This window comes from Corylus avellana, chromosome 2, assembly GCF_965113065.1.
Source record: "Corylus avellana chromosome 2, dhCorAvel1.hap1.2, whole genome shotgun sequence".
In the NCBI taxonomy this organism is placed as follows: domain Eukaryota; kingdom Viridiplantae; phylum Streptophyta; class Magnoliopsida; order Fagales; family Betulaceae; genus Corylus; species Corylus avellana.
This window is the reverse complement of record NC_142491.1, coordinates 44,129,554-44,199,426: the sequence shown is the minus strand read 5'-3', so window position 1 is coordinate 44,199,426 and position 69,873 is coordinate 44,129,554. Positions and strand designations below refer to the sequence as shown.

Here is a 69,873-nt window from a genome sequence, read left to right as displayed (position 1 = left end):
TGTGTTGTTTGTTAAAATTTTTGTTTTGAAAACCCCGAAAAAAGAGTGAGAATGATTTAACGAAGCAAGCCAAGTTTTTCATTCCTTAAATAATGCACGGTGAAAATCTTAACCAAAGTTTGCTTCCATGCTCGCTTTTGCCTGTCTTACTTTAAAGCAAAAGGAGGTCTTCAACATGATATATATATATATAAAAAGAAAAAGAAAGTATGGTTTATTAACAAATGGACACAAATTTTCTCATATAGTTCAATCGACTGTGAATCACGCTTACGCCTAATGAAGGTATGAAGCAGAGGTCACTAATTCGAACTCTCCATCCTCTTTTCTTACGTGAACATGTAAAAAATAAAATAAAAATCGGTGTTTAAATCTGTTATCTATAAATATATAATTTTTGAATTGATACCGAGTACATAATATTTTAATTATGTTTTAACGAAAATTATTAAAAAAATTGTGTGTCCCCTGGAAGACAGTTTTGTGACCTATTTATTTATTTATAAAATGGATTTGGGTTTGGAGGAATTTTGTTCCAACCAATAGGAAGAGGGCTGGGAAGCAAGAACACGCCCACGCAAATTCGAAGGAGAATGGAGAAAAAGAGCGAGAACCAGCAGCAGAAGAAACTATGCAAGAGGTGCAATCAGACCTACACTCCTTCATCTAACACCCCTTCATCATGCCGCTTCCACCCTTCTTTCTTTGTCTGTCGCCGCCATGACGACCAAAAAAGGTAGTCTACCCCGAGTCCCCGATTACCCTCCCTTTTGGATACTCACATATTCATATCTGTTTGCATCTGTATGGGTTTTTTTATGGAAATTTTTCATTCCCATTTGTTGAATTTGAATGTTTGTTTCGATTTGTCGTTTGTGGACTGGGAAACTGAGGGTTGCTTATTTCGTTGTATAGCTTTTTGGCATTTGCTGAATTGGAATATCTGTTGGATATATGACTGAGAACTTGAGGTGTTTGGCCCTGCCCATTTGAACTTTGGGCGTTCGTATTTTAGATTTTGTTCTATTCAGTTCTTATAAATTGAAAACTTTTCTCTTCTTATAAATTTAAATTAAAATTGCAATTTTTCTAAATACTTAATTATGTTTTTTAAAATCGCGTTTTCATATTGCTATTTTTTAAATTGCGCATTTTAAAACACCAAATCCAAAAGGACCCAGTATTCAATTTTATTTCTTTGAGCTTTGCTAAAGACACTACAAAATCTACACCATACTCTTTACAAACTGACTTGGCGCTTGTTTGAATTTTGCCACATCAGCAACTTGAACAATTCAAATTTTTTAAGTTGTTGATGTAGCAGTTGCCATGTAGCATGGCACATCAGTTTGTAGAAGAATTGTAGTGAAATTGGTAGTATGTCTAGCATTTTCCGTTTTCTTTTGCTTGAAATATCTTCTCAGCAACCAAATGGGGTAATTTCAAGTATATAGCCTAATTTCAGTTCAAATTCTTAAGGGATTTTTTTTTCTATGTCCCGCAATATTGCTAATGATCAGATTTATAGAATGGTATTTGTTGTTGAAGGTACTTTATTTATAATTATTAAACTACAGTATACACAATTTACGTCATTTATCTATATACATGTAAAGTTTTATACTTTTCTCGCTTATGAATCCCTTAACGAACTTAGGAGGTAAAGTTGTTATAAGAAATGGGGCTAAGCTGGAGTTTTTCTTTCTGCATGTGGCACTTAATCTTGTACGAGTTTACAGGTGCTAGGCTATTTATTTGTTCCTTATATCTGTGTTTCCTATGTTAGGAGTTAATCAGATCAAATTTGGTTTCATAAATTAGTGGTTTTCTTTGGCGACAAAGAAAAAAAAGGAAAGTCTCTGTAACTCGAGAAAGCTTCAATCATTGGATGAGTTCCTAACTTTTATTCAGTTAAGAACTCGAGATCTTAACTTTGTCTCAAGCTAAGAACTCTTTTGATGAATGAGAGAGAAATCTTATATGTTTGCATAGATGCCTTGAGCAGTGCTGGGGTGGCTGCAAGTTTGGAATGATATGCGATATAAGGGATTGGAGAAGTGAACAAGTTGAAATTGTTTTTGTTTGCAGTCATCTTGATATCTTGAGTGACGTGAAATTGAACTACTACTTTGATGTGAAATTTATATAACAGAAGTAGAGTTGAATCCTGCTATAATCATGGATGTGAAAGAGCATTGGGTAGATTTTATCATGCCATGGTGGATTCCTAGTTCTAAAGACTGGCTACTGAGCAAGAGTGAAGGAGTGGTTTGTACTCCCTCTTATACGTAAATCCCTTTCGTCCATGACTTGAGTCTGGAATTTTTCTAAATGGCAACTGCTGTTTGGAGGAAGTTGGAAATATATAGAGAGAGCATCACCATAACTTTTGCGATGAATATAAATCAGTTGCTGTTTGTGTGCATGCACTTGTATTGATGCCTGTGTGTGAAGAATAAGTAGGAATATTTAGCAATGTTGTGAAACCCGGATGAATCATTTGAACTGAGATGTAGTAAATATATTATCTCATTAATGGAAGTAGTAGAGAAACACAAACTGTAACAAAGGATATAGCGATATATGTAGATTGCCGACAACATATGTAGTGTTTGTTTAGGCGTAAACACACATATGTATCTCTGTTTTTACTGGCAATAACTCTTATCATATTGCATGTATGATACTTGGTTTGAGTTGATGCTGTTTAGATAGCTTAAATTTATACTTGATGGTTCTATTAAATGACCATCTTTTAACAGCGATTGCCTGTTCTAACAAAGCATGACAGTCTATGGTTTCACAGTTGTACTGTTGGTCAAAGAGATCCATCCTCTTTTCCAACCAAAAACCGTTAAAGGGCTTATGTGGATTGGAATTTAGACTGGTTAATGTTCTGAGAGCTAAATTATTCATATTCACAAAGGTTTTGTGAGTACGCATTTCTTGTAATTTTCTCATTCGTATATAATTGATTGATTTTTTGGGTTTGGCTGCCTCCAAAGATTTTACCTTTGAAAAGTTCTTCAAAGAGTTTTACTTCATCAACAAAAATGGGTGTTGATTGTTTGATTGCCTTGATATATTTCCTGTGGTTTGACATTGTGTTAATTGTGTTGCATAAAATTTTTAATTGCTGCATATCACCTATTCACCCTCTCTAGGTGATTGTTTGGGGTCAAAACACGCATTTCAAGGGTCAAATGATTAGCTACCTTTTCTATCATCTGTATCTTTCTTTCTTTTTCCTGATAGGTAAGCTACACACACCCAGTATGTCATGAATTCACAACCTAACATTCCATCCCATGCTTTGCTGGGAGGAAGTGCAGCATGAGGTAGAGTTCATTAGTATCTGTCATCTTTTTATCTTTCCAAGGACAATAATTCTGCTTGATGCATTCTGTTTTTGCATGGATGAAGGTACTATGAATTGGGACCAAATGATCCGCCGTATGCTGCCAAGTTCTATGATTGTTGTGGGGCTGAGGACCCTGAGGCATCTGGCTGCACCACCAGTCTCCACGTTTCATATGATGATGATTGATGAAATCTCTCTTCTGTATCACCCCAATCTGCGACTGTTGAATAAATTTGTAGATATTCCTCCATCTCTTCCATCGACCCTGAGGCATCTGGCTGCACCACCAGTCTCCACGTTTCATATGATGATGATTGATGAAATCTCTCTCTTCTGTATCACCCCAATCTGCGACTGTTGAATAAATTTGTAGATATTCTTCCATCTCTTCCATCAACATATATCTCATTTTTAATTTCACTAAACGTCTTGATGTCTTTCCTTATTACCAATGTTTCATGGAGACATGTTTTGTAGACATCACAAGCTTTTCGACTTTCAAAACAATTAAGATTGACAACATCTTGGTCCATCTTGTTCATCGATGACATCTAGTTGTACTCAAGAAGCCGCGAGGAACACGGGGCACTTGCGAATGGGTTCTGCAAGTATCCCGTCTGGAGAAAAGAAGTTGTAAAAATAGTGAATTTTGGTTAAAGAAAGTCTCGTCTCTTGAACACGTGGCGTCTAGAAAAGACATGTGAGTGGTGTCTAAGGTGTGGTACTGGCACATGATCTACTTGCATAAGGCAAAAACTTGAGGGTGAAGGAAACTGCAAGGCTATTTAAAAGCTGTTCGTATTTAGGAAAAGCGTGAGAATGGTACACTTGAGGTTTGTTTGAGGAGTAACCAATCATCATTAAAGAAAATGAGAAGCAATGTAAATATGTTTCCCACATCGGAAGTTGTTTGTAAATTGCTGCCTTGCCTCCTCATCACCTTTTGTTCCTCTGCCGCATTTTCTGCCAACCTCATCTTTATCCGGTTCTCCCCATGTGGATGACAGTTGTTAGTTGTTACAACTTTCCAGCAAGATTTTGGACCTTCTTTTCTTTTTCCTTTTTTCCTATGATTTTTTTTTTCTTTTTTCTCATTACTAAAACATTTATAGATGTTGATAATATTAAAGGTATGTTCTTGAATGGGATAAATATTTTCAATAATTTGTTCTTCGAAATTTTATTAATTTGGGTAATACATGTAAGAAAGCTCATATGTGACTTATTCACTTGAATAAGTAGTCAGACAGTTCAAAATTTATTTGAACAGATAGATTTTATCTGGCCTTTCTCACGTTTTGTTGTCAAAATTACTAACAATTTAAACAATAAATTATTGGATATCTAAATCCTCAAATAATGTGTTTTGAAAAAAAAAACAAAAAAACAAACAAACAAACACAAAAAAACAAAACAAACAAACATACATGGTCTTTTGAACTTTGGTTATATATGAAATTTTTTTCTCAATTTTTTTTGGGGACTTATGAGCATAATAAGATTGTTTTGGGGGCTTGAGGCTCGTTCAAATGACAGTAATTGTAACAATAGTAATAAGAACATATAAATCAAAAAAAGAAATAATTATTAGGAGATAACTATTGCCTATGGTACGAAGCACGTCATGTGGGATAACATGTGGATTGTTTTTATTACTTATTGCCTTGCCACATCATCTACTTTTTCATGCTATTTAAAACCATGTGTGTATTATTAAATTTATTATTGCTCTTTTTTTAAATATATGGTTGCTGTTTGGAAAATGTTTAAGTGGGTTGGTCAGGGTTTTTTTTTTTTTTTTTTCCTTTTAAAGCAAAATTTAATTCAAGACTCCTGTTTTAAGACCATATTTTTTTAATTAAAGAAATATTTTTTTAAAAAAATAATAGATGAAAAAGAAAAAAAAAACTAACTAACTAACTATTAGGAGATAACTTATTGCCAACGGTACGAAGCATGTCATATGGTATAACATGTGGATTGTTTCTATTACTTATTGCCTTGCCAGATCATCTACTTTCATATTTGAAAAAAAAAAAAAAAATGTGAGTAGGATTTATTTTGTTATTTTATGCTGAAGTAATGCTATTTAAAACCGTGTCAGTATATTATTATTGCCCTTTTTTGTTTTTTTTTTTTTTTAATATATGGTTGCTGTTTTGAAAAATCTTTAAAGTGGGTTGGTCATAGTTTTTTTATTTAAAAGAAATTTTTAATTCAAGACTCCTGTATTTATTTATTTCATTTTGACTTTATCGTCATATTAAAAATAAAAGTCTCCAAGAGATAGTTTAATCGGCTGTAAACCACGTCTCATGAAGCGGAGATCACTAGCTCGAATCTTTCTTCCCCTTCTTTTGTGTGAACATGTCAAAAAATAAAAAATAAAATCAGTAGCTTACGGCTACCCTTTGTTAGGCAGCGGCTGCCATCCAGGCATCCACCATCTCTTTCAGGAATATGGGTGGCTGCGAGCCATCTACAACCGTAGTTGTGGTTGGGTTGGATAAGCCAGCTTAATCACTATTTATTTATTACACCACTTTGATTTTTTTTCTTTTCTTAAAAAAAAAAAAAAAAAAATGTTAGCTATTATTTTTGTAAAATTTTTGTCAAAATATTACTGAAAGAAGGTGTAAAAAGTTTTATAAAAAGTATTTGGTATTTTAAATTATTTATTAATGTAATTAAAAAAACATGTCTTTTTCAAACTGAAGTTAGAAAACAGTTAGAGGATAAGCTATTAAACCATAGGCAATATCCTCATACCAAAAAAAAAAAACAAAAAAAAAAAAAAAATGTGAAAGGAAATCAGTTTTTTAAAGCAACGCTCACAATCATTCACAAGTCATTACCATTATCACGTTGTCTTCTGTCATTTTTTGGTTTCTATTAATTACTTTTATTTTATTGGTCGAAACTCGAAAGGGACATACACTTTGATTTTTTTTTATTTTTTTTATTCTCATGAATTGGCATGACATAGAGGGACTGTAATCCTCTCCGGTCAGTTTGCACTAGTGCCCTGCAATAACAAGGATTGAATGCCGAGGATCCAAATGCAAGACTAAGGCTGATAGTGTGCAGAGGCTAGAGCTGTGGCCAATGCAGAGCCATATTTGTTTTAGTTAAAAGGTTTATTTTTTTAAAGCCTTTCGAAGCATTTATATTACACTGTCTATTTTCGTCTATTTTATTTAAACCTTTTTTTTTTTCTTTTTAAAGTACTTTGGGTAGTTTGATGGATTCACAAGAAAATTAAGTGTTATTTTGAAGGGTAAATGTAGTCTCGGCACAAGAAAGAAATGTGTAGCATACTTTTTTAAATGGTATGAACCTTTTAGGTATATCCAATAATAAAATTAAGCGGGTTTGGCTCAAAACCGACAATATCATATTACTTGAAGGCAGAGTGTTACATATGATATCAGAGCCGAACAGCCTAAGATGAGGGGAACACGCACAAGCCCATGAGAATCGTTAACAAAGACGCTGGATCCCAATAATGGGTGATTGTGATGTCTTATATTGCTTGGTGTAAGAAAATGAATGTGCTTATATAAAGCATACTTTCTCTAAATTGTATGAGGCTTTTTGGGGTAATAATAAAATCGTACGGACTTGGCTTAAAGCAGATAATATCATACTATTTGAAAGCGGGGTGTTACATATGGTATCAGAGCCAAATAACCTGAGATGAGGGGAACATGTACAAGCTCATGAGAGTCGTTAGCGAGGACGCTGGGTTCCCAGATGGAGTGATTGTGGTGTCTTACATTACCTAGTGTAAGAAATCAGATGTGCTTATATAGAACATACTCTCTCTAAATTGTATGAGACATTTTAAGATAAACCCAACAATAAAACTGTGCGGGCTTGACCCGAAACGGATAATATCATACCACTTGAAAATAGGACGTTACATATATGTAATTTTCCCATTAAAAAAAAAAAAAAAATAGTTGCTACCCAATCAACCACCTCACCTCAGTGTACTGAAATTGAATTACAGGTAAAGTGATAGAAGTACAGAAAAATAATGGGAAGTTTAAAAGTCTCTTAGAAGGATTGATGAACAAAATGTATCATAATAGGGTTCAATTCATATGTAAAACAATATGATCCCAAAATGGACATTTGTATTGGCAGATATTCCTCTCAATAGAACATCTCTCATCAAAATTCTCATGGTATATGGTATATGCTTTCAAGATATTATATATATGTTGGGTAATCTCTTTTACCTTCAATGATGAAATATCCAACATTTCTGGGACTCCCGCTAAGGATATTTAAATGTAACAGTAACCATCCAAAGAGAAATGCAATCAAATATTGAGAAATCATTTGAGAGTATTATAATTGTTACTCTAACTCATTTAAAATAAATTACTATTAAATTTTAATTAAATAATAATTTTAAAAATCACAATAAACTTTAAGGTAATAAAAGTCTTACTATAAAATGCATTGGTTTGGTTAGGGGGAGGAAGCCATGATCGAGCAACACGTGGACCACCCGAAAGCGTCGGACCGATTGCTTTCGGGGGGGTCCCAGCACGTGGCCCAATGGTGGTTTGATGATGCATAATGCAACATTACTCATGACACACAGGATTTATATCCTTTATTAAACAAATGTGTCCAAATGTTGTCCTACTCAGTACGCTATGGCTAGTCCTAGCCTAATTGAAGATGAACTTCATTTTTATTGAGCTTAAACTAAGCTAATGAAAAAACAGACTGTTATTATTTTTTGCCTACTCTTTTTTTGAGTACGAGTTTATGAGAGGGAGCTTTCTTGCCGGAATACAACAGACCTACTCAAGGGCCTGTCCGGCTGGGTGAGATAGCTCTCTCTCTCTCCCCTACAATTTTCTGTGCCAATCTTTTTAGGACAAGAAAGAAATTGTAAGAATATGCATCCACAGGAAAAACAAACATACGAAGCAAAGATGAAAGCTGAGAAGACAGTAACAAGACAAATGTAATGTATGCAATGTAGGCTGCAGTCCAATCATGAAATCTTTTGTGTACGTTTGTTGCAGGGACAACAGGTTTTTAGGTGGAGTGGTTACAAAAAGGTTAGGTCAAGTTATCAAAGATTGCTTTCCTACATCTAACAAACCATGCTTTTGCTTTCCATTGTGGGGGTCTCTTCCCTTCCAGCCACTTTGCCATTCAATGGATCATTGTTTCTGAGACATTCAATGGCTTTAAATGTTAAACACTTTTAATTCTCATTTTCATTTTGGTCCTTTGCACCAAACTTGACGGAGACTCAATTGTGGTGTTGCCTGTTGGCCCTGTTTTATGGGTACAATTACAATTGATTATCTTTTTATTTAGACAATTTGACTGAAAAAATCTATCTTTTGTTATTTTTAAATTACGAAATATATTAAACCATCGCTTATCTAAGAAGTTTAAACTTATTATAAATGATAAAGTTAATCATTTGATTAATATTTAGCACTCACATTCACTCAACTATGGAACCAAGGTTCCAACCAATACCTATACTCTAATACCATGTTAAACAAATCTGGATTTGAAGAAATTCTTCTAATCTCATATGCATTTTGGATATATTTTTATTTAATAGATGGATCGAAAGAATTTCTTTTAACCCAGTTCAAGAAAAAAATCAATCTATAACTTAAGTCGATAAAAAATGGTAAATTTAATATTTAATTAATATTCAAACAAAATACATACTTCGAGAATCCTGTTTTGAACAAAAACAGAGTAGGAGAACTTTAGTTGGATTATTTGATGTAATTAATGCACATTTACGAAAATTTAAGGTACCAATGCAATTAATTTGCATTACCCACCACAAGTTTTTAGGCCACACAAGACTTTTCTGTTTAAGTCCCTTCCCAATCCATGGAGTTGCAGCTAAATTTTTACACCTTTTTTGGGCAATTATGATCTTTGCTCCACTTTATAAATTGATGGTCCAAACTTAGAGTACTTGGAAATAATTAATTTAGATCACTGGTTTTGTCCTATAAATTGTGAAATTTTTTCATTTAAATAGATGTGACTGGGGTGAAGATTTAGGTTTGGTTTGTTATATATATATATATATATATATATATATATTAAAATAAAAATATTAAGGGTAAAGTGAACTTTACCCCCTCAAACTATCATTCCAATGACAATTTACTACTCAAACTATCAATTGCGACAATTTACCCTACAAACTACCAAAGCAATAATAATGTACTCATAATTTTAACAAAATGACGAAATTACTCTTACTAAAATAAAAACAACAATAATAAAATTTAATTTTTTTAAAATTTTAAAAGTATTTTTGTCTGATTGAAAATTCTATAGGGGTAATTCTGTCATTTTGCTAGCATTTGATGGTACATTGTCATTGTTTTGATAATTTGGAAGGTAAATTGTCGCAATTAATAATTTAGGAGATAAATTGTCATTGAGGTGGTAATTTGAGGGGGTTAAGTAGACTTTACTCAAATATTAACAAACAATTTAACCCAAAACACTAAAAAAATAATACTGTTTTACACCAAAAACTAAAATCACTCCCCCAAAAGTGATTAACAATCAGACTTTCCTCCAAATCGGATCTCACTCTATAAATTTCTCAGATGTCTTTTAACATATAAAAAATACATCATTTTTTAATTAATGTGTGACAGGCACATAACCTTTTAATAAAACTATTAAAAATATGTGTTTTTTCTTAACCCACATAGACTTAATTCCTGTCCAAACTTTATGCCAACATCTTGAAGACAACAGCTCTTTTTAGTTGAGTTTGATAGGCAACCCTGATAAAGATTCAAGGACATCCATAGTCAAAAGTTGTTATCTCTAGATTCATTTTCTTTGAATTATACTTTGTCGTAATCCGACTATTTTTTTAGTTTTTATTTTCTGTTATTATTCTTTGAGTTCCTTATGAATTATGATTGTTGAGGGTTTCTCTTCTTTTGTTGAGGGTTTCTATCAAAAGAAGAGGATAATTTATTCTCAAACGTCTTATTATAAGACACCATCATCAAGGACATGAGATTGGTACCAGTCAGTCTGTCGATCAGATCAAGGACATGACATTAATTCTTCATGTTTGATATTGGTTTTGAAAAATGTTTTTATAATTTTGGTCCCAAAAATTGTTTTGATATCATATAAAAATAAAAATAAAATTTATTGGGGTCCACATTTAAAAAAAGTTAGGTATTTTGAGAGAAGAAAAAAGAGTGTTTTTAGGTTTAAAAACATAAAAGTAATGCCATTCACTTATTTAATATGTTTTTGTTTTAAAAAAAAAAATTAATATCAATATTAGATTTATATTTTTAGCTAACTTCACCGTTAGAGCATTTCCAATGAAGGAACTAAATTGTACTTTTATCTAAAATGGCTAATCAGATTTGTAAAAAACTCACTACATTGGATTAGCCAAAAAAAAGAAGAAAAAAAAAGCAAAATAGATATTTTATTAGATTAGCCAAAAATATATGTTGCATGTAGCGGTACTTTTCTCATGAGTCGTTTCATTTTTTTATTGTTTCTCTCACCCGTTTTCTCTTTTCCCAAAATTTTCTCCTTCTATTTCTCTTCCACATCTCTCTTTTTACAAAATTTTCTCCTACTATTTCTTTCTCTACATCTCTTTTTTCCCAAAAGTTGAAAAATAGGATATTTAGGAAAAATACAATCCTTATAAATTTTTTTTTTAATGATATAGATAAAAATATAGCTAATCGAATGTAGAATGTATTTAAAAATTCATTAGCTAAACTAGATAAAATAAGTTTTGAATAGTCATTTTGCATAAAAATTTGACTCTTTCATTATGAATGCTCTTAAGGTTGATGCACACTATTTTCGTCTAGAGTCGTGAGGATTTTAGTTAGATCTTAGTTTTCTTTTTGATTTGGGTAGCTTTTAATTCTCTTGTTATATACATGCAAGAGCTAGCTTAATAGTAGTGGCTCGAAGGAATATTTTGTAGGATTCAATGGACCGAGATCCCTGCAATTGGTTGCTTGAATTGCTGTTAATTCGGGTAGCTAGCTAAGAAAGGGTTTCAATAGCGTTTACCTGTTCGTCTCAATCTATTCGAGCATGCGAGCCTTTAGAACGATCCAGGTAAAAACGCTAATCATATTTGCATTATCACTCTAAAATAACTAGTCAATTTAGAGTTTACATAAAATCACTTATAACGCTTAGTATCACTCATGAATATCTTTCTATATAGACAACTCTCCGTCCCAGTATGAGACCAATGTGTTATAGCCCTATAGTGGCCCTCTCTTGTTAGGGGTTTCGAAGAGTTCCAGTTCGGTCATGGTTTGGGTTTTTTTTTTTTTTTTTTTTTAATGAATAGTAGGATTATATAGTAAGTTGAAATTGGAAGAAAAGATAAAACTCTAATGGATGAATCTAATCTGACCAAAAAGGACGAACCATCTAAATTGATGATGAGCTAAATGAGAGTGGTGACCAAAACTTGCACAAGAAATGTCACCAAAAGAGCTTTCGAAGCTTAAATTTTGTGTTGCAAACTTCTCAAGAAAAAGTCCCACCTAATATCATCGCATTATTTCAATCATTTGCGACACCTTCAAGGCTACAAGGAAAGTGAAGGCTGGCTGGTTTCTAGTCAGCTTCACACCCTCCTAAAGCTCTTCTTTGTGCCATGTCTAATGAAACATTCCTTCTTATTACGCCATGTAAACCCACTAGAATTTAACAATTTATCATTTTGTTTATTGGTATAGAAAAGATATGCTTTAGAATATTAGTCAAATGATTAAATTATTATTATTATTATTATTATTTTTTTTGAATTTTTAACTTTTGGGATCAACGGTTACTTAACATGGTATTATGACAAAGGTTTTAAGATGAGAGCGGATATATATTTAACATGTTTCACGTGTTGGGTAAGTGGGAGTTTTAAAATATTAATTAAATGATTTTTTTTTCTTTCAGTTTTAGAATAAATTGCGATTTAAAACCTTGGCAAATTAATCAAAGGTTAATAAATAGATGAATTGAATGATTTAGATGTTTCATGTGTTGGGTAATGGTAGGAGTTAGAGCACTCTAATACCACGATTAGTCACAAATTATTCCAAAAGCTCAAACTAATTAAAAAATAATATGAAAAATGTGTTAGATATCTATCTCCCATGAAGATTTCTTCATGGCCAAGTATTTTGCTCATGATTTAACCTTTTTTATTCTTCTTCTGGTGGGCTACGTATGACTTCATATTTTAACATGTGAATCCCACAAACGCATTACTACGTGGACCAAGCTGTCATATTCAAACCCAACTATATCTTAAAGGAAAGGGAGATTATTTTAAACAACTTTAATTTCCTACTGAGAGGGGCCTAATTATATATTTTTATCTTAAAATTATTTATCTTGTTGTCTTTCCCTCAAATGGACTCTAGGGCATTGATTGGTAACCAGAATGATTATCCCAACAATTTATTAATGCAAAATCCAATGGACGACATATATTATATATGAGAATGCTGAGGATATTGTAAAATATACAGATAATTGGCTATAAAGTCATGCAATATTGAAGGCATAATACTTGTTAATTGATTACCAACTTCATGAATTATATGTCAACCCAATAATCATATTAGCAACTAAAACTGTTTTAAAGCTTGGTGGGTATGAGGGTATCCATGTTTGTTGGTTTAGGATCCTTTCAAATTTGAGATTATCTTATTATTAAATTTTAGCCATGCTTTACATCTAACAATCCACAACGTGTCAACTGTCACACAAAATAAACTAGTAACTAACCTCCGCTTTATTAGACGTAGTCCCAGTCGATTGAACTACCTCTTGTGAACAACATGATTAGGATTTAATAATAAAAGAATCTCAAATTTGAAAAAAAAAATTTGAAAGTATCCTAATCCATATTTGTTAATGTGTTTTGAAGATTATTTTTTTTATTACGATGTGATTGTTTGTTAATGCATTTAACTTGAAAACAGAAAATAAAAGTTTTTTTTTTTTGAAAATACAAGTTTTTTTTTTTTTGAAAATAAAAAGAAAACAAAAAATAAAAGTTGGGAACCAAAATCATTAACAATTATGGCTAAGGAAATTTGAAGTTGCTTTAATACTTTTTGAGCCCACGAAACTTTTTAGGAAAAAAAATCCAATAAATTTCAAAAGGAAATATACTATAAATATTCAAAATATCATTAAATAATTGAAGAAAGACAAAAATAAATAAATAAAAATAAAAATATATTTTAAAAGATATGTTATTTTGTAAAATGTGCTACAGGCATCCTAGAGAAATGAAATCCCCACGACTCTATTATCTCCTTCCCTGAAAAAGCAAAGGCTGGGTCAGCTTCGTAGACATCCATGGTCCCTTTTTTTTTTTTTTTTGCGCCTCTGAAAAAGCTTTACCAGTAGCTTTGACAGATTAAAGACACAGCCGGGGGCTACTTTTGTACATTCACATGCCCTTGAACCTGAAAATACGGAGAGAGAGAGAGCGAGAGAGAGAGGGGGGGAGAGGGAGAGAGAGGGTACAAGTGAGTCTGTCTGTCTGTGTGGCCACTTAAGAGACAGGAAAACTTACCCAAATAATTTGGGCTTCTGTTCTGTAAATTCCTTTATTCTTCTTCTTCTACTTGTTGCAGTTTCATTCACTTCTTCAGCCTGTTCACCTTCATCTACTTCTTCTCCACATGTTGTATCAGAAACAAGGAAACGGATTATATTAATATTGTGCTGATCTGAAACATCGCACGTTCTCTTACAATGTCAGCATTTTAGCAGCCATCATACTCTATCCAACGCAACCCACTTGTTTCTCACTTTCTCTTCTACAACAAACAATCTCACCACCACCACAATCATGTCATCCAAATCCAAGTAAGTTCACTTAACCCTTTATCTCTCATGAATTTTCTCACTCCAAAACTGCTCTTTTTATGCCATTTTTTAGAGATCTGAGTTGGTTTTTTTTTGTTTTTGTTTTTTCTTTATGTTCATTTATGCACTGCTTTATCTTATGTATTTAGAAGATTAATTAGTGGGTGTTATCAATTTCAGTTTTTTTTTTTTGCGGTTCTTGTTTGGAAGTTTAGTGGGTTGGATCTGTTCTTTATGATCTCTTTTGGGTTTTCTCTCTTGCTTCAATTTTGGGTGAATTTCTTTCTCTATCGTGCGTTTCTCTCCCTCATCCTTCACCTTTTCTGACTTGGTTTTGGGAATGGGTTTTGTTCATTTTCTCGGTTCTTAATTTTGATCTTGACTCATTGATGTTTTTTCTTGTATGCTATACTTATTTAGTTGGATCTGTTTTTGAACAATTTATGCCCTGACCATCACATGTAATTGACTTTTAATCTTACTCTCTGCGTGTTTTTGTGCTTATATGTTGTCGTTTGAGTTTTATTTGCTGTGTGTTTCTGTACAAAGTTCCTTTTTTTTTTTTTTGGCTTAGATCCATCTTTTTTTTTTTTTTTAATTTTTTTTTAATTTCCATTTGTGTTTCTTGGACATTTATGTCTATGTATGTTTTTTTTTTTTTTTTGAGAAATATGTCTATGTATGTTGCATTGCCTTTATCATTCAGTGGATTCTTGATGTGGCGTTATATTTATGAGGCTTTGCACTTGAACAGGTCTACCTTATCTGAAACTCCTCACAAAGCATCACCGGCAACTCCAAGGGTTGGTAGACCAACCAGCAGGGGAGTGGCTAAATCAGAATCTGATTCACCCTCTCCTTTGCAAAATTCTCGCCTTTCAGTTGATCGGTCCCCACGATCAGTTACTTCCAAGCCCACCATTGAGCGTAGATCACCAAAACTTGCTACCCCACCTGAAGTAAGCATTACAAACGTACTTCAAATGCTATTTGTCTTTCATTTATTTAGGGCATGTTTTGTTCGGTTTCAAAAGTTGGGATTTTGACCTTGCGAAAGCTTCGAAAATGAGAACAGAAAATTATTGCAGATGTCATCCGTGATTATTTCTGTAGATAGAACTGAAAAATTAAATCCTGGAAAGTTTCCTTGTGCTGTTCTTTAATGAACAGTTAAGGAAGCGGTTCTGTTAATGGACTTTCAAATGTGAAATTCATTGCATTGTCAGTTTGTTTATTCCTCGAAATGGAGATGCTCCCTGTTTTATGCATTTTGGGATGAGTGATGTGAATTTTGACATGCATTGTTAATTGATCTTGATTTTCAGAAACAACCTACACGAATTGCAAAGGGATCAGAATTACAGGTGCAGTTGAATCTTGTCCAGGAAGATCTAAAGAAAGCAAAGGAACAGATAGCTTTGGCTGAGAAAGAGAAGGTGAAAGCCATTGATGAATTAAAAGAAGCGCAAAAAGTTGCTGAAGAAGCGAATGAGAAGCTCAGGGAGGCTTTGGTGGCTCAAAAGCGAGCTGAGGATGATTCAGAGGTTGAGAAGTTCCGGGCTGTTGAGTTGGAACAGGCAGGAATTGAGGCAGCCCAGAAGAAGGAAGGGGAATGGCAGAAAGAGCTTGAAGATGTGAGGAAACAACATGCTTTAGATGTGGCTGCTCTTCTCTCTACCACTCAGGAGCTCCAAAGGCTGAAGCAGGAACTGACCATGACATCTGACGCAAAGAACCAGGCACTGAGCCATGCTGATGATGCAACTAAGATTGCTGAGATTCATGCTGAGAAAGTGGAAGTTCTCTCATCTGAGTTGACCCGATTGAAGGCCTTACTTGATTCAAAGCTTGAAACTGAGGCCAGTGAAAACAACAAGATGGTGTTGAAGCTTCAGTCTGAGATAGACTCTTTGAAACAAGAACTCGAGAAAGGGAAAGCTGTGGAGGAGAAGTTGGTAGAAAAAGAGGCGTCCATTGAACAGCTTAATGTTGAGCTAGAAGCCGCAAAGATGTCTGATTCTTATGCACGAAATCTAGTGGAGGAGTGGAAAAACAGGGTTGAGGAATTAGAGATGCAGGTTGAGGAAGCAAATAAGTTGGAGAGATCTGCATCAGAATCTTTAAATTCAGTCATGAAACAACTAGAGGGAAACAATGATTTATTGCATGATGCAGAATCTGAAGTTGTTTCTCTGAAAGAGAAGGTGGGGTTGTTGGAAATTACAATCGGAAGACAGAAAGGGGATCTTGAGGAATCAGAACGCCGTCTGGATATGGCCAGGGAAGAAAGTTCAGAAATAGCCAAAAAGGTTGAGTCTTTAGAGTCTGAGCTTGAAACTGTGAAGGAGGAGAAAGCCCAGGCTCTGAACAACGAAAAGCTTGCAGCTTCTAGTGTCCAGACCCTATTAGAAGAGAAAAATAATCTAATCAATGAATTGGAAAATTCAAGGGATGAAGAAGAGAAGAGCAAGAAAGCAATGGAAAGTTTAGCTTCAGCCTTGCATGAGGTCTCTGCAGAAGCAAGAGAAGCCAAAGAAAAGCTATTGTCCAGTCAAGGTGAGCATGAAAACTATGAGACCCAGATAGAAGATCTAAAATTAGTCTTGAAAGCAACGAATGAGAAGTATGAAAACATGCTTGATGATGCAAAACATGAGATTCATCTTCTTACAAATACAATTCAACAATCCAAGAATGAGTTTGAAAACTCCAAGGCTGAGTGGGAGCAAAAAGAACTTCATTTGGTGGATTGTGTAAAGCAATCAGAAGAAGATAACTCTTCTCAGGAAAAGGAAATAAATAGGCTGGTAAATTTGCTCAAGCAAACCCAGGAAGAAGCTTGCGCAGGCAAGGAGGAAGAAGCTCAGCTGAAGGAAAGCCTACAGGAAGTTGAAGCTGAGGTAATTCATTTGCAGGAAGCTCTAGGGAAAGAAAAGGCTGAGAGCATGAAATTGAAAGAAAGTTTGTTGGACAAAGAAAATGAGTTGCAGGGTATAATTCATGAAAATGAGGAGCTCCGAGCTAGGGAAGCTGTTTCTCTTACGAAAGTGGAAGAGTTATCTAAATTGCTTGAAGAAGCTATGGCCAAAAAGCAAACTGAAGAAAATGGTGATCTTTCAGACAGTGAAAAGGACTATGATTTGCTTCCAAAGGTGGTTGAGTTCTCTGAAGAGAATGGACATGCAAGAGAAGACAAACCTAAAATGGAGCTTCCACTACAGCAGTGTGAGGAACCCAGAAAAGAAAACTTACAGGTAGATAATAATTTGTTGACTGATGAGGCTGAAAAAATGGGTTCTGCCAAAATTGAGAATGTGAACGGAAAACTGAAGGACGAAAAAGAAGATGACTCGGTCGAAGTTGAATACAAGATGTGGGAAAGCTGCAAAATTGAAAAGAAAGAATTTTCGCCAGACAGGGAGGCAGAGCAGGAATCCTTTGAAGAGGAAGTGGACTCAAAGGTGGGGGGTGGTGAGAGCTTCGATCAGATAAATGGGGTATCTTCTACAGAAAACATTGATGATAGTGGAAGCCCACCATCAAAGCAGCAACAACAGAAGAAGAAGAAGAAACCTTTGCTTGGAAAGTTTGGAAGCCTGCTCAAGAAGAAGAGCGCCAGCAACCAGAAGTAGAGAAATAGACCAGTTTGGCCTAACATGTGCCCTACTAGCAGGCAGGTATATTTGGTATTATTTTGCAACTAAATGTGTTTGCTTCATTGTTTTTGCATCCAAAAAACAGAATAGGTTAAAGAAATGAAGAGGCTTGTATTATCTTTAGTCTTTCCTTTCTTTTTTCTTTTTTACAAATGCGATTCCCCATTTGTGACAGTATCTTTGTATGTGATGGGTATTCTATTTCATTTTCATTGTGTTCATTGCCGTTCATCTCTAGATCTTATTGAAAGGAGTGGTAATTTGAAATTGTATCTTGATGTGCTGCCATCCTTTGTCTATTCTAAATGGATGTATCATATATCATTGTTAATCGTTGCAAAGTTTAAACTTCATTACTGCATAGAAAATCCCTTCTTGTAAATGCAAAATTGTGTCTTTTGGGCAACATCCGCCTCCACCTCCCGTGTGATTAACATCATGACATGGTGAAGAACACAACATCCTTTTACTTTGCAAATGCAAAATCTCTTAAGCTCAAGATGCCAGAAATTGCACATATGGAAAGGATTTTGAGAAATATGAAAGAGTTCCTATTAGTTGTTATAGTGTGAAACAATCATGAGTGCCTCCAATATTCCTAACATGATTGAGATATTCCACCTACTTTGTTTTGTGTCGGCATTTCCATGAATTGGCTTAATGGCTGATTGGCTCTTATTGGTGCATGAGATTGCTTGTTCAGTAAGTAGTGGTGAATCCCAAGTGTTTGGAGCATCGGAAATGTTTACCACTGTTTTTGGTGGATTATGGTCAGCCATAGAAGTGTGTTACTGAAGCATGTGTTAGCTCCACCACACATGCATGACAGTGACCCCAATGCGTCTAAATAATGCATAGTAGCCGGTGGGTGAGACTTAGATTAGCACCCCCAATGAATTTGTTTGATAATATTATATTTTCTTTCTTTCTTTCTCCTTTTTATTTATCTTTTTTAAAACAAAAACATTAACAAATAACAAAAAAATACTAAACATTCAAAACTATTGTAGGAGATCTAGATTTACCGGGTAAAACATTAGGTGTGGAATAAGCTAAAAGAAAGTGCCCAAATATAGATTAAGATCTCCAAATTGATAGCAATTTGAGAACTACTTGGACTATTCAACTACTTATTCAAACGAGTGAATCCCATAAATACTTGGGCTATTCAACTGCTATTCAACTACTTATTCAAACGAGTGAATCCCATAAAAATTCTCTCGTATTTTTCACTCAAATTGTTAGCAATTTCAACGTATCAAATATGGCAACAAATTTCAAATGAACTTTCTACGTCAAACGTCTATTGGGGTCAAAAAGATAGGGACATGCTTCTCGGGATGAGTACACAAACTCTTGCTAGTGCTGTTTGAAGACAATAGCTGCCTAGAAAGTAGAAACTCCCACATGCCTCACTTATTTCAGAAAGTGAACAAAAGTGTTATTTTAGTAGAAGACCCCCGCAATCTGTTTTTAGTGGAAAAGTTAAACTTTTTAAAATATTTTATTAAATTTAAATTTAGATAAAAGCTATTTAAAAACAATAATAATTCCAATGTAATCTAATTCTTTTTCTTTTTTCTTTTTTTTTTCTATTCATTTTTTGGTGAATATTAGTGGTGTTGTGAGGACTGAAAATCTATATCAATAATACAAAGGACATAATCGTTGAACCCAATATATTGAACGGACATGTGTTCAAAATGTATGTATTTTTTTTTTTTATATATTTTTAAAATGCATATATTAATGGGCCATTTACTTTGTAATTTTAGTAGCAATTTTGTCTGTATGTTGGGCTTTGTCTTGTGTCGGGTAGGGTGTAACTTGTCCAATTGAATAGTGTTGTAAAAATATATTGAAACAAAAAAAAAAAAAAAAAATCAATGAAATAAGGTAGCAAACTAGCAAGTACTATCTTGGAATTCATCTTCTTCTCTCTATTTTCTTGGAGGTGGACTACTTCGAATTAAGTCAAGTCTATTTGTTACTCTAAATCACCTTCATCAAACCATTTTACTCTACTAATCCATCCATCATATTACATACACTCCAACAATTCTACAATTTCCATTATGAGTTTCTTTACGTTCAAACCAAAATTCCATCAAAAGCGTCAAATTCATTCATAAATTCAAAGAATAAACAAAATACAACACTTGAAATACAATCATAAAGACACCGTGTAACGCTTCACACTCATTTTATATCAACTGACTTTAAATATTTGAAATGACTTTTATTTTAATTTTATGGATAATTTCACTTAGGACTCTTGAACTACCATGCGTTTTGAGAAGCCTTCCTCAAATTTTAAAAACTTTCAATTTCACCCCATGAATTTTCAATTTGATGCAGTTGACCTCCCTTCGCCAATTTTTTCCGTTAAACCCTAACGGAAGCCACTAAAAAGACCAAATTACTCTTCAAAATTTTTTTTTTTTTAAATTTGAAATTAAGGGTAGATTTGAAATTTTATAAAATGTTGAGGGGGTATAAAGGTTATTTCATCACTTTTAACGTCCACAAACTGACGGAGAGAGGTAGATTGTATCAAATTGAAAGCTCAGATGGTAAAATTGAGAAGTTTTAAAATTTGGAGAGATCTTTTCAAATCATGTCGTAGTTCAGCGATCGTTTATGAAGTTTCTCCTTAATTTTATAAGTGACTAATATGAAATGTCACTTTAAAACGTCACATCAATCGGTTGCAATACAAAATCAATTTGCTCTCTATGCTAAGGTTCCATCATCTCTAGCAGAGAGTGCCGTTAAAGGGTGGGGAGCAGAGGTTCTCCCCCTCCCCCCTCCTCCCCCTCATCCTCTTCTTTCCCCCCACCCGCGCGCGCGGCCTCTTTTTTTCAAGAGCTAGCCTATTCATCTTATGTCCCTAGCTCTTTGGGCGATTTCTTTCTCTCATTTCCTTTCCGCCCCTTTTTTGAGTTAAGTTTTTGGATAGGCCGGTCTACGCCCGATCTTCCCTCCATTGCCGGTCCCACGTCGTCATGCGCCCCACCTTCGTTTCTCTCTGGCTTCGTCCAGGTCCATCGCCCCCTACCGCGGCTGTTTCCTCGCGTTTTAGCCAGTTTTCCCACAGCAACCTTCCTCTCCGACGTGGTAATTGTTTTGGGTTTCTTGTTTTATGCTTTTATTCTGTTTGTAATCTCTCTTTTCTTTTTATTTTGCCTTTGTTGTGTTTGTTTTCTTTCTGTTTTTGCTATGTGCTGTTGTTTTTGCTTGTGTTTGGTACTCTTTTGTGGTTGCTGCTCTTGGGGATTCACTCAAACCTCCCCTGCTCCTTTGAGTGCGCCGTCGATCTCCTTCGTGCCTATTTCGCTGCCCATCGTCAACTGATGGGCCTTTTCCCGTGTCCTCACCTCGATGAGCTTCCAATGCTCCCTTCCGTTTTCGGTTTCCGGCGAGTGCGTGATTGGCTTTTTTTTTTTTTTTTTTCCGGTTGTAGTCATCCGCGAAGCGTGTGCTTTTTCGGTTGTTTATTTCCCTGTATTGTTGGTTTCCTTTGGTTGTATTTCCGTTTTTTCCTTGTATTTGTTCTTTTCCTTCCTGTTTTATTTACGTGTATGTTTTACGAGTTTCGGTCAGGTCCCGGGCGGGTCCCAGTCAAGTCTCGGGCAGGTCCCCGGGTGGGTCCCGGTCAGATCCTGGGCGGGTCTCGGGCAGGTCCCGGTCAAGTTCCGGGAGGGTCTCGGTCAGGTCCCGGGCAAGTCCTGGTTAGGCCGGGCGGGTCCCGGTCAAGTCCCGGCGAGGTTCTGGGCGGGTCTTGGCAAAGTCTATCGATTTAAGAATTAGATGCTCATAGTCGGAAAATGGTTTATGGTTTTCAAAACCGTAAACCACTTTCCAAAAATTAAAGAAGAATTTTCGGTCAAAATGAAAATATTTTCTGTTGACCACTATTTTACGTCGAAGTAAACGGAGCTTAAGTCTTTATCCTCTCTCTTTTGATCTGCCACCTTTGGGTTGTAGATGTAAACGTTATCCTCGCTTTCGGATCGTGGAGGATGAGTTTTAGCATAGGGTTCTTTGCTTTTAGGGCCGAAGAATAAGTGCTACTTATGCATTGGAATGTGTCTGTTTTGGTGTAGATACGATTTTGAACCTGATGAATAGTCATAGGTTAACGGATGCTTTTGTAATAATTGATTGGTATGTTGTTGACGTATATAATTTAAGCTTCAGCTATGATTTGCTTTTGTAACTTTTTGCTCTGTATATTAGAGCTCTTACTCGTGACCTTTAATCAATGAATGAATATGGACTTTTCCCCTTAAAAAAAAAAAAAACAAAATCAATTTACTCTTGCTTAGCCCTTAAGCATGTGAGGTGTGAACTCTACAGAGCCCGGTCCAGCCCTCAGCTCACGCACCGTGTCAACCAAACTAGAAACGCGCGTTTCGTTCGCACGTACTCCTATCTACCAATCTACCAAGTTACCAACCAAAAGAAAAGAGGAAAGAGAAAATAAAAAAGCATTTTCCGATAAAGTTTTTCCCGAGAAAAAGAAAAGAAATGTTTGTAATCTCTCTTCTCAATATGCTCTCCTTTTGAGTTATAGCATTTTGTTTTGGATATCTCCTGGCGAAGCCAACATTCCGAGGAACCAAACAGTAGCGGCAACATCATGTGGGTAGAGATCATATGTGGCCTGATCGCTTACAGACTGTTCAGGTGCTTCTTTTACAGCGACGACGTTTTAGAGGTGGAAACCTCTGATGCTAATGCTCTCTTCTCAGTGGCAAATAGGTATTTAACTGAATGAAAAAGGACTTCTAATTTTCTCGATCTTTTGGTTTGTTTGGTTGCTGAGAAAGTGCGAGAGAAAGAAGAGAAAAGTAAAATGTGTGATGTTTATTTTTTTTTGATCTTTCATTCTTTCACTTTTTGTTTAGGTTAATTACTAGCTGAATCAACAGACAGGACAATGTTCGAAATTTTCTTTTTTCTTTTTTCCTCGTTCTTTCCTGCATTTTCTCGGCACACAAACATAGCGTACGCCTCCCTAATTTTTTTTTTTTTTTTTTTTTTGAAAATTTTCTAGGCTTGAAAAGCTTTTTGGCGGAAAGGTGTATGTGGGACTTCGAATTCCAGACGCCGACACCGGTACACGACAGAATATCGACATAGTTCTTGTTACCAAAGTGTAAGATCGTCCCCTTTTTGAACTTGAATTTGCTGAAGATTTTTCTATTCCATGTTTGTCTGATGAGAAAACGTGGGTAAGTACAAGTATATCAAAGGGGGAATTTAAAGGAGGGGTTTATATATTTAGGACTATTTTCATTCCGTCCTTCAATTTCTTTTCTTTTGATTACTGCAGGGAGGCGGTGGTGATATCTGTTAAGAATTTATCGGGTTTTCTATCAGTGAGTGCGGATGGCAGCTGGGTTTGTGAAGGTGGCAGCAAACACAAAACAGAGCGTCTTCCTGATCCTGTAAGTCACATTTTTTCAAGTGAATGAATCCAGCATTCTTATAGCATGTCTATCATTTTAACGGTGCCCAAAAATGTTGAGTCACAGCTACCCGATGCTATGGCATGTAGTTGTAACTTGTTTATTGATAACTTTGAGTGATTTGGATCGCTTGTGTTCTTTCTACTTGTAGTGATGCATTTAATATCTATTAATCGCTCTTCTTCTCATTGAATTGTACTATTGATTTATGGGAAAATGATATATCTCCCTTATGCCTATTTGCAATATCGCCACAATACAATGGTGTTTTGACCTTTACATAAAGTTGTCGTAAACTGATTTTGCTGATGATACAATCAGCCAGTAACTACATAGTTTTACACTATTGAAGGTGTGCCATAGTACGGATTAGGGAGTCTGTCTATGTGCTTCGTGGTTGGCTTAGGGCTTGAGAGTTGTAGGTTTAAGAGCTTGGGATTATGGTTTAGGCTCGCAGTTCATTTATTGTTTGTAAGATAGGCTTGAATAGAAAAAGAAGGGCTGAAATAGATAACTAGCAGGTCGCAGGAGTTTTTGGACAGTGGCTACAGTTGGGATTTAAACCTGATTTGATAAGTAATATTGTGGCTAAAAGGCTAGACAATACTATGGGAATTTAGGGTTTTATTAAGGTAAAGAAGGGATTTGATTAGGGGTTGCAAAGAGGTGAAAATAGACTGTAACTTACTTCGAACAGTTTGGATGTAGAGAAGAATAAAAAAACAAAAAAGAAAAAAAGATCATGATATGCAACACATGCATTCCATAAGTCACATTACTTAATTCTATCAAATCTCCAATTCTTTGAGTACAATGCTATATTTGTATAAACTCACTTTAGACTTTTTCTAATAGGTCCTAGACTCCAAAAACCAACTGCTAATTTAACTAGTAAAATAAACGAAAGGTTATGTACAGGGACCCAGTCACTAATAAGGTTCACATCCATAAGACCAATAGCTTGCTACTACAGTCAAACTTAGATAAAGCTGAATATAGACTAAAATAAGTTTCCAACACTTCAGAATTGCGGTCACTTCTTTCCAAACCAAAAGGCCTTAGATATTGTGGGAGCATAGCTTTAGTATTTGGCTTTCAGAGGTAGCTCCAGCAGTATGAGTTTTGCTATCCAATCTAACCCCTACGTATACATTCTCTATTTGCTTTATATTAGTCTGTATGGGAAGCCTTCGTTTTTGATAATTGTTTGAGAATCCAGTAGAAGGATGCAACTTTGGTTCCTGTTAGTCCAGCAGGTGCTTACAATTGGTTCAATAACTTTAATATTTCAGGTGGTAGAGACTAAAAAACAAGCTTCAATTCTTGAATCATATCTTGAACAGAGAGGAGTTGCACTTACAGAAGGATACTTTTCTTGCAAAGTTGTACTGCCTAATCCAAAGCTCCGGTATGGAATGAAATTCTCCCGAGGAAATGATTATAATGTACAGTCTATTTAATTGATTTTGATTTGCACTTGTATTTTTTAAGTCTCAATGTCCTGGAACTAGTGCTTTTATGATCTGGCTGCAGTATTCGGTCTGTGCTTTATTGCAATAAATTTTTTCCATTAATAATTTCATTGACCAAAGAACTTGTGTGAGAAAATTTGCTTTGCTGTTGGTTAACATGTGATTAATGCTCATTTCTTGAGCTTTTCTAGATGGATTTTCAGAGGCTTTGACTTTTGGGTGTGGTTCACAGACAGCAAGATTTTTATATTAATCTTTTTTTTGCTTTTTTCGGAAGGCCTTGCATTTTTGCTAGCATTTGCTGCTTACAAAGTCTTAGCAGAATTTCTAAATGAAGTTGTGTTTAGGTTGGAAGCTGATTGAAGGGTCCATAAAGAAGCTTACGTAATTTAGAATTTAATTCACCAGTTAAGCCCTGGAAATAAGTATTATCATACTCAAGTGTTGGGTGATTGTATAATTTTCTGCTAATACTAATTTCTTACAGCTTAATTTGTTTATTAGCTAAATGTTTATAGATGTATTTTTCTTTTCTTGTAGTACCATCCATTCAAGCTATTTTTCATCTGAAGTCATTACCTATGACCAATTGGCACAACTGAAACCAGAACCAAAAAGTATGATTTCTGGTTGGATTAAAGGTGCCTTTCGTGGTGGAAAGAAAGAGATGCAAGAGTCTATCCATCAAAAGCTTGATTTTGTCCTTACCACAGCTCCGATATGGGATAGGTGTGTTGCTATCTATGCCTTGAAATTTGATCTATATATTGTCTGCATATTCCTATATCTTTGTGTGTGCTGTCAAATCTTGGTGGATAATATTAAAAGTATGCCAGAGACATCTTATTTGCCAGGATACTGGAGCCTGCCTTTGCTTTTGATGCATGATAGGAGTTTTATTTTAATTACTCAAAATTCATGTGATGGTGACTGATAGAGACAAAACCAAGAATGAATGAGTGATATGCAAGTTGAATAGATTTCTAGTTCAAGATATAACAAACACGATCTAGAAAATTACGAATAAGTTAATTCTTATAAAAGTTTGGCTAGAAGTTAAAATTTGATGAGATACTGCTTGTGTTCAAACCTTGGTCAGGCAAGCACTTGGATCGGAAATTGGCCGTGGCAATTGATATGGTTATATGATCAGTACCGTGTATGTTTGTATGAGCATGTCTTATTGTCATGGGAGCTCAATCTGATTACAAATCCTGCCAAAGGTCATTCTAAAAATTAATGTAGTTGTTATCCTTCTGCAGTCCTTTGTCTTTCATCCTTGACTTTCCATGTAAGTTGCTAAAGAGTGTTGGGTCAACCGTATGGGTAGTCCAGAGAAAAGAAAAAAACATTGGCTGTCTAGAATAACGTATCTGGTTATGTATCTTGTGCTTTATATAGGTGGCTTGCTCATCTAGATAATGATAGTTTACTCAATCTCTTCTCTGTATCTTGTATTTTGTTTAAGCCATTTTACAATAATCTCTTCTCTGTTATTAGTTTAATTGTCTAAAGTCAACCCTCAAGTGTGCTGCAATCCCCAGTTGGAACTGTGTCAAACTTCCTTTTTTTTTTTTTTTTTTTTTTTTTTTTTTTTTTTGTGTTGATACCTCCTATCTTAAAATTTGGCTAAAATAATTTGGTTTCTTTAAGTTTAACATTGCTATAATTCTAATTTTAGCAATGCCAACTCTATAATTTCCGATTCTTGTACAAAGAAGTATGGGAAAGGAGCAGAAAAATAGAAAGAAGTGAAAGGTACATAGGCCAAGAGATCTAATTTAGAGTCAAATTCAATCAATCTGTCGAGAATCACTTAATTATTAAAAAATTAAAGATGATTAATGTTCTAAATTTGAGCAAACAAAAATACTAACAGGGAATGAGAGTAAAATCTGACCCTTTCCTGAGAATCTGAGGTGAATTTAAAGGATAACCTGTTAAAAACCATGCTTGAGATTTCTAAAGAAACAAACCCAAAACAAGGAAAAATAAATAAAAAAGAGCAAGGGGCACAGTTTGGGGAGTAGAAAAATTGATTTCTTAGTCTCTTAAGTATGTTTCATCACCAACATGTTTTAATCTGGAAACAGACTACATGAAATGGTTGGCAAATACTTGGTTATATTTCCATTTGGCACCCAGTTTTTAGATGGTTGTCAACCAGTTGTTTCTTAATATTTCGGCAGGTTGGAGCTTAAAGGCAATAAATATGTCCTAGGGGAATTTCTGGACTTCAAAGGGAAGCAAGATGACATCAATGCTTTGAAAAATATCAGAAGATCAAAAGTTAGTCGCATGATCATCCAAAAGATGAGCATGTTTGGATTTGGTAATTTCCCGAGCATCTATACTTTTCCTTATTTTGTGGACAATTATGCTGGAGTATATGAAACTGTTTTTAAGGAAGGAACGTGAATCTTATACATTATAGTTTAACAGTTAGTTATTTGGAATACAGAGGTTTTGAAACCTTGAACATATGATTTTCCAGGTATGTAAATTTGATTGGTTGACCAGTTCTTGCATGCGCCTTACCCCTAAAATCCTGGTAACAGTTGCTATCTGCTTCTGTTATTATTATTAAACCTAATTAGCTGTATGATGCATAAATTAGTGTTGGGCCGTATTCTGTTCAAAATTGGCCTGCAAGGTCGCCTGCTGGTCAGCCACCCAAACATTGCCCCTCCCCTCTTTTTACCTGCCGAAAAGGGGAAAAAAGAAGAAGAAAGGAAAATCATAACAGAGGACAATGGCAGACCCAGGCGCACACACTTTTTATATACTGTTCAACTATTTTTCCACTTAACCATCTTATGATTTATTCAAGTTTCCATGGGCCAATTGCAGGCCCCTCGACACTTCAAGTTTTGTACTCCCCTCGGGATTATCGGAGTGAAGGGGCTTCAGCTTCTGAGTGGAAGGAAGTGACTGTAAGATCGAGTACCGAGGTTCTCCTTAAGCCACAAGATTCAAGTAAAGTCAGCAAATTCAAGCTTTCTTCAGTTGTCTCCCTGTCACTGAGCGCCTAAACAAGCCTCTGCTGAACGCAAGTTATCATTACTGCAGATTGGAAAAAAGGTGAGTTTATTATGATACCCTTGAGTTCCTATGTATTTCTTGTTGTAGCATCTCGATTATTGTTTATGCTCTGTGGTTGTATTGTCTATATTGTAGTGGAGATTGAGTTAAAGATGCATTAGTTCATTCGGGATAGAAGTTTTAAAAAAATGGGTTAGGATACTGTACTTATCAGAGTTATTGTACCAAGAAATGGATTGTAATTTATACGAAAATGTAGTTTTTTTTTTTTTTTTTTTTTTTTTTTTTTTTTCCGCTTAAATTACAAAAATGAGTAAGACTTGCGTCTTTTTTTTTTTTTTTTTAATTGAAAAGGGGAAAAGGTTACAAGGAGTAAGACTTGCGTCTTATGTGCACACTGTACAGGACTCAAGTTTAGGTGATGCCACATCAATGATTTAGGATTGTGTGGCACTAGAAGCTTAAACGTCATTCTTACTAATAAAGTGTATTTTTTTTTTTTTTTTGTAACAAACCAACATTCATTCAAACAAAAAGGTTACAGGGGATAGAAAAGAAAGAAAAGCAAGCTTACTAAAACGCCAACCGGACACATCTCAAACAGGAATGAGATCATAAAGGGGAAAAAAAAGATGTGAATGTAGCCCAAAAAAACCCTTGCCGGGGCGCATACTAGTGATGGATACAACTATTGGGAATATGAATACTCCTATCAAATATCTAAACAGGTTACCTAAAAAGTCATAGAGATTTAGATGAAAAGTAACTCTAGAGAAAAAGGTTTTAAAAAAGAAACCAAAAGGAAAAGAAAAAAAGATCAACTCCAAAGAGTCACATCCGGTTTGGGTTGACTAATAAGCAACACAACAACAGAAAGTTCAATAAAATAATAGCATAAACTCAAAAAAAGCGACCGCTCTGGAGGAGGTTGTCGGTGGTGAATTGTATGGCGCGTGGGACCCACGCACAGGAGCGTGTGGTCCACTCGCCGGCGCGTTGATGTTGGAATGGGGCATAGAATGCAGCGCCAGGTAGCTGGAGCGTCGGGGATGCTGGTGGAGGAGCGTGTTTCGGCTCGGGGCTAATGGGAAGGAGGAGATCGGGCTATGACAAGGTCGATCTTCAACACTCCATAGATGTGGCGGGCGAAACGTTGAAAGAGACAATCCAGGACGGAGGAGAAGTGGCCAGAAAGGGGTGGAAGATATAGCATTTGTTTAGTGAGGATCAAGATAGATCTAAAGCAAACTCTAGAGAGATAGGAGTTCTCTCCTAAAGAGAGAAAGCCAATAAAAAAAAAAGCATAAAATTCAAAAAAAAAAGAAAAGAAAAAGCTCTGTTCTCTCTTTTTTCACTCCTTTTTTTCGTGTTATTTCTATTTAGTAAAATTTTACTAATAATGTTACTTTAACTTTTGAAAAAGATAAATGTTAGTTAATATATTACTATACGATTGTCGAATAATTGAGATGACGTGATAGTAGAAATCAACCATTTATTTTTTAAAAACAAAATGTATGACTATTTTCTTCCAAAAAAAAAAAAAACAATTAAAAAAAGTTAAAGACCACTAAAATATGCAGCTTGAGCTAACTTCAATTACTCATGTTGTCCAAGACAAAATGGATAAATACCTAGAGAAAAACACATTTTTATTAGATTTTTTTTTTCTTTGTAAATCACTCCATCCTCCCCAAATTAGATTTTCGGATTTGATATACTGCCATCTAAAACAAATTTTACAAGCAATGTGCACTTCGTTAATTTAATAGTACAACTAGAATACGTTTCACTTTTAGAGTTTCAAAACAAGTTTTGTAATAAAAATTGATATTTCAAAGCAATATACACTTCATTAATTTAATCTTTCGATATAAATAAGTGGTTAATATTTGAATAATTGTATCAAATACAATATCACAACAATTAACTCCTTAAAACATTGATGGTGTAGGACAAAAGGTGCCGAAAAAGCTAAAAAAGGAATTGATCTTAATCTAAAGTCGAGCACTTTTGTAGTTTGTAGTGGAGAATTGTTGAGATAAAATAATTCTAGGATCTAGCAAAGCAGAAAATAGCATCATAGAAATAACATAAGACATCAAAATTTAAGTGGTTTAGTTTATTAAGTCTACAGACGATTCATAGTAAATTCATTAGCAAAAGGTGGAGTACAATGAGTAGTACAACTAAACCACTCAAATCCAAAAGCCCCAATACACTTAAGCTCACACTCGCACGTAAAAGGGAATTGAATACTAAAGAGAAAAAAATAATAATAATAAAATTACAAAATTTAGCTAATGTAAGTTTCAATACTATTAACTTAAATTTTTGTTGTTTCGTTGAATATATTTAAAAATTAAGAAGTTAACATGTTATACTAATTATAACAATTACCGCGAGAATGGTAGTAAAAACTTAGTGATAGAGGGAGGTGAACGTGGTTTTCCCTAGTATTAAAGATAATGACGATGATGTGAAGAGTAAGGATGAATGGAATGCAAATAATAATATTGATAAAACTTGTGCAATAGTACTTTTTTTTGTCTAATAAGATTTTTTTTAATTTTTTTTTTTTTCTATAGAATTTGAATTTTCAAAAAGTATAGGTTTAAAAGTTCAAAAAAGTTTTAAATAATTTGTTTTTGAGAATTTTAAAATAATTTTCTTTATCACCACAAACAAGGTAAATAAATTCGTTTAAAATTTATGAATAGTAAAACAATAAACAGTTATACAAGACATCAAAATTTAAGTGGTTCGGCATAACAAGCTTATATCTACTGGCGAAAACGATCCATGAGAAATTTACTAACAAAAAGATGAAATACAAATAAAACCACTCGAACCCAAAAGCTTCAATACACCCAGGTTGACAAACACATAAAAGAGAATCAAATACAAAAGATTCTCCAAGAGCTTGCTATCCCTCTCTTTTTTTCTCCTCACAAAAAGGAGCTACTGCCCCCAGACGGAGCTGCGCACACACTCGGCCCAAATGACACAGAAGGTGAGCCTTCAATATACATAGACAAAAGGCAGCCAAGTGCTTAATGGTGAAGTAATGAAAGTACTTCACAGTGAAGTAAATTTCTAAGGCTAAGAAGAATGCTTCTCCATGAAGCATTCTCGCAATAGACAAAATACACCACATAACAGCAACCAATAGAAAGAACAAAAGCTGGGGCCCACGTAAGACTTGAACAAGTTACTTTCCAATCGATCCGAATCCATCTCCCATTTTGCTTAAAACTTAAGCGGTTAAGCATGTGTAGTTTGGACAAAAGGTGGGCCCAGCCCACTACGCCACATCGATACGAATACGATCGTCCTTTTCCCCGTCTCCCATTTGATTAAAAAAAAAACTCAAACGCGCGCTACGCTCCCGCGTCCGCTTCAGGGCACTGGTCGTCTCACTCACTCACACTCTCCCTGTACGATTACGGTAAAAAGAGAACGGAGAAAGAGAAAAAAGAGAAGATTCTCTCTCGTAGGAACTACTTTCCCGAGAAAAAGAAGATTCTCTCTCCCTCTTTAATTTGATATCCTTGGTGTTATATTATATATAGCATCTGCGTATTTTCTGGCAAAGCCAACGTTCTGAACCAAACAGGAGACGCAACACCATGTGGCCAAAGATCGCTGGTGGCGTGATCTTGTACGGTCTGGCAGAGGCATACAACTGGTACAGCGACGACGTTTTGGTGGAGGAATCCTCTAAATATAATTCCCTCTTCGCAGTCGCAAATAGGTATTTTACTTAAAGAGAAGACTTTCTTATTTTCTCGATCTTAGTAGTCCTAGTCCGTTTGGTTGCTGAGAAAATGCGAGTCAAATAAGAGAAGGTGAAGATGTGATTTCTTTTTGACTTCTTGTTCTTTTCGTTGTTTGGGCTGGGAAAACTAACGCTATTGGTTTCTCATTGTGTATAGGCTGACCAGCTGAAACAGCAGAAAATACGAGATTCGATTTTTTTTGTCTTTTTTGTTTTCTTCTCCTTCTTTCCCGCATTTTCTCGGCATCCGGATAGCGAGTATGCTTCTCTAATTTTTTTTTTTTGAAAAACATTGTAGGCTTGAAAAGGTTTTTGGTGGAAATGCGTATGTGGGGCTTCGAATTCCGGACGCCGACACCGTTTCAAGACAGGATATCGACATTGTTCTTGTTACCGAAGGGTAAGATTTTCCACTTACTGAACTTGACTTTTCTGAATAATTTTTGTATTTTCCATGGTTGGCTGATGAGAAAATGTTGGAAAATATAAGGATATGAAAAGAAAAAAATAAAATAATATATATATATAAAAGGAGAAGCCTATATGCTTAGGAATCTATTTTCTCTTGTGCTTCAATTTATTGTTTTTTTATTACTTAATGCATCAATTATTACAGGAAGGCAGTGGTGATATCTGTTAAGGATATATCGGGAATTGCAGCAGTGTTTTCGGATTGCTGGGTTATTGTAGAACCCATTAAAGGCACAGAAGAGCGTCTTCCTAATCCTGTAAGTTCAAATTCTAGTTTCTTTGGTTACTGAATTCAACATTCTTTAGCTAGCATGTCTATCACGTGAAAGATGCCCACAAATATTGTGTATTGCAGCTAGCTATACGGAGCTATAGCATGGGGTTGTAACTTGTTTCGTGAGAGTGATTTGGATTGCTGTCCTTTTAATTACGTTTATGATCGGCCGATTTGGTGTTTAAAACCAGTGTACGATATAAAATTTGGTTGGGTAGTTTTGTACTTGGTATTAAGAGTCAAATTTCTTCATAATGGTCAAGTAAAAACGTACAGGGATGGAGTCATAAATTTATATCCGGGATGGGGCCAAAATATGAATAAATATATAAACATAGGGAAGCCAAAGTATAAATCAAAAAATATATTAAAATTAAATATTAAATATAAAAAATAAAATTAATATATAGTTAGTATTAAGAACAAAATAATCAAAAGAAAACAAACAAACAAAATAATTAGGGAAAATTATAGTTTACTCCTCCAAAGTTGATAGCGTTTTTCAATTTGAACACCAAAGTTTCAATTTTTGCAATCTACCCCCCAAAGTTTCAATTTTTGCAATCTACCTCCCAAAGTTTCAAATTTTGCAATTTGACCAATTATATCCAAAACTTCTCATATTGCCAATAATTTTCATTTTCTATTTTTTTTAAAAAAAAAATTGGGGTGGCTATTTGGCTATCTGGCCATTTTTGCACCCCCCCCTCCCCCCCACCCCCCAATTTTTTTTTCATAAAAAAAAAAAAAAAAATCATGGGCAATATGGGAATTTTGGAATAATATTGGTCGAATTGAAAAAAAAAAAAAAAAAATTCTTCTTAATTTTGTAGATAATGGGAATCTAGAAGGATGTGACTTGGTTGCCTGTTTTTCCACCAAATGTTCTTGCAACTGGCTCTATAATTTTTTATATTTCAGGTAGTGGAGACTAAAAGGAAAGCTTCAATTCTTAAATCATATCTTGACCTGAGAGGAGTTGCTCTGCCAGAAGGATATTTTTCTTGCTATGTTGTACTGCCTAAACCGAACTTACGGTATGCATTGAAATTTCCCTGACGGTGTTGTTATTTGATTACGCATCTAATTGAATTTTGAAATGTACTTGTATGGTCTAGCTATCAATGACCTGGTACTAGCTAGTGCTTTTATGATTTGTCCGCAATATGTGGTCTGTGCTTTATTGCTATTAGTTTTTTTTTCCAGTCATAATTTCATTGGCCAAGGAAATTGTGTGAGAAAGTTGCTTTGCTGTTGGTTAATATGCGATTAGTGCTCATTTCTTGAGCTTCTCTCAGAGCATTTTGAGGCTTTGACTTGTGGGTGTGGTTAATCAGACAGGAATATTTGCACATTCATCTTTGTGTTGTTTTCTTCTAAAGGCTTTGGAGATTGCAAGCATTTGCCGCTTACAGCGTCTTAGCAGAATTTATAGATAAAGTGGTGCTTAGGTTGGAAGCTGATTGAAATTTTCATAAATGAAGTTTCTTAGAATTTAGTTCACTAGTAATCCCCTAGTCACTCTGCTATTCCGAAAAATAACTAGTAGCTCGCTTGAGTGTACGTGTACTAATTGTATAAGTTTCTGCTAATACTATACCATTAGCTAAATATATAAAGATGTATTCTTTTTTTTTTCTTTTTTTTTCCCCTTGTAGGATCATTTATTCAGGCATTTTTCCATCTGAAGTCATTACCTATGACCAATGGGAACAACTGAAACCAGAACAAATTAAAAAAAGTATGTTTTCTGGTTGCGCTGAAGGTGCCTTTCGTGGAAGGGAAGAGATGCAACGGTCTATACATCAGAAGTTTGATTTCATCCTTAGCACAGCTCCAATGTGGGATAGGTGTGTTGTTATCTGTGCCTTAAACATTACATATGTATACATATTGTCTGCATGTTCCTATATTTTGTGTGTAATGTCAAGTCTTGGTGGATAATAATTAAACTATGCCCTAGACATCTTAATTGCCAGGATGCTTGAGCCTGCCTTTGCTTTTGATGCATGATAGGATTTTATTTTGACTACTTAAAATTCATGTGATATGGTAGAGACGAAAACCAAGAATGAGTTAAACATATGTCGAGTAGATGCTAGTTCATGATGCAACGAACACGGTGTAGAAAATTACTAATGAGCTACTGCCTATAAAGGTTTGGCTATCAATTAAATATGATGGAGATGCTGCTTATGTTGGAAACCTTGTTCAAGGCAAGGGATGGGATTGGAAATTGGTCGGAGCGCGCGGTTGTTTATATGGTAATATGTTCAGTTGTCGTGTATTTCTATGGCTTGTGTTGTGTTACTGGCATGAAAGCTCAACCTAATTGTATGTGCTGACAAAGGTCCTAGCAACTATGTACCATAGAAGTTAAATGGTATTGTCTGGCTGAGAAAACATTTCCAGTTGTTTCTTCCATCCACTTTCCATATGAGTTGTTGAACAGTATCGAGTCCATTGCATGGCTGGTCCCAATAATAGAAAAAGAAAAAAGCATTGGCTGGGCAGAATTACTTTTTTTGTGTATGCATCTTGTGTTTTATAGAATTTTTTTTTTTTTTTTTTTTTTTTTTAAGATATAGAAAATTTATTAAAAAACGTAAATCGACCCAAAGTACGTACATAGGCGCCTATTTGAGGGCTGCGAATCTAATGTCCTTTGTTTAAAATCCTCATTGAGTTCTCTCTCAAATTGAGCCGTATAGCTTTTGTTCTTAATTTTTTCCCCTCGAATCTTGTAGATCTTGTTCACTTTTTAGACTTTAGACACCATTCGGGTGGTTTTTTTTTTTTTTTTTCGTGTACTCACTTTGCCTTTCCTTATAATAAATTTTTATTCATCAAAAAGGTTGGGTGGGGTCGATCAACTCAACCCACTCTTAAGGTGATATGAGTAAAAATGTTAAATATTTGGTTAAAAGAAATAGCGAACTTCTGAGTTGACAGAATTTTTTTATTTTTTATTTTTTTTATTACCATATAGTCTACAGATAATTGGTTTTGGTGCTATTACTTGTGTTATTATTGTTTCATTGCAAGTTTTTTATTTTCTTTTCTTTTTTCGATTGGTCATATTAGTTAATAAAGCTATTAATCCGTTGATTTCTTAGTTTCTTAAGCATGTTTCTCAACATATTATGGGGCAAATATATATAGTGCATGTGCATGAGTGAGAAGACATCTCAATCCTAAATACCCTGCTGTGGTTGATGGATTCAGGCAGGCACTTTGGTTGGGCTTGAGCTGCCCTTCAACCATCGCATCCAACCCAAGTTGCTGCACTAGAAGAATAAGTGGTCAAATGCATGATCATATTTCCATTCATCGCCCATTTTTTAGATGGTTGTCAAACAGTTTCTAAATATTTCTGCAGGTTGGAGCTTAAAGGAAATAAATATGTCCTAGGGGAATTTCGTGATTTCTACGGAAATCAAGAAGAGATCCAGACACTGAAAAAAATAAAAAGATCAAAAGTTAGTCACCTGCAGATCGTCCCAAAAACGAGCATCTTTGGACTTGGTAATTTCCCAAGCATTTAATGCAATTTTTGCTTATTTTGTGGACAGTTATGCCAGAATATTATATTGAAAAATCTGATATTTTGAGGAACCAGAAACTGAAAGATAGAGAAAATGGAGAGGAGAGGAGAGTAATGCATGCTAGGAATTATTATTTTTTTTTCGCCCTATAACTGTCGCACAATGTTGATACGACAATTCCAACCAACCCTTAGATCAATTATTGTTTGTTTTAAAAAAAAATCAAGAGTTAATTAATACTATCATGTCAGCATTATGGAGTAGTTATGTAATAAAATGTGGTAAAATATCATGTAGTTGATCTACTATATGAGGGAGAGTTTGTCCAATTAGCATCAATAAAGCCTTCCACTCTTTTGTGTTCCTAGTAATTGCAATATCATTATAGGAATCAACATGGTATTTATTAATAAAGATATAGAATTTAAGCTTATTGCAATATATTGGTAAAGCGAAACATTCTATTCAAAGTGGGATTCTTGTGAATTTGTAGCTAAAGTATGCCTTTTGAGGCATCACAGGAATCAATATATTTTAATAAAGAATCTCTAATTGTTTCTAAGAACGTTGATGTATTGTCTGTTTTATAGAACACATAATCATAACCGTAATGTGACTGTTAAATTGTAGGGAATGTTTATAAATATTTTATCAGTGACAATGTGACATAACAAAGGAAAATTACAGTACTTGTGCACAAACACTCACCTCTTAGATGCTGATTGCTGAAGTGTTTTCTCACGTATATTTTCCTTTAACATTCATATGATTTATTCAAGTTTCCATGGGTGGATTGCAGAGGGCCCAACGCTCAAAGTTTTGTACTCTTGTCGAGATTGTCAGGGTGAAGGGGGTTCGGCTTCTGAGAGGAAGGAAATTATTGTAAGTTCGAGTATCCACGTTCTCTTTCAGCCAAAGAATTGGGCTAAAATCTGTTGTTTGAAGCTCTCTTCGCTGGTCTCTCTGTCACTGAGTACCTGAACAAGTCTTAAGCCTCTGCTAAACATAAGTTAACATTACTGCAGCTTGGAAAAGGTGAGTCTTTATTATGCATAAGAATAAGATATTGAACAATGAATTTATAAGCTCCTGTACCCCCAGAAAGTGGGGATTGGTTGTATATTTATAATCCAAACACTAATACATCTTTAGCTTCAACATTATGTTACACTTGAATTCCGATCTTTCTTCTTGTAACATGTCAAATTTTTTTTTTTTTTTTTTAATGCAATGTGGGTGGATTGTATATATTGTTGTGGAGATTGAATCTAATATATATCTCTGGATAGAAGTGTAAAAGAATAGGTTAGAATACTTTTCGCATCTGAGCATGCATCCTAGTGTTAGATCTATCGTATGCATATGGTGTGGGTCCAACACGGGTTATTTTAGAGTCCCGTTCAGCGAAAAAGTGTGTTTTTTAAACAAAATTACATAAAGTATTTCATTTGGAATTGCATTTGAACGAAAAAAGGTGGCGGTTTTGAACGTTTTCAATAAAAACGTACAATTTTAAAGGTCAACCCACAATTTTATCAAGCATTAACTATATTTTGAAATTATTATTTTTTCAAAATTGAACGTTTAAAAGCCGCCAAACCAAACTAAGAGTGAATATGAACCCGTTATTCATTCCACTGAAATGATTTTCATTGACTCTTTAATTTGTTCTTAACAAAATTTTTGTACTTAAAGAAATGCAATGCACCTAGGATACATGATCACTACCTCTTGCCAAGCCAATTTGTTGTAAATATGGTGTATATATATGGTGATGATGACGACGTAGTATACCAAGTGTCTTGTAGTATGTTTGAGTTTCTCAAAAATCAATGTTTGAGTTCTTAGGTTAATGGAAGGGTAATGACCGCCTAGAATATTAAAGAAAATATGTGTATTTCACATGTTAGAGGACATTTGGCATTTATTAGAGTTGATTTGAGGAAATTAATTTTCTATTGTTGATTGTTTTATTCTTAGATGAAATTCTATTATTAAAAAGGAAAAGTATGCATTCCTTTCGAATTATTAGGCAATGTCTCCCTTAAACTATCAGAAATTTGTAATGTACGAAAATAATCAAATAATAATAATAAAGTTAAGGGCCTTCACCCTAAGGAGAAGTGAGTGAAGGTCGCTTTCATCCCATCACCCCTCTATGAGAGGGTGGGATGCACCTCTACCTCTTACTTCACATGTGGGGCGGAGTTGCCTTCACTCACTCATGTTCTTTCAAATGTGACTCGGCTTTTAAAATTATAATTGAATTTAAGATTATCATTATTACTCATGTTTGAATTAAAATTGAGATACTGTTGCAAGTCTTAGTAATTTTAAAAGTCAAGTTGCATTTAGGAGGACATAATGATGATTATTTCTTGCCTCCTAACATTACTCCTCTTTCTTAGGAGTTGGAAAGGGGTTGGAATCGAAGCCTGCACCACTCTTTATTGCCTTTAGTGAAGAGGCTCATTTGATGGTACATTGAAAAACGTCACTAGAATTGGTGTACAAGCTTTAGGGTTGAAATTGAAATGCATAATTATTTATTTATTTTTTTTTTTGTAAAAAGAAGAGAAAGATCGTTCCACTTATTGTAATTGAATAGAGTTTTATGGTCGGTTAGTGACCCCTAAATGTAGAAGGCGTCCTTGAAGTGATCTCGTAGTTCCTACGAGTGGAAGATAGAATCTTCTTGGCGAAGCTGCAGATCAATCAGCTCACTATCATATATCCACCATTAATTTTTGAAGTTTCTTGTTGCTTATCCTCTTTTGATAGACTCTTGTATCCTCCAAACTGCAAGAAAAAATAATAATTAACATTAATACTAATCCCAAGATGTAACGTAATTAGTTGGAGATCATTTAATACAATAACTCCTTGAGGTGACTCTTTAGTTTAGGCTTTTTTGCGTAAATCTTGTCTTATTGCTACCTCCAAAAAGTTGTTGAAATGGAAGTTTCAGTGTTAATGGCGATTGCTACTTGATGACCATTTATTAATTACAACTCACAGCAACCTAAACATCATTCTCACTTATTGAAAGTCTAGGGTATTCCAATAATGCAATAGCTATTTTATGAGCCATTCATTTAAAATAAATGATCCAAATTGCGAGAACAATAAAAGAGAAAGAATTGTGGCTTGCTTGCTAGGTGACTACTGAGTAGCATAATCACCCCAACTCAGCCTTTAGGGTGATTAATTATTCCTTTTGTCACTGGAGTGGCTCAACTTTCTTCAAAGGTCGGCTTAAGGTGGTTGAACCATCTTAATAGCCAAAAGGATGGTTGGACCATCCCAACTGCACTTCTCTTTTTTTTTCTTTTTTATATGCTGTCATAATTTGAACTGTTTATTTTAAATGAACGGTCCAAATAAGAGTTATTGCTACTAGTAGAATCTCTATCCCACTTATTTATGACATTGACATTTGACACCCTATAGAAGCAAAAGTCTCATTCTCAAGAGGTAACTCAATTGATTGAGACCACGCCTAATGAAATGAAGATTACTAGTTCGAATCTCCCTCTTATGCGGACATGTTAAAAAAAAATAATAAGGTCTTGAAATTAATAATTATTTACCAACCTTTGAGGAGTTGAAGATTCAGAGGGTGGCAGTAACATGTGGGCAAGCTTAGCGGCATCTTTGTTGCAATTGATGACGTGGTTGAAGCAAATATATCGTCCATAGGATGATACGTCTTCAAGGACGCAGATGTGCGCGTCTACGATGAACCTGAGATCCACAGTAACAAATACACCATCCGTGTACATCTCAGCTGCTCCTTTCAAATATGGGTCTGTGATTTTTAGATCAGGACCCATTAGAAGCCCACCGTTTATGGACACCATGTTCACTCCTCGGTCCATGGCTAGGGCCCATGCTGTCTTCTCGGCTAGGGTCTTCGATAGAGCATGCCACAGCTGTTCAAGTGCATATTTTTATTAATTTATAAAAATAAAGATACTTCAAATTATTGTTGAATTATATTTTTTAAGAGGAAGCTTTTACTATAAATTTTTTATAAATTAATGTGATAGTTCATATAACACTTGTTACGTAAGTCACTAAATAATTAAATTTACTTGTCAATATTTATTTCTTAATTTTTTTAAAAAAATTGGGGTCTTACAACTTTTATTATAAATTGATAAAAATAATTAAGCTCTTTTACCTAGGGCTAGCAAAACGTGTTCGCGTGTTGGGTTCGTGTCCGTCCTGATTATGACCCGACACATTTAAGCCCAACCTGAACATGACACGGTCTATAAACGAGTAATACGACATGAACCCGCTTATATAAATGGGTCGTAATCGTGTCGTATTACCCGTTTACAAATCGACCTGACTTGACATGAATGTGAACTCATTATAGTTTTTAACCGTTTATAGCCATACCCTTTTTTTTAAAAAAAATTTTAAATCAAGTCTTTCCTCTCTGCTTTCTAAACAAGGGAGGCAGAATTAGAGGTTTTTTTGATAGGGTTGAGCTTTTTGGTTTAGACGTTTAATGAAGAAAAAAAAAAGGGGTCAAATGTGTCAAGCCACGAACCCGGTGGGTTGACACTACACGACACGTTTACTAAATGTGTTGTAAACGGGTCATCCATTTATAACTCGAACTCGTTTAAGCCCAGTTAACCCTAACCCCAATTTTACGTGTCGTATTCGTGTTGGGTTCGCATGTTGACAGCCCTACTTTTACCCTTATGAAAAGTAATGAGTGAAAAAGCTTAATCATTTCATCAATTATGGACGGTTACATGTATGGTTTGTAATAAATTTCTGCCACCTAAGTAATTAACAATGCTCTAATCTTGTTTACTCATGTGACACAACGTGGCGTAAGATTGTAGTAAAAACATATATAGTATCTTGAATATTTTCTAGTTTTTAAACTGTAATTCATAAAATAGAGAAAAAGTTAATACTTTTAAAATTTAGGGTTTGACCTTAATTTCAACTCCACCTTAATTATATTACACTCATATATATACATGTATATATACCCACATAAAATTTGTATAAATTAAATTTCGAGATGTCTAAAATAGCCATATATATATACACACAAATATACATGCATGTAAAATCCACTTCAAAGAATATATATATATATATAAAATCCTTGGTACCTTGTATTTTCTACAAAGATTTACGTCGCTCCAACGTCTTTCATCAACTTCAGACGACATCGTATCACGGCCGTCTCTCCATATAACGGCCGTGACGGAGGACGTAAAGACAACCTTGTCTATGGTGTCTGTTTGTGCGCACGCCTCCAACACATTATGAGCTGCCCTAACCTCCGCCTCTGCCATAAATTCCTGCACCAAATACACCGCAAGATTAATGACGTCCATGAAGCACAGCTGTTTAATTTTGCAGAAGTACCTTTATTTTTATGTATTTTAATTTTCAATTACCCAATTGTACGTACTTGCTCTTATTTAAGTTGATGTTTTTTTTTTTTTTTTCACTTGTCTACACAAGAAGGGAAGATAAATTCGAACTAATGACTTTCGTTTTATTAGGCGTGGTCTTAGTCGATTGAACTACTTCTTAGGACTTAAGTTAATGGTCTTAGCTAGTTGTCATAACTATTTACCAACTTATTCATCAGTTTGACCCGAAAAAAAATTATTCTAACGAGTATATATATATTTTAAAATAAAAACTAGAGTATAAAAAGTATTTAGATGGATTATATATATTGCTCTATATCATAAGTTAATAAAAAATGCTTGAGGTATTATAGTTTTTAAATTAGTTTTTTATTTTTTATATAAATTTATGTGATAGTTTACATGAATATATGTGGTACAATACGTGCGGAAAAATTAACATAACAATCCACCTATCATAATATTTATTTATGAAAAATGATAGATACGTAGCTTTGACCCAACTTTTCTCTCTATGTGGTCATTTAAAAATAACCCAAAATAAAAAATTTTCTAATAACATCCTATATGGTCCTTTTTTATTTGGTATTTTTTTAAAATTACTTAATATATATATATATATATATATATATAAATAATAATAACTACACGAGAAAAGTTGTGTCAACAAGTTATATATATAATATCCAACTTTCTAAAGATAGGGAAGGAGGAAGAGTAGTATAGAGGGAAGTATAGAAGACATACATCATAGGTGGGCTGATCCGGTGGAGGCTCAAAAGTGTAGAACAAAGCGGAGCATCCCTTCAAAGCATCCAGTATGCTGTGGTAGTCCAGATGGTCCGAATGAAAAACCCTTAATTTCTTATGCTCTTCGAAAGATTGCAACTCGCCTGCAAAAAATAGTAATTATATTTAATCATTTAAATTAAAAATAGAGCCCAAAAAGGATGCAAAAAACAGTAACAAGGAACCATGGTTTTGGACAGCAGCGTGGACAGTGTAGCCTCGATGCAGGAGGTGTTGCACAAGGGCGGAGCCTAGGCGGCCGGAGGCATCCAAAACGCAAACTGTCTTTGCGTTTTGGTTGAAAGAAGCCGGAGCCATGGGAGATGACACGTACGCACGCGGAGGAAGAGCTGGCAGCTCCAAGGTCAAGGAAACTAAATGATGCGTGTTTTGTATTTATAAGAGAAAGAATTAACGGAGAGAGCATTGAAAGAGTGCGGTTAGAATATGGTTGGGAAGATGGTGGTTAAAGAAATGGACGGGAAGATTGGCACGTAAGTATCAGTACAATCTGTATAGGATAGCGGTTTTAATAAGTCTGATTTTAAAAATTATATTTTTGAAATCGTTACAATTTGTGATATCTTTTAAAAACGTAAATTATTTTCGAAATTGCAATCCCAAATACATCCTAAAACAGTTGTCATAATCCCATTAAAAAATATTAATTTGATGGGCGGAAGAGATACCTGTGTCAAACGGCCTATTCATTGAGTTTATACCACGAGATTAATTATTAAAGTCGAGTATTCATTTAATTGTATACTCGAAGTTTACTCGATAGAGATGATCTGCCTTCCACGTCATGGAAAACAGGTACGTGTATTATTGCTGAGTTGGGGTTGATAATTATGAGAGTAGATCCAGTTGACAAATGGGACTTGCCAGAGATCTGCTAGCTGTTCCAGTTGACGTATAATTGAAGGTAGAACAACAAGACTACGTTTATGAAGTCAACCTTCTTGTCCCCTTATAGATGCAATTAGGTTTGCTTCTTTATTTTTTTAAATGTTATTTTTTCATACTTTTATACATATTTATTTTATATGTTTTTTAATTTATAGAATTGAAGTGTGGATCCCATAACATATATATACGCAAACAGTAAATGACATATACTACATTTTTATTTTTCAATACTAACGTAATAGTCCTAATTATTATTTTTAAGTTTTTTATTTTTATTTTTTAAAATAGACAAATCCTTAGATTGGTTTCGAATTCAAAGTTTTTCTTAGATTCTTATTCTATAATTTTTAAAAGCAGAAACTTCATTTAATTCTCTTAAGCTTTTATTGTATTTGCAATCACTCTCTTGAATTTTAAAAACACCCCCTTAAATTTTAAATTTTTTTAATTTAGTGTTTTTAAGTTTAAAAACCTTCATCTTAGATGTCAATTTATTTGTTGAAATTTTGTATTCGTGTGTGCAAGCAAGTGATGTTACATTGCCACTAAAGTTCATTGTGGCCCAAAATCTGTTTACAAAGAGACTAATGGCCGTTTAGCTTGAGGAATAGATCATTGAAATAGAACGGTTATTTATATGTAATAGTTATTCTTTTGTTTGGTAGGAATTTATTCATGAGAATAGTTATTTTCACGGGAATGACTAATTTCATACACACATGAATAACTATTTATCTAAAAAATGAGTGAAATAACTATTCCTTCCAAAAAATCCCTTATTATTTTTTTATTTTATTTTAACCCTAAAATTTATTTTTTATTAAAAAAAGAAAAGAAAATGAAAACCTAGAATTTAAGGGGTGGCCGGCAACCCCATTGGGTGGCCAACCACCCACTGGCAGGACATGGGGGTGGTCGCACCACCCCCAGAGCACCTTGGGGTGGACCCCCTAGGTGCCTCGGGGGTGGTGTGACCACCCCCATGCGCACCACCCCAATGTCATGCTAGGGGTGGCCAGCCACTCCAATGGGGTTGCCGGGCACCCCTGCAATTTTAGGTATATATATATTTTTTTAATAGTTGTTCATTTTTTTAACGGAATACTCAATTTGCGAACCAAACAAGCCCTAAAAGAGTATTGGCCTAATTAAGTTCAAAATGTACAAAAAGAGCAGCACCAAGCCCATCTAGAATGGCACCTTCGAGGTTCATAAAACGGGTCCATTCTAGACCCGGACAAGAAAGTATATATGTCAATTTAATAGTTTAAATAAATAAAAAATTCTTTCAATTCAGTTAAAAAAAAAAAAAAAAAAAAAAACTTTGCTCAGCTAAAATTTGTTCGTGCTTAAAATAAAATTAGACTTTGAGGCCCAATTGTTTTGAATAAGTGAGATGGACACTCTAAACTGTCCAAATCAGACGAGCCTTGCAGCCCATTCAAATCGTGAAATATGGAAAATTCATTCTAGGCATTTCAATCTGGATCGGATACAGGCCCGGCTCATTTACACCCGTCCTTTGTTTGACCCAACATGCCCTTTTTCTACCTTTCTGTCTCTCTGCCACGACAGTAGACATAAAACATATTGGTTCAGGTAGTGGGTGTGAGTGTTTTTGATTCGGTTGATTGGCATCCCTAAATTCAATCGTAAACGAAAGAGAGAAGGATGATGAGGAACATAGTCCTCAAGCGATTCCTCCAAAGCTCCAGCTCTTTCACTCGCTCCCCCTCCTCAAGATCCAACCCTTTCCTCCTCTCCTCTCGATGTGTCAGTCTCTCTCTCTCTCTCACATTCTCTCTATGTATATATATGTTTCCATATGTTTATGTATGGATGTGTTATATGAACTTTTTTATTGTCATTTGATGCTGGAAATGTTGTTTTTCCTTCTTCTTCTTCTTCTTTTTGACAATTTTTATTTATTTATTTTTTGGTTTTGGTTCAAGATTTCATGTGGGGAGCTGAAACTGTACATGCTTGGTGATTATTTTTATGATTTGGATGATTATCTTTGGTTTTTAGATTGTGGGTGTGGCAGACTGAGCTGTATTTAACAATTATAAACTTTGGTTGGATGATGGGAGTGACATTTTTGGAAATGTGAGTTTAGGGTGTTGTAGTTTGGACCGAAATTCGGATTATCATTCTTTGATTAGTTTAATGTGAGCGAGTTTTTAAAATTGGCATGGAGAAGGAAACTGAGGAATTACAGTTTTTCTGAATACAACATGAGTAATGAAGGGGGACTGTGTAGCCAAGTGGCTGTAGAGACTAGGCTTGGACACCTAAGGAGGAGGATAGAGGAGGTTAAAGGGTCTCCTGGAGTGGGTTTCAGGAAAAAAAGAGATCATAAATGTTTTGGAAGGGTTTAAGGAAGTTGGATAGGCTTTTATATGTGGAACTGGGGATTGTTGACTTTTCAACCCAATGTTTTGTGTGAGGGTTCCATCGAATTTTCTTCCTAGATTGTTGAAGTGAAGAATGGGTTGGTGGTGAATAGTTTCTGTGGATACAAAGATGTGCATTGGAATCCCATTCTTCGAGAAGGCTGCAGCATCTGGAGTTGAAGTTGGTTGTGACATTATTTGAGTAGCCTTGTCCTCTTAGGGTGACCACTGGCCAGGGAAGTGGAAAAGAGTGTTAGGCTTTAATTACAGGATTCTTTTTCCCCAGTGCATGCTCAAGCAATGGTAGGATTTTTGTTTCTGGTGGGTTTTGCTTTCCATGGTGGCCAATCCTTTTGAGGACTGTGGTCTGTGAAATTCACTTCTCATATGCATATAATCCCACCAGTAACAATTAACATTCGATATCTAGTAATTTTCTACTCATATTTGATATTTTCATATCTAGCTGAGTTTTTAATAGAGTAATAACGATATGTCTTAGTGTTAGCTAAATTGGAAGATGAAAATTGACTACAAAAGGGCTGATGTGGATGATATCTTGGCTGAGACATCATTGTTGACATGGAAACTTGTATATTTCTCGATTAATACCAGGAGGTATTGGGTTATATGTTCATCATTGCCAAAGGTTTTGAACTATATTATCAAGTAATTAGAACAAACAGAATGCCAAAGTTTGCAAATGTCTTAATTTTTATTTATAACCCCAAAAAAATTGAGTAAGTGCTTCTAATTTTATTAGAACACTCAACTGACTTTTAATTTTCAATCCATCATCTAATTATCCAGATTGTTAAGCTGTTGTCAATTATGTTTTCAGCTGTATTATGTCCATATTATGATGGTTTTTCCTCTTGTTACCTTCTGAGCCATGTGTCATCATGAGTTTCTATTTTTACATTTTAAGATGATATTGGACATAAATTTCTTGGGAATTTGCTTCTGCAAAATGTGGGTGTGTTTGATATATCTTTGATGTGGAGAAGGTTAGATCTAGTCATATGGTAGTACTGCTAGACTTCAGCGTATGTGTTGTGTCGTACATGTTTGATTGACGTCTTATCACATGTCTTTCATTTTCTTTGTTAACCAAACATGATTGGACTAGACTTCATCTGACATTATCACTGTTGTTGGAGTTTTGCAGTATGCGGTTTCTACCCCACTTGCTGAGGATGAAGCTGAAACAGTAGTATTTCCAAGGTGATGCATTACCTGATGACTTAAAAATATCATTGATACTTTGCTGAAATTAGCCCTGAGTTTTTAGTTTTTGACAAGTGGGATTTGCTGTGTGCATGTATACACCCATGTGTAATAAACTGATCATTTATGACTATTCTGGTTGACGAACAAACCTAATTAATATAATTGCTCGTACAACTGTCATCGAATCCTTGTCGTTTACATTATGACGAGCTTATGCAAGCTTCAAGCTGGCTAAGATGGAATTCTGCTATGGTAGATCAATTTTTGCTAATATAATTGAGTATTTGGAGGCTTGACCGTAGTCCCTAATGGGTTGCTAATGCCAGAGATTCCATCTTTCAGATAACATCAGTTTGGTTTGGTTAGGTATTGTAACTTGTAAGGTTTGGCAGCAAAAACTCCTCAAGTTGGTATATATTGGAATGTGCAATTGTTTCCTCAAGAACCTGAGAATATCCGTTACCATATCAATTATAAATGCAAAAAATTGAAGACCCAAAAATAAATTGGAACCACTGTGTATGAAGAAGGATTAATAGTCAGAAACGCTGTAGAACAAGATTGTTCCCCTCTTTAGGTGCTTAGAGGAAAGTAAAGATGTTTGATCATCTATCACTCTGACTACAGTGACACTGATACTAGTGTTTGGAAGAGATTTGAATCTTTGCAAGCGAAGAATCTTGACAAGGCCATAATAGAATATTCTTACTAATTCTTAGTCTTCGTCTTTTTTATTTTTCTTATACTGAATAAATAATTTATTGAAAGAAAAAGGTAAAGCCCTCATGCACGAAAAGTATACAGGAGAGGCAAACACTCTACAAGCATCTAAAAGATTCTAACTTTGTTGACATGTATATCGTTGGCCTCTTAGTTTGAGGTTTGTGTTAGACTCTTGGCTATGAGATTTCATTTGCATGTAGTACACATAAATTGTAAGGTAGCGAACTGTATATGATGTAAACACCTTTAGATGTGCTTTGAAAGTGGTGGGAATTGCATTCTTGTTATATGTTGCTCAAGCCTTCTTAAATGCAGGGAGGGCCCTGGATTTTCCTATGGTCTTAACTGGGCTTTAGCTGGCAAAGGTGTTATTGTGAAGGACAAAGCTTTTCAAAACTTGAAACCTTCTGAACTAAAACAAAAGGGTGCAACCATTGCAGGTAGAGTTGATCATATTCATTTCTAATCCTACCTATTGATAACTCTGATTTACCCCGATTTTTTTCTTGTTAGCGTCCTTGTCAGGACTTCCAGTTCATGTTAGAGGAAGTATTGTTGGAGGAGCTTCAGAACTTTCCAAGGGACAATTTGGCAAACTTTTGAAACAGGCATGTTTTAGCTTCTGGCTTTGATATCCTCTTCTTTATTGGCTCTCTCTATTATTTGTTTATACTGTTCTATTTATATGAGATGGACATAACTTTTAAGAATATCAAGAACTTATTTAAATTTGATAGAATGTGAGATTTTTTTTCTTCCAGTTTTACCTGATGCATATTATGCAAATTTTTTTGCAAGGTGTTTTTGTTGTTTTATATACATGACCTGGACTTAATTTTGAAGAATATCAAGAATTGTTAGAATGTGAAGAATAATTTTTTTTTTTTTTTTTTTTTTGATAAGGCATGGTCAAAAGTCAAAATTGGAAAAAACTGAAGAATAATTTGTTTAGTTGTACTTAATGCACATTATTCTTTTTGCAAGGCCTGCAACTTCCTACCTTGAAAAGAGCATTTCTGGGAGAGTTTTCAACTTCAATGAAATGCCAGTTCGAAACTCTCTCTCTCTCTCTGTGTCACAGCTGAATGCACGAGAATGTTGCATCCGATGTGAACAATAAGTTGGGTTCAATTATGTATGATCATCCTTTATTACTAAAGCACCACAAAGTACAATTTCCTTGTAGAAAGTTCTGTTTATTACTCCTCCCTAGTGAGGTACTAGTGGCTTAGCCATAGAGGTTCCGTGGTTCATCCTAAGTTTTGTTTCTTTATGGGAAAGAAATATATTTATGGTACGTTCTATTTTAATATATGCAATCTAGCACCACTTTCACCATCCTGGGTTAGACTTGTCTGGGTTGACCATGTGTAGAAACTTGTTTTCTTTTTAATATCTTGATACTGGTTACAACAGTGCTCGATGTTTATTTTATTTATCGAATATTACACGGTTTTATCAGGTTACAAGTCACATATCATCCATCTCAAATGTTTTTGTTCATGATGGGGCCATTGGTTCATCGCCAAAATGTGATGCAAAAGTTCGTGTAATAAGTGATAGTCCTGCTGCTGTATTATCACTTTCAAATGTTCTTTGGAAGACGCCGACTCGTGCAGTTTCACATGATTCTTGTCCTTTGACCGTATATGTTGCTACCTCTATAAGGTACTCTTTGCCAGTTTTTATTCATAATTCATTATGGTATACTCGCTCTCAGCACTTGGTTTTGTAATGCAAAATGTCTGATCTTGCTTCGTGAGTGCTTGGGTGTGCCTAGGCTAACTTTTGTAACTAGAGCTAGTGGGGATTTAAATTTTATTGATTTAAGTGCTTCCTAAGTAATTTGGGTGCTTTCCTCATTCACTTATTTGTTGACGAAATGCTTGATGCTTGTGAGGTTAGGCTAATGATTGAGAGCCTACTTGGTTTTGTACATAAAAAGTTGTGCCAAGCATAAATGAGTCCGTTTGGTAAAAAACTTAAAGTCCTTAAAAAAATACTGATATGTCAGGTTAAGCCACGTGCTGGTTTTACAAAAATCATAATATAAAGAGACATGCAAATTTAATATCTGAAAAAATGGTAAAATTAATATAAACATTGTACTTTTGAAGTGCAGGTCAGATGTCTTTATATGTGTTTGTCCTTTAGAAATTAGCATGTGATTTGACATACTACATCAATTATGAGGACATGTATATAAATGAATGTGTCACATTAGCAATTGCTGTTCGCACGGTCATGAAAAGATAGGATAAGAATCAGATGAACATGTTTTTAAAATTTAAGGATTAAATGGAAACAATCAATCGTGTAGGGAATTGAAATCTGACACATAGTTTAGGGATCACAATTGTATTTGGACCTTGTAATTATTATATTGTTAGCAACATATTTTGACTCATTAATTTGCTAATAAGAATTTGTCACACTTAGTCTATAATTGAAATCAATTGATCTTTGTCCTATTTAAGGAATGCCCCACTTCTGCACTCAAAATATCTTGTATTTTACTCCTCCGGTCTACATGGAACAAAGTAAGAATAAGAATTTTCTAGAGCAACTTCCTTTAATGGACCGCATTATGGTCGAACTCCACTGCAAGATCATGTAGGGAAAAAAAGTATTACACAAGATATTCCAAATTTTCACTGAATTATTTCCTAATGCCTTATGTTTGCCATCCCAGACATTTGGCAACAAGGCATAATATGTTCTCTTTATCCTTTCTAGTTGCCTATTTTGCATTATTTTTGAAATTTTGAAGTTAATGCCATAGCAAGGTTTCTTAAGGTATTCTTTGTGCTGATTCTTCTCTGGTATGCCACTAAGGCAGGGTGTTTGTGGAAACTGCTGTGTCATTTGTGGAACCATGTTACTTTATTAATCTCTTAGTGACCTATTAGAAGCACCTACCTAATTGTGTTACCCAATTTGGGTTTTTGACCCCTCAGCTTTTGTGGATTTCTTGACAATGATCGTTGTTAACTTATCAAAAACACTTACCCAATTCTGTTTTTCCAATTTTGACTTTTGACCATGCAGTCCAGGGGTGGGGGACAATATTGGTCTGGGATCTAAAGGAAATAAGGGATTTGTAGCTGCTGATATTGAGCGATCATCACTCATTTTATGTGGTAAAGCGTTCTCAGATACAAATGGAATTAAAGAAGCACTAGCTGCCTTGTCTGGACCTATCATATCTTCACGGGGAGGCCTTCCTCTACCTGCCAGGTAATGCTCTCCAATTTTTACACATTGTTATAATTCTAGTTTGTATGCAATTTTTTATTTACAACTGGAGTTGCAAATTTCAGGCTCCTAGTGTCGGGTGATTCTGTGATTCTTTTATTTGCTCCTGAAGAAACCATTCAGAGCTGTGCAGATTCCTTGGTTTCTGCAGATGCAGGTGTAATTCTTTCTTCTCAAGGTGTTGCACCATATTTTCAAAGTGGAAAATCTGGTGGCTTGAGTTTATTCAAATTGCCAGCTGCTGTTGTCCTTGCATCTTCTGATAGGTAACAAAACAATGTAAAGGTTCTTTGGTCCCTTTACTCAATGATTTGGATAAAAATATGGCTTTCTCCATGGCTCTTCTGTCCCAAATGATTCTTGTCTCATGCATAGATACCTAGGTAGTGTGCTGTTGATTGGACGGTTAGGTTGTTTTTGATGTGCACTCTTGAATTTTGTTGTTTTCCAATCATTATTTTTCAAGAAATTTATTATGAGCCAAAAAGCAAGCATGTATTTATACTGAATAAAATAAAAAACTTTATTTGAGATTGTCTCAATAACTTCTCGGATAATTATGGTGAAATGGCACACTATCTGTGATCTCTTCATCTTTTTTCTCTCTTTTTCATTTCTATTTCGCCTTATATTTGATAGCTAGAGTGAAAATGAGCTATACACAGGGACATAGTCCTCCTACATACCCGTTAAAGGCCCACACTGCTGAAAGAGGCTGTGATTCATTCCCAAATCTCTTATGCAACCATCTGGAGAAGCTATGAGCATTTTTATTTCTTAATATTTTCTTCTCTGGTACAATTTTAAAATGCCGATGACATGGAAATTCTCTGTAAAATGATGTAATGTTGCCTTCAGACCAAATGATTGTTACCTGAACCCCACAATTCCAAACACCTATGATGGGTTGAAACGATGAGCTCATTCTGTATGTGAGAAAGCCTGTTTTCATCGTTGATCTAATCACTTCAGAAGAAATGATCTCAAAATACCTAGCTTCAACTTGGTAAGCTGAAGTAAGGGATTGGAATTATTGCTCGACTCCCTTGGTGATTAGTTTTAATATTTTTTTTTGTACTGTTTTCTCCGCCTAATTAGGCGCTTCTTCTGTATACTTCTAGAGTACCTGAGTTGCACTTTGCGCTTTTAATGATATTTCGATTACTTATTAAAAAAAAAAACTATTGCTTGAGAAGTAAGTTGATCCACCTTTAGTCATAAAGATAATCATTCTAATTAGATCAGGGATGGCCTAGCGGGGGGTTACCCTTATTTGGTAATGCCAAAGAGAGGGGGAAAGAGAAAAGAAATGTATGTCTAATTGGAGATGGTGACTTTGTCTGTCAAAGGTTTTGAGTTAAGTAATTGATACGACAGATAAATAGGTCTAACCCTTTATCCATTTGGAGGGACGAATATTTGATTTTAAAGGCTTTGTTCTATTGTCTTTCTTCATTTTTTTAGCCAGAATAAAGGTGGGGAAGCAGTTTGTAGTCATGTCATTTGGTGATTATTCTGTCTTTATGTCTTGTATGTTAAACTTATTTTTTCTTTAGAAAAACTCTAATTAAATATTTTGCAAAATTTTTAGGACTAAGGGGATATGAAATTCATTTATATTACAATTCATATGTGCTACTTTCTTTCATGTTATTTATTTTTCCTATTACAAATTGGCCTGTGTAACATGTTCCTTTCTGTTGAAGCAGTTCTGGAGTTATCCCTTCTGTCTCAAGGCTCTCTCCTGGTCAGGCAGCATATCATTTCCTAGCAGGCTATCAAAATGGGAAGTTCACACCTGCATACAGCAAGGGTCCTTCATCTACCGACCCATTGGAACTTGCAAAGGCTTTTCTGTCCAAGGTCACATCTTAAACTTTCTCATATAGTGCAGACATTATATTGTCCAATTTAGATTAATTATCGTTATTTTGGTTATGTTGATAAGGACTAATTTGGCTTTTACACTGTTGCTGCAGTTGCAAGAGAACCAAATCTCATCCTTCCTCATTAATGTCAACGAGGGAGAAAAGAGCATAACTGGTAAGTAAAAGAAGCAGGATGAGTTTGAACTATCTCATGGATAGGAGCCACCCTTTTAATTGAGTGTTTTTTTAGTAGCGCTATCTGATCAATTCTGTAAATGACAGTCCTTTGTTTTTTTCTTCTCTTTCCTCTCCAAATATGAGAATTGATTGTTAAGTGGTTTTCTTGTTTTTTTTTTTTTTTTTTTTCCTTTGGCTGCCTCTGTGGTCAAAGTACAGCTGAATCTGAATCTTCTTATTGTGGGATGGGAAGGATATAATATTTGGTTATATTATAGTTATGTGCAGTGCTTCAGAAGTTGTGTTAGAGTCTAACTTCTCATCTTTTGATTGTCGTTAGACTTCCCCATGGGATTAGACATTTTTTGTGGGTTTAAAGTTCTATATATGCAGTCTGTTCCCTTATGTGGTTGTTGTACTGCCCCCCACCCTGGGAATATGGCTTCTGAAAGCTTTGTCCAGCACTTTATTACCTTGGACATATCATGATTCTCTTTCCCTTCTAATACATATAAGTACATATGACATCATTACTGTAAAACAAATAAAGTCATTGCCTCTTATCCTCCTTTGTTTTCCAACTGAGTCAACTCTCTGGTAATGCATAGAGATTTTTCACAATGTGGTATCGTTTACCGAATTTTCAGGCAAGGATCTCGTAAAGTTGGTGGAATCAACTCTGTCCAAGAACATCCCTACATTTCAAGCAAAAGGTAGCTCTTTGATTATTATTTTTTTCCCTGCTTTTTAATTCTCAAGGAAGTTATACTTGGTGGATTGACATATAATATCTTTTGAAGGTGGAGATCTTCAAGAAAAGTACAAGAGCTTTTTATCAGGAAAATTTCAAGAACTACCTGAGGAATTCTCATTCTGAGAAGGTGAAATCCTTTTGTCTTTGTATTGCTTGTTTTTGTCCTCAGGTCACCAAAGTAAGCTCTTTTTCATGAAGCTATACCTCTAATCATATGTATGATTTTTGCTTCCTCACATAGTGTCTGGTGTCGAGTACCAGAAGCTGAAATAAATTATCCTGTTGTATATCTTCTGACTTGTATTGGTTCCCTCTTTTCCCAAGTTTAGTGAAAGGACTTTCTGAACTTTTATTCAAGGATATGATCATTTTGGTTGAAATTCTGAACATAAACGACACTTGAGACTTTCTTGACACTGTTGCAACTAGAGAAACTTAATACACTTTCTGGATGAGGATGAACTGACAATAAATTAGAACTGGTTTCGTGGAATTCGCTCCCCCGAACTTGGAGAGCATGTCGTATGGAAGAGTAATGTTATATATTACACTTTCATTCCACTTAAATGAAATGATGTGGCAGTGATCGTTAGTTTTGGAATTTATTTATTTATTTTTTTCAATACGGACTGATAAGTACTGACACATTAACTCATTGGGATAAAGATGTATATAACATTATTCTATATTGCAGTTATATCTTTAAAATTTACTGGGGTATTCTATTGCGTAAATTTCGTTAAATATCAACTATTAACTTCAAAATAAATGGTTAAAATTTTGTCACATCAATATTTATCACTTTTACCAACTCAGTATTCTTAATAAGTATAGATATGGCAAAATTTCAACTCTTTAATTTGAAAGCAATGGTTGAGATTTGAAGAAATTTGTATCGTAGAATATAATAACTTTATAAGATCTAGATATCGAGGAAACTAATGTTTGTCATAAATATTGATATACTTTTGACATATCAATTACAAGTTCAATAATAAGCCTTGAATTTCAAAAAATTATATTATATAAAAATATTTTAAAAAAGGGGCAAGTATAAAATAAATTCCTAAGTAAACGTGTCATTACATATCACTACCGCGTGGCCGGACCATATACCCCCACTATTGGGGTGCGATTGATGGCCTTCTCAATCAACTCTTTGCTATACATCACCGGCTTCATCAACATGTACTCCAAGTGCGACCAATTGGAAGATGTTGTTTTGGTTTACAATCGCCAAACTCATGATCTTAATGCGTTTGCCTGTAACTCAATCATGTATAGGTTTGTTTTAAATGGGCTCCCCCAACTTTTTTTTTTAAATATAGATTTTACAAAATTTCTTTTCTAATAAAGTAAACAACAAATTATTATTTTTATTTGACATGGCATTGACAAACGTTACTAATTTGGACGGAAAATATACAGAATGACCCAATTGAAACTTGCAAAAAAAAAATGAAGGAGCCAATTTTAAAAATCGAGAGTAATTTGTAATGACTAGTTTATTCAATAATTTTTTTTTTTTACTTGCCCAAAAAAAGTAATTATATAATATTACAATAATTGAACGAGTAATTATATACTGTATTCTTAATCTTTTAGATTAATTTAGCAGTACCGATTAGTTATTGTAAAGAAAATAAAATTAAAAGCCGACAAATATTGCCACATCATCAACGTAATGAAAAAAGTGAAACAGAATGTAATATATAATAAGACAGTTTAGCAAATAGTTATGAAATAGGGCATGGTATAAAGCTTTACTTGAAAAAGTTACCCATCAAGTTGAATTTTTCGTCTAACTTTTGCCTGAACCCTAATTTGCTTGAGTAATATTATAAGTCTTCTTAAAGTCATCTTAAATGTGGTGTGACTTTTAAAATCACTGTTGAATTTGAGATGTAATTTATTGACTTTTGATATATTGGTGATTTTAAAAGCGACGTCACATTTAGGATAACTTGGTCCATTTGAGAGTGCGTTTTTAAAGAAAAAATCTATGTTTTTAAACCAAATCGCAATTTTGGAGTGTTTGAGATTGCGATTTTAAAAATGCAAAATTTAAAATCGTGAAAAAATTTGCGATTTCTATAAGCTGATTAGAGGGTGCTTATTTGAAAAAATATGAATTTAAACCAAAATCACGATTTTGCTTAAAAAAATATGTGGGGCAATATTTAACTAGCCATAAAACCGCAATTATATGCTAATGTTATCCAAACACTCAATTAATAAAAAAAATACTTCTTAACATGTTTTACCAAACGTCTATACGAATTTAAAAATAAGTGATTTCAAAAATACAAATTTTAAAAACACAATTTTTAAAAATGCACTTATTAAAATCACTGCCAAACATACTTATAGCATTACTCAATTTGCTTATTAAAAAGTGTGGTTTGTGGTTCCCCCGTGGACAGCAGACGGTAGGGTGTAGACAGTAGAGAGTAGACTCCTCTTAAACCCCGACTTCCTCGGCTCTATACCCTTAAACCCTAATATCTCTCTCTGTATCTCTCTCATGGCTTCCCTACCGTTGAAGAAAAACTACCGCTCCGTGCCGGCGCTGCAACAGTTCTACACGGGCGGGCCCTTCGCGGTGGCATCGGATGGCTCGTTCATCGCGTGCGCGTGCGACGAGTCGATCAGGGTCGTCGATTCGTCCGACGCCTCGATACGGTCCACGATTGAAACCGACTCGGACGCCCCCTCGGCCTTGGCGCTTAGCCCCGACGACAAGTTTCTCTTCTCCGCCGGTAAAAGTCTCCAGATTAGGGTCTGGGACTTGTCCACCCTCAAGTGCGTGCGTTCTTGGAAGGTAAATGCTTTTGAATTTGGGCCCTCTTTGGTTTGCTGCGAACAAATAGAAGAGAAAGAAAGTGAATGTGTATTTTAACTGTAAAGAGAAAATGCTTTTGTGAGTGATATATATATATATATATATATATATATATATATATATATATATATATATATATATATATATATATATATGCTTTTGTCTTGGAAGGGAGTTTGATTGAAAATTTAATGTGGATTCTGTTTGGTTGCTAAGAAAAGCGATAGAAATTTGGGTTTTTTACTCGAGCTAAAAATGGAATATTTGGGCTAAATTTAATGGATGAAATGGACAATTCTGGTGTTGCGGAGTAAATGAATAAATATTTTGAAGTAACATAGGAAATTAAATCTATTGAGTCAGGTGCGATTAGGGATGAACCAGTCCGAATTGTGCTGTCTGGCTTTTGAGGGGAAAACAGTTAGTGAAGTAGGGTTGGTTTCCTTGCTGAGAAAATGGTGCAATTTGTTTTGGTTAAAAGGAAAGGAGGAAGGTTGAGGAGTAGTAATGTATTGGTCTTGTTAACAAAGGAAAATTTTCCTTGACTAGGTATAGTTAATTGAACTGTAATTTTTTTGGTTGTGGAGAAAACAAAAGTGGAATTAGGGCTCTTCTGCTTGTTGAGAACTGAAAGAAGATTATTTAGCTTTTAGCAATGATTTTCTTCTGAGTTTACGAGAAATGAAAAGTATCTGCAGTTGGTTTCTCAGCATCTTACATATGGTTGTATGTTTCTGTTTTTCTGGGTTATGACTGACGTTTGTTTTTGGCATTGAGTAGGGCCATGAAAGTCCAGTGAAGGCTATGGCATGCCACTTGTCTGGAGGATTGCTTGCAACTGCAGGAGCTGATCGGAAAGTCCTTGTTTGGGATGTTGATGGTGGCTTTTGCACTCATTTCTTTAAGGGCCATGCAGGGGTTGTTTCCTGTATTATGTTCCATCCTGATCCAAATAAGTCACTAGTAAGTTCCAACTTAAAATGCGACTATACTCTTATTTTACTAGTCAACAATGTTTTGGAGGTGATATTTGTTGATTATTTGTGCCATCTTTGTTTCGCACATTACACTTCAATATTATATTGCTTGCTTCATGCTTCTTAGGTCCGTGCTTAAGTTTAAACTATACCATAATTGAACAATTGGATAGAATATTAAAGGCATGTTATTTTTTGGTGGAATTAGACGCCATAAATTTAAAAGTACTAGGGTTTCCAATGTTGGGATCTTTATGATAAAGTCTTGGAATTTGTAAAATAAAATTGACAATGTTAGCACTATAAAACAACATACACAATTGTGTTCTTCACAGCTGGAATCTCCAGCTGTGGCTCTTCCAAGTCCCCTTATTTTTCTCTTTGCAGGGTCTTTGAAGCATTTCAAAAAGTATCTTTTAAGTTGTTAGTGGTGCCTTGGATCTCATATTCTCAAATGCTAGAAGGAAGATATTTGGAAACTGAAAATCCTTTTTGTGATCTAGAGCTCTTCCTTATTGGACAAACCTGAGAAATATTTCCGGAAACATCACTTGTAAAGCCCTGCCCAGCTATTATAACATTTTCAGGCTGAGAATGTTCTTATGGGGTAGATTTGTCTTTGTACTCTACAGATGTGATAATAGAAACTGGATGATTTCTTATTGGTGTGGACTTCGCCAGTCTTGATTATGGAATGAAGCTGATGTGACACTGTGTCATGGTGTTGCTTATGGCGCACTTAGAACCTTCCAATTAAACCAATAGTTTCAGGAAGCTTAATTTTGTTCTTGTACAGAATTTTTAATATGCAGTTAACTGATTAGAATAAGTGGGGCATGCCTTTTGGATTTCTATATGAATTAAAATACTACCCTCTTAATTTTTGTATGGACTCTTGAAAGGTGGTTTGTGCTTTATTTACATTGAAGAGGAGATAGGCTTTCATCTCAAATTTTTATGGTATTTGTATCATTTACATTTACACAAAGCCAAGCCTGGGCAAGAGGAGGTAAAGGATACCTGGATTGAAAGCCTCACTCTTGAAGTGAGTTCTCTTCCCTTAGTGGGAGGCTGGAATTAGTCTTTCTACGGGCATTATATGTAGTCAAAGGACTTTTTAAAGCATCTACATTTTAAGGGATTTATGTATTTCCTAATGTTCGAGTGTGTGCAAGCACCATGTGTGATTGATATGCCCTTTGTTCTGTGCAAGTTATGCAGATGTGCAGTTTCTGCGCGTTGCACTGAACGAAAGGGACAAAACAGTAGTTATGTTAAGGATTTAAACAAATCAGATGTTTCTAGTTCGAATCTCCCATTCCCCCTCTCCTTGGAGCCAATTACTTACCGAAAATGTTAAGGATTTAAACAAGTATCATTCTACAAGAAACAACCATGATTGATTCATAGCTTCTTGATCTACTTCGATTCAAGGCAAATGCTGGGTTCATTTGTTAATGATCTTTAGGTTTGCATTTTGCTTTTTAGTAAAAAAGCAAAAGCATTAATGAACAACTTCAAACACAAAATACTCACGAAACATTTAAAACTACTTTCATCTTATGTCACATTAGAATACTTTTTCAACTAAAAAACAAAAAAGCACCACCCAAAGGGCATTGTCAAACAAACCCGCATATTTTTACTTCCTTCTATTCCTTTCAATAATTTATTCTTCTCAATTGCATTTTTGAGTTGCATTTTCAACTTATCATTCTGACTGGTGTTTATAGCTTTTCTCCGGAAGTGATGATGCAACAATACGTGTCTGGGATATTTTACACAAGAAGTGTGTTGCAACATTTAAAAAACATGATTCAGCAGTAACTTCTATGGCTATATCTGAAGATGGACGGATTTTGCTCACTGCTGGAAGAGATAAGGTAGGGATCAACCTTCTCTGATTTTTGCTTAGAGATGTGGTTATCTTAATATACTTATACTTGTATTGGATGATATGTAAATGCATTTGCTTTGCTTCAATTTTGTGCATTTGCTTTCCCTTTAATTTATTCATGTGGCCCTTTTATCTATTTCAAGTCAGACACATTGGAGGCAACAAAATCCGACCAAAATTAGCCAACCTACGTGAAAATAGTGTTCTTAGAAGGGTCTCATAGAATTGTTTTGGTAGAGGTTTGGAAGTCATGGTTAAGGATTAATTACCTCCTCTTCTGACACTTTTATCTTTGATTAATCCCTCTCTTCCTGTTCATATTCTTTCTTCCATAAAATGCATTTCTTGTGTAAATTCTCAGGCAGGTTGAATTATTTAAGCTATCATCTCTACTGATTCAGGTCAGAACTCACTTTTGCTAATTTTAGCATTGATTGGAGATTCCTGAATATCTGGCCAATTCTATGCACGATGAGGGGTTTAATTTTGATATTGTACCAGACCAGGCCAAGTTGCCCCTAGTTTTCATCCATACTTAATGTGGAAAGGATGCTCATGAGGGAATTGAACTCATAGTACTGTAATCAAAGTCATGAACAGAGGATTGTGGAGAGGATTGGTATGTAGTGTTAAATGTATAATGTATTTACGACCTGTTTCCTCTTTTTTTTTTCTTTGAAAAAGGAGTGCCTTTGTCCGTGTTGATAAGTTTACATGACAAATGCTAAAAAATGTTGATGAGGGAATGGAGCGACATTGCTCCCCTTGGCATGTCGATTGTGTCCACACAGTTAATGCAGATCTTATGTGGCTATGCAACTTCTAATTTTTTGGGGACACACACACACAAAAGGAAGAAAGAGCGAGAAATACATTACCTAAGATGGCCAATTGTGTCTAGGTTTCAGGGCTCTTTGTAGTGTCTTCTAACCGAAAAAGTGCTGAATTCTTGGTCCTTCCCCCACCTGTTTATTAGACACTAATTTCTTTGATTAGTGGAAAAGATTGGTAATCTTTTCTTTTTATCCCTTCCCATATTCTTCAATGTACTTCCAATGAAATCAATACTTCTGATACTAATGATTGTTTCCTACGGTATAGAGTATATTCAGATTTTCTAACTATATCAATGTCTTCTTGATGTGTGATGTTTGTTTCTTACAGCATAGGCATTTTGTTTTATGACTAGATTGTTGTAGTTTATGTCACAGGCAAATTTGAATATGTTTATGTCAAGATGCGGAAATGTGCTTTGGTATATTCTGTGTTAGAATATTATATACATTTAAGGGTTGCTTCTAATTCAGTATAGTTGGCCAACCATATAATTTTAGCTGAAAATTGATGTATAGGATTATTGCAGGTTGTACACTTGTGGGACCTTCATGATTATGGTTTCAAAAAGACTGTACTTGCATATGAGGTACTTGAGGCTGTGTGTGTAATTCGTTCTGGGAGCCTTTTTGCTTCCTGCGTGGCTTCATTTTATGAGCAAAGTGGGAAGAAAACAAGTGGGTCATCAGCAATTCATTTTATCACAGTTGGTGAACGTGGGATTGTAAGAATATGGAACTCTGAAAGGTGAGACAACAAGATGGTGTTTTCCTAGTATTTTGTACGTTTCGTTAAATGGTTGGGAGGCCAATGGGCCTCTCTATTTTTCATCCATGGTTATATTTAGAATGAACTGCAGTTTGAGTCGATTTATGTTACTTTTATTTGAACAGTGCAGCTTGCTTGTTTGAGCAAAAGTCATCTGATGTTACTGTCAACTCAGACATGCGTAGGGGTTTCACATCTGCAGTTATGTTACCTTCAGATCAAGGGTTGCTTTGTGTGACTGCCGATGAGCAGTTTCTTTTCTATGTCCCTGTAGAGCACTCTGAGGAGATATTTAAACTTACCCTAAGCAGAAGACTTGTAGGATACAATGAAGAGATTGTGGATCTGAGGTTTTTAGGTGAAGAGGAACAATTTCTTGCTGTTGCTACAAACCTTGAACAGGTAATTTGCAGTAGATTCTTATCATTTTCAAAATTATATGTACTGGTAGGTTGCAGTTGAGGCTCTAAATGCTAGTAATAGCTGAAAAAGTTGACATGATCTTCTAATTTATGATCATTCGATCTTATCATTGTTTCTTTTTTGATGTTTTCCCAGTAGCATTTGAATCATATAATCCTAAAATACTTTGATCTTTAATAACTCTGGCGGCAAATATCTTCCAGCCTCCCAGGGAGGTTTGCTTGTGTGTCAGTTCAGCCACTCTGTACGGCATGTATCCATATGTCCTGGACGGCCATTCTTCTACTATGAGGTCCTAGAGTATTTGCAAATTCTGCAAATGGGTTTCACTAATTGTAAGGAGTTATTATTGTGCATGTTTATACCTTTTTACGAGATTCGTAACAAGCGTCTTTTTAACCATCTTTGGTTACCTTTCATTTTCATATACGTTTGTGTTGAAATATTTTGTTATTCTTGAAAATTTACATTTATATTTGGATGAATGTAGTGTACAAGTAAAAGCATAAGCTACCATATGAGCATTAAATGAATGGAAAATGTATTCATGATCTCGTCAATACATAAGCTGGGCTGTGGTCACAATGTCCTCTATGCTGGGCATAATCATCTAGATACTTAGGAATCTATCTGTGTTACTGAAGAAATGTGATTTCAGTTTTGAAATTTGCTTCCTAATATGTATCTTAATTTGGACACATTCAGGTACGAGTGTATGACCTAGAAGCCAGGTCATGTTCTTATGTATTGGCTGGTCATACTGAAACTGTTCTATGCCTTGACACCTGTGTATCAACTTCTGGAAGAACTTTAATTGTAACAGGAAGCAAGGACAAAAGTGTAAGTTCTATTTTCTTCTTTGGCCCTCAAGGCAGCTGTGGTAGACTTGCTTTGATTTCCTCTACCTGTGTAGTTTGCTAGTGAAACTAAAATGGTAGCCATCAGCTCAGCTTAAATGGCTCGTCCTCTCCTTGTAAGAGCTGGATGGAGGAAGTGCTAGGTTTAGGACCAACTGGGTGCATAACTTACCAATCAAAAGGGAAAAAAGAAGTTAAATTGTAAATTTGAAATGTGGCTGTTATGGGGAAAATCAATTATTTTGTCTCTTCATAATATATATATATATATAGTTTAAGGAAAAAGCAAATCCTTCTTACATGAAAAGTATACAAGAGTGACTATCACCCTAAAGGTGTTTGAAATCTAAAAAGTTTACAAGATCTAAGAGATTCAAAAAGTATACAAGAGAGGCTACCACCCTAAAAAGGGGTCTCTGTATAAATGATACTCTCTTGCTCTCTTTCTCTCTCTCTCTCTCTCTCTCTCTCTCTCATACACAAATGCACACAAACAGACTAGACATACACCCTTACTCAAAGAGATTTATATGTTATATGTAATGTTTTTGGATCTCTAATTCCATTCTCAATATAGGTTAGGCTGTGGGAAGCAGGAAGCGGATGTTGCATTGGAGTTGGTGTAGGTCATACGAAAGCTGTTGGAGCCATTGGTTTCTCAAAGAAGCAGAAAGACTTCTTTGTTAGTGGTAGTCGGTGAGTGCTTACTCAACAATCCTTTTACCAAGAAAATCCATTTGACCATTTATTCATGTTTACTTTGAGTGCTCTTGATTTGGTTCTCATGTTGATGCTTTCTATTGCACAAGTCATTACTCTAGGGGTCAAGGACAAAACTAGGATATTTATGAGAGGGGGCCAGGTGTACTTGTAAAATAAAATATAAAATAGTATTTTATAATAATTGATTTATGATTAGATCTTCAAATTTTTATACAAAAACATGCTTTACATAAATTAAAAAATGGAAAAAGTACACACACTCCCTTCGAACTACCACTCCATTGTCAATGTTACTCCCAAACTACCAATTTTGTCAATATTACTCTCAAACTACCAATTGTGTCAATGCCCCCCCCCCCCCAATAAACTACCAAAACAATGTCGATGCCCTCCCAAAGTCAGCAAAAAGACAGTGATCTTAAAAAAATTTCAATAAGACAAAATATCCTTGTGAATTCTGAAAAAAAAACTAAAATTAAAAGCAAAAAATAATTTAAAAAACAATTAAATTAAATGACCCCCTTGATATTTCTTTTTTTTTTTTTTTTAGTTTTTTGTTATAATTTTAAGATTTTTTTTTTAAAAAAATTTTATGAAGGATATTTTTGTCATACGGGGGATATTGAAATTGTTTTGGTAATTTAGGGGGGACATTAACACAATTGGTAGGTTGGGGGGACATTAATAATGGGGTAGTATTTTGAGGAGAGTATGTGTGATTTTCCCTTAAAAAATATATTTAGTATATGATATTATTTATTTATTTTTTTTTATAAGTAATAAAAATATCATTAAGAGCGGAAAGTGCAACCCAGGCACACAAGAAGTATACTAGAGAAATGCCTATCTTGAAGTAGAAAAAGAACAATAAAATCATTAAAACTAATGAACAATGGAGCTGAAAATCAGCTATCCAAGTATAAAATGTATAAAAAACGGAATTAAGCTCCTCCAAAGTTGTCTCAGTCCTTGAAATTTTGATTGTTTCTTTTCCTTCAAAGGCTCCACAAAAGGCAAGAGGACACAATCTTCCACACAACAACATTCTAAGAGCTACCGCATGTCCACTAGCAAGCAAACAAATTAACCACCTGGCTAGGCATAACCCAAGATAGTCCATAGCGATTGAATAAAGCTTTCCATAAGTTTTTTTTTTTTTTTTTTTTCAAGCAACCTCAATGGGAAATAAGATGGTCCATAGACTCTGCATTCCTTTTGCACATGTAGTACCTATTGACCACAATGACATGCCGCTTCGGAAGGTTGTCCTTAATAAGAATCTTTCTTAGGGCCGCTGACTAAGTGAAAAAAGCCACTCTCAAAGAAACCTTGGTCTAACAAATACTCTTCCAAGGAATAGGAATGCCATCATACATGCAAGGTCCCTGTAAAAGGAGCTAACATCGAACATCCCTTTGTTTGAAGGGGCGTACCAAAGCTTGTCTTCTCTTTCCCGTCTCACTCTATAAGAATACAACAAATTGAAATACGAAGCTAGGACATCCACCTTCCAATTGTGAGCCACTCTAATAAAGCTCACATACCACTAGAAAGACCCAAATGAACTGCAATAGAAGCATCCTTCACTATCTTTCAATTATGAGCTTCACTATCTTCATCATTGCAATTGAATGCATCTATGGTTGTTTTATTTAACACTTGAATAAATATGTATAGATCCTGAATCATGTGTTTTGTTAAAGTTGATCTTATTCCTATCTGTTCTCCTATTCCTGTTTGTTAGAGTTTCTCGTACTTGGTACTATTTTGTCGCTCTTCATAACCTTTATTTTTGTTTTGTTAGTGATCTTACTCTTAAAGTGTGGAGTTTGGAGAGTATGTTAGATGAGGTGGTACAGCCTCTTAATTTGAAAGCAAAAGCACTTGTAAAAGCTCATGATAAGGATATCAATTCTCTAGCTATTGCACCAAATGATAGTTTAGTCTGCAGTGGTTCTCAGGTATGTAATTTTTGAGGCACAGCTCTTTTGCCTTCTGTTTTATTTTTAACATATTTTTTTATTGCTGAGAAAGCAGAAATGCTATAGGCATTTAAGGCATTGCCTTCCTGAAGTTACTGTGCATTTGTGGATAAGATTGCTTCATTAAGTTTATTTGCTGAATCTTTTTCTTTTTGTTTTTGACTAGGATAAAACTGCTCATGTTTGGAGGCTTCCAGATCTGGTATCAGTTGTTGTGCTTAAAGGGCATACAAAGGGGATTTGGTCGGTAGAGTTTTCTCCTGTTGATCAATGTGTCATAACAGCATCTGGTGATAAAACAATAAGGATGTGGGCTATTTCTGATGGTTCATGCTTGAAAATATTTATGGGGCATGTATCAAGTGTATTAAGAGCATCCTTTCTTACTCGTGGGACCCAATGTGTTTCTTGCGGTAATTTGGCTGAAAGTTATCTATTTGGCTTTATCTACTGGTCAGATGACATTTATAATCAGCTAAATATTTGTCTTCAGATGCTGATGGTGTGGTAAAGCTATGGACTGTAAAAACCGAGGAGTGCATTGCTACATATGATAAGCATGTGGACAAGGTGCTGATCTATCTATAAATAATTGTCACTGTTTCTAACAAACTTTCTTCTCAGTTATCTCCTCTAGATTATGTAGACTATATTGGATCTTATAGGTCATCTCATTCTGTAGATCTATGTATCATGCAAAAAGTGTCTCACCAAACATGTTACGTGGTTAAGTAGCTGCACATAAGTGAGAAGGAAGCTGAAGCCTCGCTTCTGCTATTTTGTATGTTTGACCATTTTGTTGCTGATGGTCACTCTTCTGCATATATCATAATTGGTTGACTTGGATAATATATCTTTTGATGCACATTGAAGTCTAGGATTGAGATCTGAGCATTTTTTAATTGATATTACCTATAAAAAAAAATGATTGAGATATGAGCAGGGATTTTTCCCAGGTGATTGGCTACGCTTGAGTAGTCTACAAAGGGCGAAAGCAGCATCTGTTTTCTTAGTCTCAATCTGTCTCATTTCTGGTCCTCTGGGTTAGTCACCTTAGTGTCTAGTTTATAAGAAAGTACACCTGTCAGCTACTTATAGTTATAGTTGTCTGATGGAAACGCAAGTTAGGTCAGCTTCTATATGTTGAACCAGAATGTCAAGGTAAATAAAAAAGTGATCTCACATCGATGAGAAACATCCATGGAGAGAATGGAGCTCTTGGAAAAGAGTTGTTTCATTTCCATGATTCTTTTAAGGGCCCAGCAGAAAAGAAAATGGTACAAGGTTCTGTCCATTATTTTGAGGGCCTTAAGCCTTTGTGGGGCTCTAGTTAAATGTCAATTTATCTGTAGTATAATAAAGTTTAGAAGTGAACAGCATTGCAGGCTTTGCAGCCATGCAGGCCTTTGTGGGTGGCAGGGAGTGGCTGACCCTGCTACAAATCTGTGTGTCCATTCAGATTTTGGTTGCCCTTTCCTTTTGCTTACAGGATTTACCCTGCAGGTTTGTGGGTGGCAGGGAGTGGCTGACCCTGCTACAAATTTGTGTGTCCATTCAGATTTTGGTTGCCCTTTTCTTTTGCTTACAGGATTTACCCTGCAGGTTTGGGCCTTGGCTGTTGGGAAGAAGTCAGAAATGCTTGCTACTGGTGGCAGGGATGCTGTTCTCAATTTGTGGTATGATTGTACTGCCGATGATAAAGAGCAGGTGTTCCGTAAAGAAGTGAGTTGTCTCACCTGCTATTTTTGATACCTGACCCAAACCATTCAGCAAAATTTGAAGTTGTCTTTGCTTATATTTCCTGTTTCAAAGGGTTCCACTTAGGATTGTGAATAAGCTGCATCTCTATTCTCTATTGAGACTTGTTTCATGTTTCTCTGTACAATGTTCTTCAGTAGTTGGGCAACAGTTGTCAGTAGTCTTTGGTTAATATATAGAAATGTACGTAAAATAATAGATTAGCCAGTCTTTGATTTTTGTTTGGACTCTCGGTACCTATCATTATCTCCTGATGTTAACGTGTCAATCTTTTTAATTTCTACTGTCAACAGAAGTATGCTAAATTCTTGCTGTTGCTGATTGCTCAGTACATTGAATAGTATCTAGATGACTGGCATAGTCAATGCATAATCTATCCTAAATCAAACTTGAACCTGTTTCAAGTGTAGCAGTATGAACATTTATGTGAAGTGTGGTCTAGGAAACTTGTAGAATTTAGGATGGTGGTGTATCAAGTTTAGCTAGTCACATCTACGCTCTCACTTTAAAAGGCTTAGTCAATTTGGGGTTTTTTTAGAATTCCTTATAAAGTTCATTTTCACATAGTAACTAGGCAATGTAAGACTTAGCACTCAAAACTATTTTTGTAAACCTACTCTATCTGCGCTTCTCCTCATCTTTCTAATATGGGACCGATATGTTACAAATTTTTCTTCATAAACTCCTGACGTCATTGTCAGGAAAATGTTATGCAGTGCTCCAATACAACATGGCCGGATGTTACTAAGTGGCTCTGATACTATTTCTAATGACCTAGGGAAAAACGTTAGCCATATCTGTGTTATCACCTCAAAAGACTTAGTCAATTTGAAGCTTTTTTAAGATTTATTATAAAGCCTAATTTCACCTATTAACTAGGAAATGTGGGATTAAGCACTCATGATTATCTTTATAAACCACTCACTCTATGTGGGTTACTCTTCAACTTCTCAATATGGGACCAAGGTGGTACAATTTGGATCGTTATTATTTAATATATTTATGCATTTCGACCAAATCTTATATCATTGTCATAGAACTTGTGGCTTATACTTCGATGTTTATGCAGGAAGAAGGGGTTCTGAAAGGTCAAGATTTAGAAAATGCTGTATCAGATGCTGACTACACTAAAGCAATCCAAATTGCATTTGAACTTCGCAGGCCTCGCAAACTTTTTGAGTTGTTTGCTGAACTTTGCAGGTTAGGGACATCCTTTTTTTTTTTTTTTTTTCCTTTCTTTCTATTGTCTTTAGATTTCTTATGAGTCCTCTGCAGGAAGGGAGAGGCTGAAGCACATATAGATAAATTCCTTGATGCTCTTGGCACAAAAGAGTTTGATCTACTGTTTGAATATGTTCGAGAGTGGAATACAAAAACAAAGCTCTGTCAAGTTGCACATGTCGTGCTTTTCAGAGTTTTCAACATCCTTCCTCCAACAGAGATTACTAAGGTGGTTGTCTTACTAAGTATTCCTGTTCTGGCTCTTTAAAGTTAATGAAGAAAGAATTTCATAAGATAATGGCTCAATAAATTGAGGTAACCATCGAAATAAGTTTAGAAATTTGGTAATCTAGGGCTTCAGACACCAGCAGGGTTTGAGGGACACCCATTTCTGGTATCAAAAAATCTTGAATACAAAATCTTGATAGATGTTAGTCACCAGCAGGCCTGGGATATCTGTCATTCATATGACAAATTCTCTGCCGTAGGCTCCCCCTTTTCTTGTCCTCTCTTTCTTGGTTTTTCTTGTTCTCCTTCGTTTTGTTGGTTGTATTTGCTCAGAAAAAAAAACTTGGTAGTTTTTGTGGATATTGCTTCGTGTTGTTTCAATAGGACCTGCAGCTCCTGGAGCTTTTGTTTTTGAGTGCTATAACACCAAATTGTTCATAAAATAATGTGTTGAGTTCTTGCGCTGAAGACAGTAGAGGATCTACTCTCTTGTCTCTCTTTCTCTGTCCTTCCCCCACTAGGGGATGGCACAGTGGCAGAGTTGTGGCAGCTTGTTATTCTACTTTTTCTGTGAAAAATAAGCTGAATAAAAGTTCATGCAAAGTGTATCATCCTTATATTCTGCATTGTATTTTACTTTTTGATGCCGTGAATTTTCAGATAAAAGGAATAGACGTACTCCTTGAAGGTCTTGCCCCATTTTCTCAAAGGCATTTCAGCAGGACAGACAGGAATGTAAGAGACACATTTTTGGCCAACTATGTTCTGACAGAAATGTCAGTTATTGAACCAGAAATTGATGCAGAAGAGAGGAAAGTTGAGTCTTTGATGCATTCTGATGTCAAGAACGCGGATAGGGTGCTTTTGACGGGAAATGCTGATGCGGAGCCCAAAAATACTTCCGAAGATCTGAAGGCATCCTCGAAAAAACGGAAATCAAAGAAATCTAAAGACAGTTCAAGCAAGAAAGCTAAGGGTGTGGCATACACGAAGGTTGAAGCTATTTCATAGCCGGCATGACACATCTCAGACGCTTTCACCCTGTTGTATTTATTCAATTTTGATTAGGCAGGCCTCTTTGGTCTTAGATTCCTTCACGAGTGTTTGCGCGAAAGTGCAATGTTCCAATCCAATTTGTAAAATATGTGCCTTTCATTCTTCTTTTTCTCTTGTTTAACCTTAATCAACCCCTTTCTTTTTTGGGTGATCTAATCATTAGTATATGAACCCTCGACACTCAGAGAGTCAGAAAACATTACGTACTGAATTCTGATGCCCAAGGCAATGCTTATTTTGAGTTTTTTATGTGCTGCAAAACCGTGACAGAGATTTTTTTTTTTGGTTATTTTTCCTCTGTTTTTTATACGAAAAACTTCTCTACTTGTTTTAAATCTTTATGTGCTTCCCTTTTCTATTTTTTTGTTGTATGATTTGTTTGTTTCTTAATTAATATTGTATTATTTTATTTATTTATTTATTTTTACATGTTCGCACAAGAGGAGGGAGGGTGAGGGTGATTCAAACTAGTGACCTCCGTTTCATTAGGCGTAGTTCCAGTCGATTGAACTATCTTTTAGAGACTTCTTAATTATTATTGTAACTCTGGAATATCACCCAAAATAAAGAAGCAATTGTTGGATTTACATTATAATATTAGAGTTCTCTATAACGAACGGGGTTTGAAATCTTATAATTACTGTTAGAAAGATAAATTATATCTTTGCATAAATAACTGTACTTTTTAAAATAGTATGTATTCCAAATAAACGTAAAGAAAAAGAAAGAAAAAGAAAGAATAATTCATTTCTTTTTTCTTGCGCACCTAAGTATTAGTCGCGGTGTCCACTGCTGACTAGTTTTC

The 69,873-nt window shown here is 35.0% G+C and overlaps 7 protein-coding genes across 8 annotated transcripts; 6 read left to right on the top strand and 1 right to left on the bottom strand.

The window, feature by feature from the left end:
- The first annotated feature begins 523 nt into the window (after positions 1 to 523).
- On the top strand, positions 524 to 3,841 carry LOC132185113 (F-box only protein). The gene is made up of 2 exons (XM_059598929.2): positions 524 to 736; positions 3,424 to 3,841. Exons 1-2 carry the CDS (start codon positions 594 to 596, stop codon positions 3,545 to 3,547), a joined length of 267 nt encoding a protein of 88 aa, XP_059454912.1. The 5' UTR covers positions 524 to 593; the 3' UTR covers positions 3,548 to 3,841.
- Positions 3,842 to 13,755: 9,914 nt separating this feature from the next.
- On the top strand, positions 13,756 to 18,206 carry LOC132181893 (WEB family protein At3g02930, chloroplastic). Its single transcript, XM_059595122.2, has 3 exons — positions 13,756 to 14,278; positions 15,033 to 15,237; positions 15,604 to 18,206. Exons 1-3 carry the CDS (start codon positions 14,262 to 14,264, stop codon positions 17,908 to 17,910), a joined length of 2,529 nt encoding a protein of 842 aa, XP_059451105.2. The 5' UTR covers positions 13,756 to 14,261; the 3' UTR covers positions 17,911 to 18,206.
- Positions 18,207 to 22,411: 4,205 nt separating this feature from the next.
- Positions 22,412 to 28,192, top strand: LOC132186895 (uncharacterized). The gene is made up of 7 exons (XM_059601011.2): positions 22,412 to 22,698; positions 22,994 to 23,095; positions 23,273 to 23,387; positions 24,701 to 24,816; positions 25,421 to 25,609; positions 27,070 to 27,212; positions 27,731 to 28,192. Exons 1-7 carry the CDS (start codon positions 22,577 to 22,579, stop codon positions 27,910 to 27,912), a joined length of 969 nt encoding a protein of 322 aa, XP_059456994.1. The 5' UTR covers positions 22,412 to 22,576; the 3' UTR covers positions 27,913 to 28,192.
- Positions 28,193 to 31,315: 3,123 nt separating this feature from the next.
- LOC132186822 (uncharacterized) lies at positions 31,316 to 37,187 on the top strand. 2 transcript variants are annotated; one of them, XM_059600913.2, is made up of 7 exons: positions 31,316 to 31,676; positions 31,999 to 32,100; positions 32,317 to 32,428; positions 33,367 to 33,482; positions 34,104 to 34,295; positions 35,825 to 35,970; positions 36,790 to 37,187. In XM_059600913.2, the coding sequence occupies exons 1-7, from the start codon at positions 31,552 to 31,554 to the stop codon at positions 36,969 to 36,971; spliced, it is 975 nt and encodes a 324-aa protein (XP_059456896.2). In that variant the 5' UTR covers positions 31,316 to 31,551; the 3' UTR covers positions 36,972 to 37,187. The 2 variants fall into 2 exon arrangements, with proteins under 2 accessions (XP_059456896.2, XP_059456908.2); XM_059600925.2 differs by lacking the exons at positions 35,825 to 35,970; positions 36,790 to 37,187 and adding an exon at positions 35,671 to 35,818.
- Positions 37,188 to 39,550: 2,363 nt separating this feature from the next.
- LOC132186838 (cinnamoyl-CoA reductase-like SNL6) lies at positions 39,551 to 42,574 on the bottom strand. The gene is made up of 4 exons (XM_059600936.2): positions 42,379 to 42,574; positions 42,152 to 42,297; positions 41,135 to 41,326; positions 39,551 to 39,922 (listed from the first exon to the last, which is right to left on the bottom strand). The coding sequence occupies exons 1-4, from the start codon at positions 42,509 to 42,511 to the stop codon at positions 39,566 to 39,568; spliced, it is 828 nt and encodes a 275-aa protein (XP_059456919.2). The 5' UTR covers positions 42,512 to 42,574; the 3' UTR covers positions 39,551 to 39,565.
- A 2,110-nt stretch (positions 42,575 to 44,684) lies between these two features.
- On the top strand, positions 44,685 to 53,859 carry LOC132167222 (uncharacterized). Its single transcript, XM_059578128.2, has 11 exons — positions 44,685 to 44,875; positions 46,664 to 46,719; positions 47,764 to 47,888; positions 47,962 to 48,056; positions 48,911 to 49,116; positions 50,497 to 50,685; positions 50,769 to 50,969; positions 52,413 to 52,566; positions 52,683 to 52,746; positions 53,396 to 53,461; positions 53,549 to 53,859. Exons 1-11 carry the CDS (start codon positions 44,774 to 44,776, stop codon positions 53,623 to 53,625), a joined length of 1,335 nt encoding a protein of 444 aa, XP_059434111.1. The 5' UTR covers positions 44,685 to 44,773; the 3' UTR covers positions 53,626 to 53,859.
- Positions 53,860 to 55,930: 2,071 nt separating this feature from the next.
- TOZ (Transducin family protein / WD-40 repeat family protein) lies at positions 55,931 to 69,394 on the top strand. Its single transcript, XM_059577756.2, has 14 exons — positions 55,931 to 56,323; positions 57,125 to 57,307; positions 59,055 to 59,204; positions 60,582 to 60,799; positions 60,946 to 61,222; positions 61,949 to 62,083; positions 62,678 to 62,796; positions 64,628 to 64,784; positions 64,972 to 65,218; positions 65,299 to 65,375; positions 66,408 to 66,527; positions 67,633 to 67,763; positions 67,839 to 68,013; positions 68,673 to 69,394. Exons 1-14 carry the CDS (start codon positions 56,027 to 56,029, stop codon positions 69,021 to 69,023), a joined length of 2,637 nt encoding a protein of 878 aa, XP_059433739.2. The 5' UTR covers positions 55,931 to 56,026; the 3' UTR covers positions 69,024 to 69,394.
- Positions 69,395 to 69,873: the final 479 nt, after the last annotated feature.

Coding starts and splice junctions, on each gene's coding strand:
- TOZ (XM_059577756.2), top strand. CDS start 56,027: ATGGCTTCCCTACCGTTGAAGAAAAACTACCGCTCCGTGCCGGCGCTG. Junction 56,324..57,124: donor AGTGCGTGCGTTCTTGGAAG/GTAAATGCTTTT, acceptor GGCATTGAGTAG/GGCCATGAAAGTCCAGTGAA. Junction 57,308..59,054: donor CTGATCCAAATAAGTCACTA/GTAAGTTCCAAC, acceptor TGGTGTTTATAG/CTTTTCTCCGGAAGTGATGA.
- LOC132181893 (XM_059595122.2), top strand. Junction 15,238..15,603: donor AACTTGCTACCCCACCTGAA/GTAAGCATTACA, acceptor CTTGATTTTCAG/AAACAACCTACACGAATTGC.
- LOC132167222 (XM_059578128.2), top strand. CDS start 44,774: ATGATGAGGAACATAGTCCTCAAGCGATTCCTCCAAAGCTCCAGCTCT. Junction 50,970..52,412: donor GTCCTTGCATCTTCTGATAG/GTAACAAAACAA, acceptor CTGTTGAAGCAG/TTCTGGAGTTATCCCTTCTG. Junction 52,567..52,682: donor CAAAGGCTTTTCTGTCCAAG/GTCACATCTTAA, acceptor CTGTTGCTGCAG/TTGCAAGAGAACCAAATCTC.
- LOC132186895 (XM_059601011.2), top strand. CDS start 22,577: ATGTGGGTAGAGATCATATGTGGCCTGATCGCTTACAGACTGTTCAGG. Junction 22,699..22,993: donor CTCTTCTCAGTGGCAAATAG/GTATTTAACTGA, acceptor AAAATTTTCTAG/GCTTGAAAAGCTTTTTGGCG. Junction 25,610..27,069: donor ACAGCTCCGATATGGGATAG/GTGTGTTGCTAT, acceptor ATATTTCGGCAG/GTTGGAGCTTAAAGGCAATA.
- LOC132186822 (XM_059600913.2), top strand. CDS start 31,552: ATGTGGCCAAAGATCGCTGGTGGCGTGATCTTGTACGGTCTGGCAGAG. Junction 31,677..31,998: donor CTCTTCGCAGTCGCAAATAG/GTATTTTACTTA, acceptor AAAACATTGTAG/GCTTGAAAAGGTTTTTGGTG. Junction 34,296..35,824: donor ACAGCTCCAATGTGGGATAG/GTGTGTTGTTAT, acceptor ATATTTCTGCAG/GTTGGAGCTTAAAGGAAATA.
- LOC132186838 (XM_059600936.2), bottom strand. CDS start 42,511: ATGGCTCCGGCTTCTTTCAACCAAAACGCAAAGACAGTTTGCGTTTTG. Junction 42,298..42,378: donor CGCTGCTGTCCAAAACCATG/GTTCCTTGTTAC, acceptor TATTTTTTGCAG/GCGAGTTGCAATCTTTCGAA. Junction 41,327..42,151: donor CGGATCAGCCCACCTATGAT/GTATGTCTTCTA, acceptor TATTTGGTGCAG/GAATTTATGGCAGAGGCGGA.
- LOC132185113 (XM_059598929.2), top strand. CDS start 594: ATGGAGAAAAAGAGCGAGAACCAGCAGCAGAAGAAACTATGCAAGAGG. Junction 737..3,423: donor CGCCATGACGACCAAAAAAG/GTAGTCTACCCC, acceptor GCATGGATGAAG/GTACTATGAATTGGGACCAA.